The following is a 72,089-nucleotide window of genomic DNA, read 5'->3' on the forward strand; positions in this document are numbered from 1 at the left end:
AGCATTAACCAGTAGCATTAACCAGCTGCACTGTGGGAGCATTAACCAGCTCCACTGTGGGAGCATTAACCAGTAGCATTAACCAGCTCCACCGTGGGAGCATTAACCAGTAGCATTAAGCAGCTCCACTGTGGGAGCATTAAACAGTAGCATTAAACAGTAGCATTAAGCAGCAGCATTAAGCAGCTCCACTGTGGGAGCATTAAACAGTAGCATTAAGCAGCAGCATTAAGCAGTAGCATTAAACAGCTCCACTGTGGGAGCATTAAACAGTAGCATTAAGCAGTAGCATTAAGCAGCAGCATTAAACAGTAGCATTAAACAGTAGCATTAAGCAGCTCCACTGTGGGAGCATTAAACAGTAGCATTAAGCAGTAGCATTAAACAGTAGCATTAAGCAGTAGCATTAAGCAGTAGCATTAAGCAGCAGCATTAAGCAGCAGCATTAAACAGTAGCATTAAGCAGTAGCATTAAGCAGCAGCATTAAGCAGCAGCATTAAGCAGCTCCACTGTGGGAGCATTAAGCAGTAGCATTAAGCAGCTCCACTGTGGGAGCATTAAACAGTAGCATTAAACAGTAGCATTAAGCAGTAGCATTAAGCAGCAGCATTAAGCAGCAGCATTAAGCAGCTCCACTGTGGGAGCATTAAACAGTAGCATTAAGCAGCAGCATTAAGCAGCAGCATTAAGCAGCAGCATTAAGCAGCTCCACTGTGGGAGCATTAAACAGTAGCATTAAGCAGTAGCATTAAGCAGTAGCATTAAGCAGCTCCACTGTGGGAGCATTAAGCAGTAGCATTAAGCAGTAGCATTAAGCAGTAGCATTAAGCAGCTCCACTGTGGGAGCATTAAGCAGTAGCATTAAGCAGTAGCATTAAACAGTAGCATTAAGCAGCTCCACTGTGGGAGCATTAAACAGTAGCATTAAGCAGTAGCATTAAGCAGTAGCATTAAGCAGCTCCACTGTGGGAGCATTAAGCAGTAGCATTAAGCAGTAGCATTAAACAGTAGCATTAAGCAGCTCCACTGTGGGAGCATTAAACAGTAGCATTAAGCAGTAACATTAAGCAGTAGCATTAAGCAGCTCCACTGTGGGAGCATTAAGCAGTAGCATTAAGCAGTAGCATTAAACAGTAGCATTAAGCAGCTCCACTGTGGGAGCATTAAGCAGTAGCATTAAGCAGTAGCATTAAGCAGCTCCACTGTGGGAGCATTAAGCAGTAGCATTAAGCAGTAGCATTAAGCAGTAGCATTAAGCAGCTCCACTGTGGGAGCATTAAGCAGTAGCATTAACAGTAGCATTAAGCAGCCACCACCCAGGAGCTTCCAGCTCGTTCTGCTGTGACTAAGAAACTGTGATTATAAATATTGTCGTCAACACCCCCACCCCCACCCCCACCCACCAGTTGTTAGGCTGTGACGGGTGCATCTCTTCTCCGTCACCTCAGTGTGGGTGGAGCTTCACCAGCAGCTGGACTCACCGTGGGTTTGTCCGCCTTGCCGGCCCCCCGCCGGCCCCCCTCCTTCTCCCCCCGCAGGACGTCGATGAAGTCTTTCTTGGACACTGACGTCAGGATCTTGGCCTTCTTCCTCTCTGAGCCGCCGACCTCCTTCAGCTTGACGTCCATGGACTTCTGGTGCTTCCTCACGGCGTTGAAGAGCTGCACCACCCCTCTGAGGAGGAGGAGGAGGAGGAAGAGGAAGATGTGGAGTTGACAGTGTGAACACCAGCTGAACCCGTCTCTGAAACGCCTCCTGACCTGGTGGCGATCCTCTGCAGAGCTCTCTCTGTCTCTCGGTCCGTCAGAACGTTTGGTTTCTCTCTGCTCATCATCTCCCACACCTGCTTCTTGTCCACCTGCCACAGGACAGACACGTCACCACAGGACAGACACGTCGCCACAGGACAGACACGTTGACACAGGACAGACACGTTGCCATAGGACAGACACGTTGACACAGGACAGACACGTTGCCACAGGACAGACACGTTGACACGTCGCCACAGGACAGACACGTTGCCACAGGACAGACACGTTGCCATAGGACAGACACGTTGACACGTTGCCACAGGACAGACACGTTGCCATAGGACAGACACGTTGACACGTTGCCACAGGACAGACACGTTGCCATAGGACAGACACGTTGACACGTTGCCACAGGACAGACACGTTGCCATAGGACAGACACGTTGACACGTTGCCACAGGACAGACACGTTGACACAGGACAGACACGTTGCCATAGGACAGACACGTTGACACGTTGCCACAGGACAGACACGTTGACACAGGACAGACACGTTGCCACAGGACAGACACGTTGCCACAGGACAGACACGTTGCCATAGGACAGACAACACTCATCAATATTCTCCATTTAGCACTTCTACCAATAAAGGATGAAAAGAGGTGATGACTCAGTGGCGCCGCCCTGCAGGGAGACGGTTGTATAACCCAAAGTGCTGCAGGTTCTTGAGTCCCTGATGATTTACACGCCGTCACGTTGGTAAAGAATTCTTCATGAGAGACGTCTCATACTTTAACAGTTATTACTTGTGTCTTTGGTTTCCACTGGGACTTCATACTTCTGAAGAGGGATTCACTACCTCGGCTTTTTAAAGTACGAGTACTAACCTTTCACTACTTCCTGGTACCGAGTACTGATGCAAATACTTATTAGATGTCCTAAAGTCTAATTCATACTCAAACCCTATGTGCAGGTCCTGCATGGCCGGCGCCACGGCGCCCCCAGCAGGTCAGACTGCGTCTGCAGTAGCATAGCATCTACACACCGCGCTACATGTCCTGGAGACCGAGCTCACGTATCCTTCATACTTTAATCATGTTCAGCATGTAGCATATAGCATGTAGCACGTAGCATGTAGCACGTAGCACGGCTCAGAGTTCCGTGCTGATCAGTTAAACTACTGAGCAACATCCTTCCAACTCTGCTTGTCCAAATGTCTCTGCTGAGGAAGTTGCTGGTGGGTTAAAAGGTTCTCATCAGGATAATCTGACAGCGTAGGAGTGGGACCACTGTGAGTCAGGCCGGGGTTCAGGGCAGCACCCTGGTGGGGGTCCGAGGGGGGCCAGCCCCCTACAAACTCTGAGGTTTTAGGCTATGAAAAAGGCTTATTTGGCAACTATAATCTGTTAGATATTGAACCTGGAGGACTATAATCTGGCAGATTTTGAACCTGGAGGACTATAATCTGGCAGATATTGAACCTGGAGGACTATAATCTGGCAGATTTTGAACCTGGAGGACTATAATCTGGCAGATATTGAACCTGGAGGACTATAATCTGGCAGATTTTGAACCTGGAGGACTATAATCTGGCAGATTTTGAACCGGCTGCTCAGAGACAAAGGTCTTTGAAAGTGTTATTTAACCAAATGTGTTCCTTCAATTCAATCAATGAAGTAATCCCCAGCATGATAGCAGAAGGTGAGAGTGAATCCAGTTCTTCTACCTGCTTCTTCTTCTCCAGCTGCTCCTGCTTCTCCCTCTCCTTCGTCTTGTCCAGTTCTTTGTTCTTCGTCAAGATGCTGCTCTTCTTCTCGCCTGTTTTCTTCCCCAGGATCTTGGCCATGGCTTCGGCCCATCCCGAGTTTGCGTTGCCTTCCTCTGCACCGCCTTCCTCCTCCTCCTCCTCCTCCTCCTCCTCATCGCCCTCGCTCCCTCCTCCGTCGCTCGCCGCCTCGTCCACACTCCCACTACCAGAGTCATCTTCAAACTGAGGGACTTCTTCCTCGTCTCCTGTGAAGAATTCAAAGCAGGACAGATTCAGTTTCCTCATAAATCATCAATACTGACCCTGCTGCTGCTCTGCTGCTGCTGCTGCTGCTGCTCTGCTACTGCTGCTCTGCTACTGCTGCTCTGCTACTGCTGCTCTGCTGCTGCTGCTCTGCTACTGCTGCTCTGCTACTGCTGCTCTGCTACTGCTGCTGCCTTGAAAAGCATCGTCTGCACAGATTTATTTACATTAAACCAACAGAGAGAAACCCATCCCAATCTGGCAACACTCCCTCTGTGTGTAAAGTCCTGACATCTGTCCAACATCTGGAGCAGCTCTGTAGAGAACCTCCATCCTCCACACTGACGGACTGTTGAGAAGCAGCTTTAACTCAGACGTCTGTCCACAGTCTTGTATTAAACTTTACGTCTCCTCAGTCACTTCACTGGGCGAGCACTGCTCCTTCTCCTGTCCATCAGTCTAACGTCCTTCCTCTTCTGATGCTCTGAGGGATTCATCCCTTCATAGACAGACACTCCAGCAATCAGCGACGACTTCAACTCATCCCTCCAGTCCCAAAGTCCTCATCCGTCTGGTTTCTCCTGTGAATCGTTTCTATTAAAGCTGAAGGAAAGAGCCAGCGTCTAGGGACTAACCAACCATCTAGTCCATCAGACTAGAACGGACTGGATTTGAACACCTGCAAATCATTTGGTGAATTAAATACAAAATAAACTCTTGGTAATCACACAAACAGTGTGAAACGACTTGAGCGTACAGATTCTTCACACGGTGGTAGAGATTATTAAAGAAAGAACAGTTAATCCCATTGTAACGAACACGAGGGAGTTCACGACACGTCATTCTGCTTTACGAGTTTGACGTTCTATTGGCAATTAAAGAAAATACATCTAAAAAACACGTAAACACCCAAGTTATGCATTGAGGGTTGAAATAAATGATTTTGTCATCAAGTGTAAAACATAAAAAAGTGTGTGTGTGTGTGTGTGTGTGTGTGTAGAATCAGCTTGTGGAGAGGAAAAGAGGAAACACGTTTTAAAAACAGCCGATAATCATTAATTAGTTCCCCAACAGACTCAGCGTCTCTTCTACTGATCGAACCGGAACCGAACTCCGAACCGTTTGTCTGCTTGAGTCTTTAAAGCGCAGATTGTAATGAAAATAAACTCACCAGAGGACAACTCACGTGTTTCCACCTCCGCCATCATGAGTGGACCTACAATGAGTCCGTGCGGCAACACGACACGAAGGTTCCGCTTCTTCTTCTTCTTCTGGCTTTGGCAGTCGAGACGCTGCAATGGCGTATTGCTGCCCTCTACCGTTTGTTATTCGCATTCCTTTTGTCATTCATGTATATTTTCCGGAACAATCCAATCCAATGAAGGCAATCCAGCGGTTCTTCATTCGAGTCCAGTTGTCCAGGTTGAGCAATGAGAACAAATTGAAAACAGTTTCTCCAGCAGCTTCCGGGTCTCTGGACACCATGTCCAGCCTCTACCTGCTCATTCCAACACGCTCCCTCCTTTTACTCTTACAATTATGTTTTCCTTTTTCCACTAATTCCTGTATGTCAAAATATTGCCTATGGACATCTTGAAAGCCCGACCACTGGCCCACTCACCCAGCTTATCCAGAGCCTCTGGGTTTGAAGGTTCCGCTTCAATGCAAAGCTGCTTTTTGGTGCCGCGCTGTTTTATGTCCGTGTGAAACACACGCCGCAGTCAAAAGTCCAAATTTGGTCTTAAATCTTAAAAAGAGTGGCAATAAAACATATCTGGTCTTTATTTGACCTCATTGATCCAGAAAGTAACTGCTTAAACATTTATAATATGACATGACGGCTCAAGGTTCAACCAGCCAATGTATAAATAGAAATATAACTATAAATAGAAATATAATAAGCAAGTATTTTGTGTGTGAATTATTTGCTGTGAAGTTTTAAGACCTAACATTCTATGTAATTTCTTCACACACACATCCGCTAATACATTTCAAGAGGAGTGAAAAAGAGAATCCATGCTTCTCTTTTTCAGTCTTTCAGGTTCTTTTGGGTTTCAGTGGAAGAAAATAGAAAAGTTCTCAGACCTCAGAGGTTTTCTCACTTCGATCCACTTCTTTCTTAGTTTTGAAAATCTCCTGGAGAGTCTAAAAGATGCAGCGTCCATCCATTCATCCTGTTCAGGCCTCCAGCCTCCTACATGTAGCCCAGTGAAATATTAAAAAATATTAAAATATGAATAAATATGCTCATGAGAAATAAGTGAATAAATAGTAAAAAGCATATTAAAAAGGGTTAAAAATACATATTGTTTTGGTTTGTTAACAATGTATGAAATGTGTAAAAGTTTATTTGAATGCTTCATGTATTTCATTTTGTTTATTTTGTAAAACAAATGTTCAATGTTGTCTGTGTGGAGAGACGTCTGTGGTCCCGCCTGCAGCGTGCCTGCTGCTGATTGATAATAGGGATCCTGAGGTGAGCAGGAGTGAGCAGGAGTGAGCAGGAGTGAGGCGCAGTGGAGCAGGTGGGTGGGGTTTTTCACAAAGCTGGGAGAGAAACAGCAGAGAGGAGGGAAGAGAAGGAGACAGAGCAGCAAGAAGGTGGTGTGTTCGACAAAGATTCAGGGAGTTCTGCATCCCAGTGCTGAACCACTCCTGGTAAGGCACGGAGGACCAAACCATCTGCTGGAGGACCAAACCATCTGCTGGAGGACCAAACCATCTGCTGGAGGACCAAACCATCTGCTGGAGGACCAAACCATCTGCTGGAGAACCAAACCATCTGCTGGAGGACCAAACCATCTGCTGGAGGACCAAACCATCTGCTGGAGAACCAAACCACCTGCTGGAGGACCAAACCATCTGCTGGAGAACCAAACCACCTGCTGGAGGACCAAACCATCTGCTGGAGGACCAAACCACCTGCTGGAGGACCAAACCATCTGCTGGAGGACCAAACCATCTGCTGGAGGACCAAACCACCTGCTGGAGGACCAAACCATCTGCTGGAGGACCAAACCACCTGCTGGAGGACCAAACCATCTGCTGGAGGACCAAACCATCTGCTGGAGGACCAAACCATCTGCTGGAGAACCAAACCATCTGCTGGAGGACCAAACCATCGGCTGGAGAACCAAACCACCTGCTGGAGGACCAAACCATCTGCTGGAGGACCAAACCATCTGCTGGAGGACCAAACCACCTGCTGGAGGACCAAACCATCTGCTGGAGGACCAAACCACCTGCTGGAGGACCAAACCATCGGCTGGAGAACCAAACCACCTGCTGGAGGACCAAACCATCTGCTGGAGGACCAAACCATCTGCTGGAGGACCAAACCACCTGCTGGAGAACCAAACCACCTGCTGGAGAACCAAACCATCTGCTGGAGGACCAAACCATCTGCTGGAGAACCAAACCATCTGCTGGAGGACCAAACCACCTGCTGGAGAACCAAACCATCTGCTGGAGAACCAAACCATCTGCTGGAGGACCAAACCATCTGCTGGAGAACCAAACCATCTGCTGGAGAACCAAACCATCTGCTGGAGGACCAAACCACCTGCTGGAGAACCAAACCATCTGCTGGAGAACCAAACCATCTGCTGGAGGACCAAACCACCTGCTGGAGAACCAAACCATCTGCTGGAGAACCAAACCACCTGCTGGAGAACCAAACCACCTGCTGGAGGACCAAACCACCTGCTGGAGAACCAAACCACCTGCTGGAGGACCAAACCATCTGCTGGAGGACCAAACCATCTGCTGGAGAACCTTGACTGAAGCTTCAGCCAAAAGCTTCACAGTTCAACTGCTCATCTGACCAGGGTGTAGTTACTGAGGACAAACTAGGTCTGAATGTATCCCCTCACCACCGCTGGTCTCTGGAATGTATCCCCTCACTACCGCTGGTCTCTGGAATGTATCCCCTCACTACCGCTGGTCTCTGGAATGTATCCCCTCACCACAGCTGGTCTCTGGAATGTATCCCCTCACTACCGCTGGTCTCTGGAATGTATCCCCTCACCACAGCTGGTCTCTGGAATGTATCCCCTCACTACCGCTGGTCTCTGGAATGTATCCCCTCACCACCGCTGGTCTCTGGACTGTATCCCCTCACCACAGCTGGTCTCTGGAATGTATCCCCTCACTACCGCTGGTCTCTGGAATGTATCCCCTCACCACAGCTGGTCTCTGGAATGTATCCCCTCACCACCGCTGGTCTCTGGAATGTATCCCCTCACCACCGCTGGTCTCTGGAATGTATCCCCTCACCACAGCTGGTCTCTGGAATGTATCCCCTCACTACCGCTGGTCTCTGGAATGTATCCCCTCACCACCGCTGGTCTCTGGACTGTATCCCCTCACCACCGCTGGTCTCTGGAATGTATCCCCTCACCACCGCTGGTCTCTGGAATGTATCCCCTCACTACCGCTGGTCTCTGGAATGTATCCCCTCACCACCGCTGGTCTCTGGAATGTATCCCCTCACCACCGCTGGTATCTGGAATGTATCCCCTCACTACCGCTGGTCTCTGGAATGTATCCCCTCACCACCGCTGGTATCTGGAATGTATCCCCTCACCACCGCTGGTATCTGGAATGTATCCCCTCACTACCGCTGGTCTCTGGACTGTCCCCTCCAGCATGGTTTTCTCCCAGTAAACACTTTGTCAGCAGCAGATAGAGCTCTGAGCCCCCCTGGATGCTCACAGTTCTTCTGGCTACATGGGACTCCATCATCCTACCTCCTGCATCCATCATCCTACCTCCTGCATCCATCATCCTACCCTCTGCATCCATCATCCTACCTCCATCATCCTACCTCCTGCATCCATCATCCTACCCTCTGCATCCATCATCCTACCCTCTGCATCCATCATCCTACCTCCTGCATCCATCATCCTACCTCCTGCATCCATCATCCTACCCTCTGCATCCATCATCCTACCTCCTGCATCCATCATCCTACCTCCTGCATCCATCATCCTACCTCCTGCATCCATCATCCTACCCTCTGCATCCATCATCCTACCTCCTGCATCCATCATCCTACCTCCTGCATCCATCATCCTACCCTCTGCATCCATCATCCTACCTCCTGCATCCATCATCCTACCCTCTGCATCCATCATCCTACCTCCTGCATCCATCATCCTACCCTCTGCATCCATCATCCTACCCTCTGCATCCATCATCCTACCCTCTGCATCCATCATCCTACCTCCTGCATCCATCATCCTACCCTCTGCATCCATCATCCTACCTCCTGCATCCATCATCCTACCCTCTGCATCCATCATCCTACCTCCTGCATCCATCATCCTACCCTCTGCATCCATCATCCTACCTCCTGCATCCATCATCCTACCTCCTGCATCCATCATCCTACCCTCTGCATCCATCATCCTACCTCCTGCATCCATCATCCTACCCTCTGCATCCATCATCCTACCCTCTGCATCCATCATCCTACCCTCTGCATCCATCATCCTACCCTCTTCATCCATCATCCTACCTCCTGCATCCATCATCCTACCCTCTTCATCCATCATCCTACCTCCTGCATCCATCATCCTACCCTCTTCATCCATCATCCTACCCTCTGCATCCATCATCCTACCCTCTTCATCCATCATCCTACCTCCTGCATCCATCATCCTACCCTCTTCATCCATCATCCTACCTCCTGCATCCATCATCCTACCCTCTGCATCCATCATCATCCTACCCTCTTCATCCATCATCCTACCTCCTGCATCCATCATCCTACCCTCTGCATCCATCATCCTACCCTCTGCATCCATCATCCTACCTCCTGCATCCATCATCCTACCTCCTGCATCCATCATCCTACCTCCTGCATCCATCATCCTACCCTCTGCATCCATCATCATCCTACCTCCTGCATCCATCATCCTACCTCCATCATCCTACCTCCTGCATCCATCATCCTACCCTCTGCATCCATCATCCTACCCTCTGCATCCATCATCCTACCTCCTGCATCCATCATCCTACCTCCTGCATCCATCATCCTACCCTCTGCATCCATCATCCTACCTCCTGCATCCATCATCCTACCCTCTGCATCCATCATCCTACCTCCTGCATCCATCATCCTACCCTCTGCATCCATCATCCTATCTCCTGCATCCATCATCCTACCCTCTGCATCAATCATCCTACCTCCTGCATCCATCATCCTACCCTCTGCATCCATCATCCTACCTCCTGCATCCATCATCCTACCTCCTGCATCCATCATCCTACCCTCTGCATCCATCATCCTACCTCCTGCATCCATCATCCTACCTCCTGCATCCATCATCCTACCCTCTGCATCCATCATCCTACCTCCTGCATCCATCATCCTACCCTCTGCATCCATCATCCTACCTCCTGCATCCATCATCCTACCCTCTGCATCCATCATCCTATCTCCTGCATCCATCATCCTACCCTCTGCATCCATCATCCTACCTCCTGCATCCATCATCCTACCCTCTGCATCCATCATCCTACCTCCTGCATCCATCATCCTACCTCCTGCATCCATCATCCTACCCTCTGCATCCATCATCCTACCTCCTGCATCCATCATCCTACCCTCTGCATCCATCATCCTACCCTCTGCATCCATCATCCTACCCTCTGCATCCATCATCCTACCCTCTGCATCCATCATCCTACCTCCTGCATCCATCATCCTACCCTCTGCATCCATCATCCTACCCTCTGCATCCATCATCCTACCCTCTGCATCCATCATCCTACCCTATGCATCCATCATCCTGCTCCAGCTCTGGATGGTATTTCTTGGATTTCTCTTTCACTTGTTTGGAGAACGAGTTAATTTTTTCATACAAATTTCAAGTAAACAGTTCTGCAACGGGTAATTTTGACTTAAATAACGTTTATTATGCCGGCTTTGCCGAGCCTTTTGTGTTTATTGGTGAACATAATTTTTGTTTTTAATAAAGTAAGACATTATTTGGTCACATTTAATATGAATCCTGTGTGATATTGTTTGATGAAACTGGATTTCAAGGTTTAAAGTCCACAAACATTAATCACTTATATTCAATCTATTGCTCCTGTTTCATTGTGTTTTCAGTTTTCCATGAACCCAAACTAATATCATGATGATTTACTGAGTTTTCTAAAATAATACAAAAGAGGTCAGGACCTGATCTACTCACAAGGTGGTAGACGGGTTCCATACAGAGTCAATGATTTAGGTACGTAGTTGATTGAATGAATGAATCTTTAGTTCAAACAAACAAATAGAAAAGAAAAAAGAAACACTTCAAAGAATAAAACAAAAACAAAGAAACAACAGAATCCATGTATTCTCCATCGTCTGAAAGAAAAGGAGGAAGAAGTAAAAAGGTGTTGACTCCTCCCCCTCCAACGCTCCGATATCCTGTCAGCCACTCAGTGACCAACCTTCCTGACACTTTAATGGAACATCAACCGTTGCTCAGATGTTTCTAATCAACTTTTAATAATCTCCACTGAACAACCAAACCAAGATGAAGTATTCTACCTCAGGAATCAGTCCTTTATATCTTTATATAAACTGAACTTATATTTGATATTAGTTTTATCTCCATTCCTAATTTATTCCAAAGTTTCACCCCACAGACACAGAAACTGTTCAGAGTAGCGCCACTTTAGGAATCTTGAAATTGAGCTTCCCTCTAAAATCCGATCTCCTCACTGTTTCACAGAACATTTCCTGGATCTTCCCCAGTAAGAACTTATTCTTTGCTTTGTACAATATTTGAATAGTTTTGAATTCCACCACATCAATGAGATTTAAAGGTTTGTTGTATAAATAATGAGTTCTTGTGCTCCTGAAAACCAGCCCAGTGAACAATTCTAATTGCTCTTTTCTGTAGTATACAGAGTTTTATAATGAAGCTGCATGTGTTTCCCCAGACCTCCACACAGTGACTTCAAGAAGGAAACACCAGTGAATTATAAAGACTGTAAAGTGATTTATGCTCCAATACATCAGGACTGCCATACTCTGATACTTTGTTCTGAACAGGTTTTATTTGAGGTTTCCAGCAAATGTTGTCAATAATTACTCCTAAAAGTCTGTGTGTCCCCCCCTTCCTGTACATTTACCTGATTGGTTGCTTCATGTTTACCAACGATCAAGATTTGTTTGACACAGATTTGTCAGTTTGTCAATCCTTGATTCAATTAATTTAGTTCTGAAATGATTCATTCCAAAGGTTGCTGCAAATCCTCACCCGTACATAAGATATTTGTTTCATCTGCAAATAATACACATTTCACAAGTGCAAATACTTCGCATATGTCATTCATGCTCTCAGCTTAGGAAGCAGATCTTTTCTTGTCTGTTTGACGGCGTCGGCGTCGTTGATGTAGATCTTAGATCCTCTGAGGTTCTTGGCTGATCTGTCCTTGTAGCCCAGGACCTTCACCACTGTGGACCTGGTCTGTCACTTCCTGGTACAGGGTTCCCTGCGCTCTCTCCACCTCCATCTCCTGCTGCACCTTCTCTTGGAGGACCTTCTTTACTTTCTCCTCCCAGTCAGCCCAGGTCTCCCAAGACGACTCCATGATCCCGTCGATGAACAAGTGATTTCTCCCCGATTGCCTTTTCGATAGTCCAGCTTGTCTGTGACAGTGATCAGACTGTCACATGTTTTCAGCAGGTCCGATTGCGTCGCATTGCAATGTTCTGTTGTTTTTGTTTTGCCTGTTTTGATGCCATCTACTTCCTTCTGTGTAAATTGGATTCTTGTTTTGATCTCCTGTACTTTGTTTGATAATGTGACCAGTCTTGTGTTGGTTGAGTCCATGAGGATTATAACAAAGCTTTTAACGTTCTCTTGTTGCTGCTGAAGTCGAACAGCAAACATCTCCGTCCGTTGTTGAAGTAACTCGTTTATCTTCCTCCGTTTTTGACTTTGGTGGCATCTTGACATTTACAAGAAATCCAACCAGACGGACACAGGAAACCCAGACGACAGCAGCAACGGCGCGGGCAGCGAGCAGCGGGTGGTGTAGCTGGAGGTGTAGCGGCTAACCAGACCTCCACCAGTCACAGCTCCTCCTCTGCTGGTGATCAACGATTTCCCCTGGCAGTAGTCAAACGACCGACCCAGGCTAGAGTATTGCTGCTGTTCAGGCTGGTTGCTGCCTTGTCTGGTGCTGCTGGTTGCCGGCGGTCGGTTGCCGGCGGTCGGTTGCCGGCGGTCGGTTGCCAGCGGTCGGTTGCCGGCGGCCGATGCGCCGCTGTCAGACTCGCTTAGGTGATCAAAGTAACTACTTTTATCCACCATGGACGTCACGTCCATGGTGGATAAAAGTAGTTACTTTGATCCATTTACTCTAACTGCATCCATCGTCCTTCAATAATTCTCCTGTGGGATTAATAAAGTATTTCTATTCCATCCATCCATGTCTCTCCATTGGTAGATGGGTCATCTTCCAATCACTAGGTTGGTAGTTCGATCACCCACCTCAACCTGTCGATGTCTCTATGTTTTCTTGGTAAAGACACGAGCCTCACAGTGGCTCCTAATGGAGGTCAAGCGCTTTGCTTTCACCAAGCCTTAAACGATGGGAATGGTCTCACTGTGGTTTAATTCCCAAATCTAGTTTTGACCACCACAGAGCCTCAGGCCCCCCATGTGACCTCTGAGCCCCTGAATGGACGCTAGTTTATTAGGCCTAATTCTGCATGTTCATATCAGCCGCTACTCAACTGCTTGGAGGATCTAAAATCTGGGCTGGAAATTAATGTTCTGTGCCTTAATGAATCAAAAACTGAGATTATTGTCTTGAAGCAGCCAGATCCACTTGCTGACCACACCAGTGCTCTCGGCCCTCTGCAATCATGTAATGGACCCTTCTCAAACCATCTGGGGGTGACTCTCTATCGTGGCTTTAAACTGGATAAACAAATCAGGTCCGTTCTAAAACCTGGATTCTTCCAGGCGAGGCTGTTGGCCAAAGTGAAGCCCTGTCTCTGACTCTAGAACTTTGAGAGAGTCCTTCATGCCTTCATGTCTTCCAGACTGGACCACTGCCCCTCCCTCTACATTGGTCTGGACCAGTCGTCTCTCCGTCTCTCCAGCTCTCCGTCTCTCCGTCTCTCCAGCTCTCCGTCTCTCCATCTCTCCGTCTCTCCAGCTCTCCGTCTCTCCAGCTCTCCGTCTCTCCGTCTCTCCAGCTCTCCGTCTCTCCATCTCTCCGTCTCTCCAGCTCTCCGTCTCTCCGTCTCTCCGTCTCTCCAGCTCTCCGTCTCTCCGTCTCTCCAGCTCTCCGTCTCTCCGTCTCTCCAGCTCTCCGTCTCTCCATCTCTCCGTCTCTCCATCTCTCCGTCTCTCCAGCTCTCCGTCTCTCCAGCTCTCCATCTCTCCAGCTCTCCATCTCTCCAGCTCTCCATCTCTCCGTCTCTCCGTCTCTCCGTCTCTCCGTCTCTCCGTCTCTCCAGCTCTCCGTCTCTCCGTCTCTCCAGCTCTCCATCTCTCCATCTCTCCATCTCTCCAGCTCTCCGTCTCTCCGTCTCTCCGTCTCTCCAGCTCTCCGTCTCTCCGTCTCTCCGTCTCTCCAGCTCTCCGTCTCTCCGTCTCTCCGTCTCTCCGTCTCTCCAGCTCTCCGTCTCTCCGTCTCTCCATCTCTCCGTCTCTCCGTCTCTCCAGCTCTCCGTCTCTCCGTCTCTCCAGCTCTCCGTCTCTCCGTCTCTCCAGCTCTCCGTCTCTCCGTCTCTCCGTCTCTCCAGCTCTCCGTCTCTCCGTCTCTCCGTCTCTCCGTCTCTCCAGCTCTCCGTCTCTCCAGCTCTCCGTCTCTCCGTCTCTCCGTCTCTCCAGCTCTCCGTCTCTCCAGCTCTCCGTCTCTCCGTCTCTCCGTCTCTCCGTCTCTCCGTCTCTCCAGCTCTCCGTCTCTCCATCTCTCCGTCTCTCCGTCTCTCCGTCTCTCCATCTCTCCGTCTCTCCATCTCTCCGTCTCTCCAGCTCCTACAAAAAGCTGCTGCCCGACTTCTAACAGGGACTAAGGAACCAGAGCACATCCCCCCAGCTGAGCCGGACTCCACTGGCTTCCTGTCTCTGTTAGAATTGTTCTGAAGACTTTATTATTGGTTTTTAAAGGATTAAATGGGTTGGCAGCGTCTTATTGGTCCATCTTTTACATGTTCACACTCCAGTTTATCACTGAGCTCAGCCAGTCACATGGTCCTTGTTGTACCCAGATCCAGACTGGAAGCTGGAGGTGACGGAGCCTTCTCCCTGGCTGCTCCCCGTCTGTGGAACCGTTTGCCTCTCCACATCAGAACCACTCTGTCTCTTCAGTCCTTCAAGTGTCCACTCAGGACACGCATGTACTCACTGGCTTTTAACTGTAATCGAGTACTGTGATACTGTGGCACGGTCAGTTTACTGTGATCTTTACTCACTCTTACCATGTTTTTTACTCGTTGTTGCCCTTTTTTGTTTTATTGATTTATTATTACTTTTAACTGTGAAGCACTTTGATCGACCTCGGCTGTTGTGTTCAAATGTGCAATAGAAATAAAGTTGGATTGGATTGGATAGTTTGAGAACTACTGAACTGAACCACTGTTTGACTTTCAAAATGAATGTATCATAAGAAAAATAATCCAATGTCTTGATTTCAACCTCACTGGGTTTGTTTTAATCACATTTTGAGCACCGTCACCATGATATGAAGGGCTTTCATACCAAAGCTAAACCAAAAATGTAAAATTTTGATGTTTTCTTTTAGTTTGCCAAAACTTCACAAAATGCATGAGCAGCAGAGAGATCCTGCTCATTGAGACAGGATCTCTGGGTGGAAGGATACACCTGCTGAAGGTGTGTGCTGTGACCGCCTGTCATGTGAACAGGCAGAGGAGAGTCCTTCTTTCCACATTTCATGACACAAGGTGCTGTGAACTCGGCCAGAAGACGAAGTCTGGGATTCTTCAGTCTGAGAAACATCCCAGAGCAACATGAAGCTGACTACACCTGGTAAAGGTAATCCTTTTTATTATCTGCAGTTTCCTATCCTCTTTGTGTTCATGTGAGAAAGCTACAGAATCTTTGTAACGTGTGAATCCATCTGAGCAGAAACTGTTAAAGGACTGAGGTTTAATTGAAGCGCTTCACTTCTGAATATACACATTTATCTCAGTGACTTTGAGGAGATTTCTGCATTCAGGTCTTCTTTTCTTCCTTTGGGCTCTTGTCTGTTTTCTGTAATCCGAGATTAGTGACATTAGATGTTGGGGGAAGAAGTGACAATAATCTTTGCAGCGTGCTGCCTCGTCTGGTTAAACCTGACGAACCAGTCCACTCATGTGAGTGACTGCGGGTTCATCATGTGCAACTTCCCACTCATTCACGTCAACGAAAGGTCAGAGAAGGGATTCACTTATAAACATTAACAGGAAATTAAAAATGTACATTTTGGAGTAAAAAGGTGCCTTTACATTCCAGATGAGCAGGTTGTGGCATGTCAGCTGACTTTAGAGAAATCTTATATAAATGATGTTACTGCATGACAAAAAAAAGGGCAAACTGCTTTAGTCTCACATTATATTGGCTTTAGTGGTGCAGTTAATGTTTCTAGGCATTATAAAATGACCTTTTGAATCAGATGTGAATAGACACATGATCAGTGAATGCATTTAAAGGCTGTACTGAGAGGAGCAGGCTAAGGCCCCGTTTACTCTATTTCAGGGGAAATTGCTTTGTTTGTGTTTTTCTTTCAGAAAAGTTTCACATTTACAGGACAACATTCTGAAAATGATGTAGTTTTCATGTTGGGCCACTTGTGGGTGCTGTTGTTTGTTTTTTGTATGAAACCACACACATAAAATGAATGTATGAAAATAAAAATTCTATAAAATTGCCAATTCCTGGGGATACAGTCAACAAGTAAAAATCAGCTTACAACTTCCATGTACTAGAATTGAAATAGCACCAAAGTCATTTCAGTTTGAAATGTGACTTCCATGCATACAGAAACAAGTAACAGCTAGTAGCTAGCAGCTAGCACGTAGCTGATAACTGTTAGCTGCTAACAGAGCGATGCAGATGACTGTACATTTCTTCTCAAAGGAAGTAAACTAAATACACTTGTTTAGTTTTTCTCTGTAAACTCCAAGTTAAGGGGGAAACCAGTGTGATCAATAGCAATCAAGTGACAAAACCTGTGTGATTAACGAATCAACAGGCTGGAACTGATTGACAGCTCAAGAAAAGAATCTTCCTGATCTGATGATGTTTAACAGCTTCCTGTGCTTCATGTTTCAGGAAGTCTGAGCGGCTTGAGGCAGGCAGCTGTGGGATTCGCCCTGGGAGCGGTGGGGGGATGCATGCTGGGAGCCACCGAGGATCCAGTAGACAAGACGCTCTCCCTGATGACTGCAGATGGTCCACTCAAGCCTCTCATGGATGCAGTTGGCACGGTGGGGCCCTTGGGCTTGGGGTCCCTTGTGGGGGCCGCGGCGCTGACGACAGCGATGACGTCGGCCATGGCCGGGGTCATTCTGGCCGCGGTGGTCGCTTCGGGGTTTGTGTCCATGAGGAGCTGCACCCCCTCCCACAAAGACTCTGTGGGTCTGTGGGTAAGTGCAGGACTCGCCGGGGCCTTCGGGACGACGCTGAGTGGAGCCACATTCGGAGGCATCAGTGAATGGATTGTTCAGACCTACGGCATGGTGGGACTCCTCTGGGCTCTGAGCGTCTTCACGGTCTTCAAACCGCCCATGCGCTTCCTGTTCCAGGTCCTGTGGAAGCAGGGTGAGGCATGCTGCTCTCTGGGATCTGTGGACTGGGCCAGAGAGAGGGAGGACTTACAGACGGCTGACATGCAGCAGAGACAGAGGGTCACTGTGCAGATAGAAGAGAGGATCTTGACACTGGACAACGGAGGCAGCGAAAACGGAACAGATCCCATGACCATGTGGACCACCGAACGAAAGCAGAGGGAAGAAATCGAAAGGAAGAAGATGGACAATGAAGAAGCAGAGATGAAGCAAAGGACAATCCAAGACTGGATCAACACCATTGTCATTAAACATGTGGACTTCTTGGCTTTCTCAGGAATACCAATGACTGTGGTTGCTGTCATCACATCAGGATTTGGGTTAGTCGGTTATGGACGCCACCAATCTGTGTTTATCGTGCTCCTGGCCATAGTGGCAGTGATAGGTTATTACCTTATTAAATCTTCAAACTTTAAGTATTGGATGTTGGTGGGATGCATGGGCATGCTGGCGACATTCGTCATTGCGTTGCTCACCCTTCACGCCGGGCAGGAGGCCCTGACAGCTGCGACCAAGATGAAAGCAGCCGGAGACGATACATCCAAAGATGCCATCAAAACAAGAGTGAACTACCAGTCGTCTCTGGAAGCGCTCAATGCTGCTTTCTTCGTATCCAGAACGTGTCAGCTGAGTCTAGGGGCCACAGTGGGAGGAGCCCTGGTCAGACGAGACGCCGGGGAGGTGAAAGTCATAGCAGGGGCAGCTTTAGTGGCTGGGAGTTTACTTGCTGTGGTGGAGGTCTTAGCACCAGCTTTGGGAGAGGGGGGAACAGCTGGGGCCTTGTTGGGCATTGTGGGGGCAGCTGGGGTGTCTGTGGGTGCGGTGGCAGCCGTGGCCGTGAAGTGGCCCCAGTGGCCGGGGACTTTGGGTACGGTGGCAGGGCTGGTGATAGGGGCCGTAGGAATCGGGAAATGGCACATCGTCAACATTGGACTGCAGATTCCCGTAGCCTACATCTTCGCAATGACAAATCCTCTCTAGCTAACAACTGGTGCCTCCTTCTGGTGAGATTAAACCTACAGAAGGCTCAGAGAATTTATTTTTAAGGCCCCGTTTACATGACAACATGAGAACTGAAAAAAGGGAAACTTCCATTCCATTTTAAGTGTCCAATTATACGACAATGGTGCTGGGAATCACTGAAAATGGAACTTTTTGAAAATGTTCCTGTCTCCGTGTAAACAGGGGAAAACGCAACTTTTTGAAGAACGAACTAGCATATTGTTGTCCGTACACGTGTGTGTGGTTTCATTACTTAGACAACTAACGGCATAACTCATGGCCTGGCAAGCTACCTACATCATTTTCAGTGTTTCTGCGTTTTCCATGTAAACAGACATTGTTTTCAGAACTTTGCTGTCGAAACGAAAAACTTTTGTGCAATGAAACATTGTGTTTTCACTCAAAAGGTTGTCATGTAAATGGGGCCTTAGTGTTTCCACCAGCCCAATACCATCCATCCATCCATCCATCCATCCATTTTCTCCCTCTTATCCATTTCCGGGTGGTGGTGGTGTCAGTCTGAGCACCGCCACCCAGATCACATTGACCCATTAAGAACCTTCCTGCAGGTGGAGAGCCCAAAGGAAGGTGGAGAGCCCACAGGAAGGTGGAGAGCCCACAGGAAGGTGGAGAGCCCACAGGAAGCAGCCGAATACCTCATCATGAAAATTTCTAGATCATGGCAGGACATGAAATTACAGAGAAACAAAGTTTGCTTCAAAAATTGTGAAGTGGGACTTTCTTTAGTTTTAAACAATGCTGATGTATGATGTGGATATCAAGCTAATAGCACAAGAAACCAAACATGCAACTCTGCCACGACAAATTATAGTTTCATTGAGCCCATTTACCTCTTTTAAGAAGGTCTGTGCTCAGCATGTGACGTGGAAATGAATCTAACACAGTGGGGGAGTTGGATTCTGAATGTTTTGTCACTGAGCTTCATTAGTAACGGCTCTCTGACAGCAATTCCAGTGCTCAAGCTGGAGATGGTTGTGTAATGAATGTAGGAGAGACGATAACGCTGAAGGGAAAGAATTGTGAAAATGCCCAAACAGGAAATAGATATTGGAGAGTATTACTAATAATACAGGTGTGATTGTATTTTCTATATCTGCTGTACACTGAACACATTTTTAAAAAGAATGAACCATCCACTTCCACTTTAGTTGATGGTTTGGTTGAAGAAAACAAAAGATGAAGCGCTACGGGTTTCCCTATAACGAGTTATATCTTTTCCTGGTCGTCTGTTCACCGGTCTGAAGAGAACTGTATGCCTTCCTCTTCCTGTCACCTATGGCCTCTACATGTACAACCTGTTTCTGGCCCCCAAGTTTCCTAATAAGTCAACAACAAAAAATATTTAAACAAATACCCTGCTAAACATATTCATAAATAGCTCCGACAAATACACATGGAAAGTCTCCTCCTCGGATTCTGGTTCTGCAGGTTTCTTCCTGTTAAAAAGTTTTTCGTTTTCATCAAACTGTTGGTTTTTCTCTGTAAAAGTGCTTTGAAATGACTGTGTTGTATTTGAATTGAATAATACAATTGAATTGAATAATAAACAGCAGTTGTATTACATGTATCATATACAAGCATTTTTATTTGATATATCATTTCTCTACACCTCACAGAGTCACAGGTCAAGAGTTTTCATAACATATAAATGATCATGGAGTCATTTTCACTGTTTATTCCTGATGGGATTATTTTGGTCTTACACTTTGGCTCAGGCTGATTCTCTTCTCTCTCTCTCGTAAAGGACAGGTTGTGTTTCACATTCAGCACAGAACAGTGTCTTGGCCACAGGAACACGTGTGGGAGCTTTTCTGCACCTGACTGCATCAGCATGTGTGAATGATAAAATGTGGGAAAACCAGTTTTTCACAACAAGCGTCAACGAGTCTGAATGCAAGTGAAGAATGAAAACTAGCTGGTAAAATATGAAGCAATACACACTGCTGGCAGTACAAGTGTTGGATCCATTGAAGAAAGAAAAAAAGATCATCTCGTAGTATAAAACTCTTGGCACTATCACATGAACGGGTCATCACACACCCAAACATCGGAACGTGATGCACGCCGAGGTTTCGTAGTTAATAACACAAAAAAAAGTTAAAAAAAACAACCTTTCCTGTTGCCAGCAGGTGGCACTATGTCTGTGTATGGATATTGGCATATTGATTTGTTCAATGTTCAAGGAGTGTCTTGGGCTATCTTTCCAAGCAGCTAAACATTTTCCCCAACAAACTCCAGGACTCAGGATCCTCTGGAGCATGAAATTTGTTTGGGTACTTAATATTTTGTAAAACTAAAAAAACAAAACAAAACAAACAGTTTCACTGTCTGAAAAGAAACAAACTGAATTCTAGAAATCCATTGTACTCACAGAAACTGCCTTTACATGGGAAAAGGACAACAGAAAGAGCTGGAGACTGATCCAAACACCAGTGGCTACAAACATTTGCACCAGACACATGGCACAGGGGTACTTCTGGTTTATACAGAGTCACTTCCCAATTTTATAGTCACTTCCAGTTTGCTCAATCACTTCCGGTTTGCAAAATCTTTTCCTGTGAGGTGTGAATGCTCCATATATACACAAAAAATATTTCTCCCAAAATATAAAGCTTGGTGAGAGCACAACAAGGGGCTCTGATCAAGCTTGTAAAGTTTTAGGCCCATTGCAGCATGAAGCACAGAGTCACACATCACTTCCTGTTTCATGGTGAACCATCAGATTTTCGTCAGGCTGCCATGGCCACGCCCTTTAATGTTTGAAAAGATTTTTGTTTGGAAGGACTGTTGTATATTATTTGGTGCCTTGGATTTACACTGTAGGAGAAGTTCAACACGAGAATTTCACAGTGAATGCCAAATGGCAGACTTCCTGTTGGGTGTCATGGCGTTCTAGTCTGTCCTGATGGGCTTCATGTCTCGACCAGTCTCAAGGATGAGATCACAAAGTTTGAAGCCATGGTATGTGAAAATATAATTCCTTTACCTCCTCTTACCAATAGGTGGCGCAATGACAGTGAATGGACATTAGCATATGGATGTGTTCAGGGCAGCACTGTGATGATTGCAGCATGTAGAGCAGAGAAACACATCATTTCCTGTTTCATGGCGAACCAGATATTCAGTGGCGCGCCATGGCCACGCCCTTTAAGTTTTGAGTAAGATTTTGATACGTTTTCATCAGGAAGGGCTGTTGTGTATATACTGGCCAGATCTCAGGTCTCGAGGACTTACGCCCTAGATCAGGGGTCACCAACCCACCGCTCTTTGGTTCCTCTGCTACGGCTCCTTGAGCCTCGGTCCCACTGCAGTACATCTCTGAGCGCGGCGGTACGGTAAGGCAAAGTGCACCCAGACCAACTGTGTTTCGCGGTCTGTCTACAGAGAGTGCGGTAAAATGTAGGCGGGGTTGTGAATGGCGCAGGGAAGTAACGTTGTTATGCAACAATAGTGGAGCGAAGAGCGCAGAAGTTGTGGCCGCAGCTCGCTACAGCTGCAGCTCCACGGTCGTCTGAAGCCGTGAGCTTCTTTATCTGTGACACAGTGAAAACCTTCTCCTGGTGAACTGCAGCGTCCATCTGCTGCTGGATCTCCTCTCCTGCTACTGAGAGGAGCGTCTGAACCTCGGCAGGAGACCACGGTGCTGTGGAGCAACGACGTTTCAATAAACCCAGTCAACAAAACCACCAGTGTGCAAAGCGGCATATGTAAACATTAAGGGTTGCAGCTCCCAGTGTGTTCTGTTCCGTGGGAAACGGGTCCAAATGGCTCTCTGACAGGTCTTTTCCACCAACAAGAACCAGGTTCTAGTTCAGGGCCAGTTCTTAAATGAGCACCTCCAAAGAATCGGTTCTTGTTCCACCGTTAACGGAGCCAAGTGAGAGCCACATCATTGCGTCACTCCAAAACGCAGTATGTCACTGATTCCACCAGCGTAGCGCCAGCAGGATCCAGGATCCAGGAACCAGGAACCAGGAACCAGGAACCAGGAGACGGACTGTAACAGTGGTTCGGTCCGGGTCGCTCCATCTAGTCTGACCTGAACCTCGGATGCAGACCAAAGAGCCAGAAGACATTACGTCTCCTTGTATCTCTATTGAAGTTTTTCACGTCCGTCTTGTTTTAGTCCGGAGCCCCGGAGTGGACAGAGAGAGAAAGATTTTTAAAATAAGCTGTGAAGGAGTTTGGGTCTTATTTTCCACCATTCCAACATTCCATAGTGACTTTCTGCTCCTTTCACTTTATTTCTGGACGTGTCTGAATCAAAAGCTTCAACATGGAGGAATGGAGGTGTAGAATGATAGAACGCTGCTCTACAGCCGTTTCCATGGTAACCTAGGTAACCACTCTGATTAAAGTTCTCTTTCACATGAAGCCATTAAAAGGCTAATTTTAGCTCTAAAAACTCCAAGTTTCATTTCCAGTAGTTTGTAGTTTGTTTAGTAGTTCCTGAGGAACCAGAAGTCTGGCTTCATTAGAAAGAAATTCTGTGGAGCGTCTCATAGCGGAGCGCCCCCTGCTGGCTTATGCAGACCTCAGCCTGCGGTCAGAACGCCAAACAAGACCTGGAGGTGAACTTAGTCACAATGATTGAGTACTGTCTGCAATGTGACTTCTTTTTTTTCTCCTCCCTCTCCCAATGTTGTCTTCTTCTTTCCATCTGTGCTTGATGTAATTTCGTTGTACTGAAAAGTAGAATGACAATAAATTGAATCTTGAATCTTGATGATGTCACCATGAAAAGCCTGAAAAGAACTGGTTCTAGGTTCTAGATCCACCAGCTGACTTAGTGTGATAGAGGTTGATGAAGAGGTCTTCAGCGACATCCTGGCGATAAAATCTGACATCCAGTGGACGATTGTTGACAATCTTTCTGTCAGTGGTCATTTCATCAAATTGTACATTTCAGGCTTACACTATCAATATCTGACCATTGCAACATTATCCACCAAAACTGATTGTAGTCTATTTATGGTATATAAATGAAAGACACACATGCACAGTTTCACCATGTCTCCCCATGCTCTCACCTCTTCTCTTCTGAAACTGTGGGTCAGCTCATGAAATCGGATGTGAAATGTGTTTTTGAAACTGTGTTCCCTCTTTTCAGATTCTCCTGCATCCTCATGCACAGACACCTTGTCACTATCATCGCGCTGGTCGGATAGTGATGCTTTTCTGATGTCTCCCAAAAGACAGTGCACCGGTGATTGCATTCTGAACCCCCCCAAAGAGGCAGCTTGTTGATGACAGTTGGTTACAAGCCGAAGAGGTGGTGTTTTTTGTACATTCCTTCTCCTTATGGTGTAAATAATGTTTTTTGACATTATATTTTTGGGGTGAGGGTGATCTTATTTTTGTATTCTGGAACAAAATTCCTGGAGGGGACATAATACTTGCAGAATATGCAACTAAAGGACAGATGAAAGACCGAACACATTGTGTACTTGTCAACATCGTTGTCGGTGACATGTTGGAAAAGTATGGGTAAGTACAATGCTTCAAGGTGCATGAATTAGTTAAAGGCATATTCATAGTATTTGATGCAAACATGTTGTTCATGAAAAACATGTAATGGAGTTTCTTGCCGTCAATGCAACCTATCCATTACACCCACAGAAGTGCTCAACCAAAGGACAAGAGGACACAATATGCGTTGGAGATTGTAAAACTGTTCCCTTCCCAAAGAGATCCCTATTCCAAAAAGGGCTTTGTGAGTCCCCCTTCTTAAAAAGAGGGACCACCACCCCGGTCTGCCACTCCAGAGGCACTGTCCCCGACCCCCATGCAATGTTGCAGAGACGTGTCAGCCAGGACAGTCCCTGCACATCCAGAGACTTAAGGAACTCGGTGCGGTTCTCATCCACTCCCGGTGCCTTGTCACCGAGGAGCTTAGGAACTACCTCGGTGACTTCAGCCTGGGTTCTGGACGAGTCTACCTGAGAACCCAGCCTCTGCTTCCTTAACGGACGGCGTGATGGTGGGATTGAGGAGGTCCTCGAAGTATTCCTTCCACCGCCCGACGACATCTCCAGTTGAGGTCAGCAGCTCCCCCCGCCACTGTAAACAGTGTTGGTGAAAAACTGCTTCCCCCTCCTGAAGCACTGGACGGTTTGCCAGAATTTCCTCGGGGCCGACCGATAGTCCTCCTCCATGGCCTCCCCGAACTCCTCCCAGACCCGAGTTTCTGCCTCCACCACGGCCCGGGCTGCGGCCCGCCTGGCCTGCAGGTACCTGTCAGCTGCCTTGGGAGTCCTATGAGCTAACAGCGCCCGTAGGACTCCTTCAGCTTGACGTCATCCCTTACTTCCAGATTCCACCACCGGGTTCGGGGGTTGCTGCTACGTCAGGCACCAGAGACCCTGCGACCACTGCTCCGACCTGTATTTGTGTTTCTCCTGAAGTCAATGGCCATGTCCGTGGTCTTAGATATATTGAGCTGTAGGTGTGCGTCTTTGCACCACCTAACAAAGTTGTCAATGACAGGGACATGACTGTTTTCATTTGCATGTCGCAGGCTCACAATTACAGAGTCTTCGACATATTTTAGAATAAATCGGTCTTTAAAAATGCTTTAAAGGATTTAGGATTTAGGCAAAATTAGATGGTTGCAAGTAGTGATGGCCACTATACACATATTTTAGAGGCTTTGAGGAACACGGCCACCATTTTTCTGTACATCTTTTCAGAAAATTGACCGTCGAAATGGTGGCTGGACGCCTGGCTGTCTAAAACCATGTCTAGAGTGGGGGAGGGGACGGAATTTGTCTACATATGTTAGAAACAGCTCCTCAGAATCTGGTTTTCAGGCAAATATTTTAGTGAAATTTTAATTTCTTGAGAGGAAAATTTGTCATCTTTCAGTCTGTGTGGGTTTTGAAGCAGTCAGACAAACTTTAGACACTAGGAGGCGCAGTTTGACGCAGACGCACAATTTTGCTCCATCAGACTCAATGATAAATGTGGCTTCAAATTGCGGGAAAAAAATATATAACATCATTAACAGCATTGTTCTCTCTCATCAAAAAGCTCATGTTTTATGGAATTTTCCCTTCATGTGTGACATCATCTTGTTCGGCAGGTTCTCCTCGTGCTCCTGATCTGCTGGTTTTGTCACTCAGGGTGACGGTTTAGCCACAGTCAGTACTTGTTCGGGGTGTTCTGTCACGGAGGCTTTTGACGAGACATTTTGGTTTTCCCACGTATTTGAATGAGAAGAGGGAGGCAGCAGAATTCGGCATTCGGAACTTTGATGGCTAATAAAAATGAAACTGCTCCACTAATCAAAAAGTTGAACTGATTTATTTAACAGGAGTCTCCTCTGTCATTTAATCGGGTTTTGAAGCCGATATGATATTCATCCTCGAAGGAGATAGCATTTGCAAATCTTATTTTGAAAGGCAAATTGCAGACTTCCTGTTGGATTTAGTGTGTCAGGGATTGCAAGTGGTGTGTGGATGGATCCAAGCGCAGACTCAGAGTTCAATAAAAACCATTGTTTTATTGAAGTCCAGGGGACACGAGGAAACACAGGAGACACAAGGGCGACAAGAGGAGCGGCATGATGACCAGTAAACATAACGATCCGACAATGACAACAGAGGGAGAGGGGTTTAAATGCACAGGGAAAGGGTAGACACAGGTGGAACACAACGACACAGAGACCTGACATAGGGATGCGCTTTTTGTAGTCCATTTTCAGAAACTTGTAGTTCTTTCCCCACCATGGCAGACGTCACTAACTAGAGCCGCCGTCCCTTTATTATGACATCACTAAGTGAAAGTCTGACTGCCTCACCACCGTGATCTCCTTTACTAACTGTTAGGAAGCCTCCTAACACCTTTACTAACTCCTTTAGGAAGCTTCCTAACACCTTTACTAACTCCTTTAGGAAGCCTGCTAACACCTTTCACTAACTCCTTTAGGAAGCCTGCTAACACCTTTACTAACTCCTTTAGGAAGCCTCCTAACACCTTTCACTAACTCCTTTAGGAAACCTCCTAACACCTTTCACTAACTCCTTTAGGAAGCCTTCTAACACCTTTACTAACTCCTTTAGGAAGCCTCCTAACACCTTTCACTAACTCCTTTAGGAATCCTTCTAAAACCTTTACTAATTCCTTTAGGAAGCCTCCTAACACCTTTCACTAACTCCTTTAGGAATCCTCCTAACACCTTTCACTAACCCCTTTAGGAAGCATCCTAACACCTTTCACTAACTCCTTTAGGAAGCCTCCTAACACCTTTCACTAACCCCTTTAGGAAGCATCCTAACACCTTTCACTAACCCCTTTAGGAAGCCTCCTAACACCTTTCACTAACCCCTTTAGGAAGCCTCCTAACACCTTTCACTAACTCCTTTAGGAAGCCTCCTAACACCTTTCCTTATCTCCTTTAGGAAGCCTCCTAACACCTTTCCTTAACTCCTTTAGGAAGCCTCCTACCACCTTTCCTTCATTCCTTTAGGAAGCCTCCAAACACCTTTCCCTAACCCTGTGACGTCATCCAGGGGTTAAGGTAAAGTCCATAGATAAGGAGACAGGAGGACTTTTCAGCTGTACCCATAGTGTTTGTAGGTCGCCATTTTAGTGTTTCTCGGTATTACGAGAGAGCATATTTTGGCACTCTGGGTGTTAATTTTTACATTTTATTTTATTTTTCACCACTCTTGATGATTGTGTTAAGGGGGTGAAATTTTGTCTCCCTCAGAGGAGATAGCTAGGCGTGAGGGCTTTTTTGGGTAAAAATCTTACTTTGAAAGGTAAATTGCAGACATCCTGTTGGATTTACACTACCGTTCAAAAGTTCGGGGTCACCCAGACAATTTTGTGTTTTCCATGAAAAGTCACACTTTTATTTACACTCCAGTCGTAAAATAAATAGAAACTATCGTCCAGACATTGACAAGGTTAGAAATAATCATATTTATATGAAATAATAATTTTTTCCTTCAAACTTTGCTTTGGTCAAAGAATCCTCCATCTGCAGTAATCCCAGTATTGCAGCACTTTGGCCTTCCAGCTGTTAATTTGTTGAGGTAATCTGGAGGAATGTCACCCGACACTTCTAGAAGCTCCTCCCACAAGTTGGACTGGCTGGACGGACACTTCCTGCGTCCCATACGGTCAAGCTGCTCCCACAGCAGCTCAATGGGGTTTAGATGTGGTGACGGTGCTGGCCACTCCATTACAGATAGAATACCAGCTGCCTGCTTCTCCTCTAAATACTCCTCCACCCTCTGGAGGTGCTCTGGCTCATTGTCCTGCTGGAGGATGAAACTGGCTCCAACCAAGCGCTGTCCTCAGGGGACGGCATGGCGCTGGAACATGGAGGGATAGCCTTCCTTATTCAAAATCCTTTTCCCTGAACAAACCTCCCACCTTACCAGCACCACAGCAACCCCACACCATCACCTTACCAGCACCACAGCAACCCCACACCATCACCTTACCCCACCTTACCAGCACCACAGCAACCCCACACCATCACCTTACCCCACCTTACCAGCACCACAGCAACCCCACACCATCACCTTACCCCACCTTACCAGCACCACAGCAACCCCACACCATCACCTTACCCCACCTTACCAGCACCACAGCAACCCCACACCATCACCTTACCCCACCTTACCAGCACCACAGCAACCCCACACCATCACCTTACCCCACCTTACCAGCACCACAGCAACCCCACACCATCACCTTACCCCACCTTACCAGCTCCACAGCAACCCCACACCATCACCTTACCCCACCTTACCAGCACCACAGCAACCCCACACCATCACCTTACTCCACCTTACCAGCACCACAGCAACCCCACACCATCACCTTACCCCACCTTACCAGCACCACAGCAACCCCACACCATCACCTTACCCCACCTTACCAGCACCACAGCAACCCCACACCATCACCTTACCCCACCTTGCTTGACAGGTGGTGTCAGACACTCTTCCAGCATCTTTTCAGTTGTTCTGCGTCTCACTAATGTTCTTCTGTGTGATCCAAACTCCTCAAACTCCCATTCCTCCGTCCATAACACTCTGTCCAGTCCTCCTCTGTCCAATGTCTCTGTTCTTTGTCCAGATTAATCTTTTCTTTTATTATCCAGTCTCAGATTTGGCTTTTTCTTTGCCACTCTGCCCTGAAGGCCGGCATCCCGGAGTGGCCTCTTCACTGGAGAGGTTGACTCTGGCGTTTAGCCGGTACTATTTAATGAAGCTGCCAGTTGAGGACCTGTGAGGCGTCTATTTCTCTAACTAGAGACTCTAATGTACTTCTCTTCCTGCTCCCACTTCTCTTCCTGCTCTGGTTAGAGCCTGTTTGTGCTGTTCTCTGAAGGGAGTAGGACACACCGCTGGAGGATATCTTCACTTTCTTGACAATTTCTTGCATGGAATAGCCTTATTCAAAAATAAGGAAATTTCGAAGTGACCTCAAATGTTTGAACAGAAGTGTAGGTTAGGGGTATCAGCGCGTGATTTTCCGGTCTTGAGGAGACGAACAATTGAGTTTTGGTTTGATCTCCCTACGACATTCCTAAAGGCCGTGGTGGCTGTTTTAGTGTTTCTAGGTGGCACCAGAGAGCATATTTTGGCACTGTGGTTTATTTTCTACATTTTCTTAGATTTATCGCCCGTCTTGATGAGCATACCGAATTTGGTGAGTTCTTGAGGGTGTTTTGGGGGTCAACATTGGGCTCAATGCCGGGACGTCAGGAGTCCAAAGAAAGAAAAGAAACATTACAAAAACAATAGGGTCCTGGCCTTTCGGGCTCGGTCCCTAATAATTAAGTTGTGATTCTCGAATGCCGCCGTCTTGGCTGTGTTGTCACCCAGAGGACACGTGTTTCGACACCTGGTTGTCGGCAACAACAATAGACGCACAACGACGTGAAGAAAGAGAACGATTTTATGACATTCAAGACTGTTCAGAAGACGTTTTAAAGAAGAGGAGCATGAGAAAGTGTTAGACAGAGCCACGCAGTATGGCTGCTACCGATGGGTCAATTTAGTGACGAAATGCCCCCTCTGAGGAGTAATGAGGAACGAATAATATTCATACTGGGATCAATCCATCCCAAATGATCTACTCAAATATGTCTAAAGTGTAGACATATTCTAGTAGATTCTAACAAACTGTCGACTGTACAGTATAGACTAACCTACACGGTATTGAGGTTTTGCACGTGACATCAGAGGTCTAGTGGAAGTAATGTGGCTGCCATTTAGGACATCTCCGACTGTATACAACATGGTAAACACAATGAAGCTTTAGGCTGAATTTGATCAGATTTTAGAGAAGATGAGCATCTTCTGTGTAGCTGTAGGCTGCACTAACAGGCAGGAAACTTGTCCACAACTCTCAGTTCATCGTTTCCCTGCCAACCCACAGAGGAGGGAGAGAGGGATTGTACCTGTGAAGAGGAAAGTCTGGGAGACAACTTCAGGCTCCACAGGGCCCATTTCATATCAGGTGTGTTCTTTGTGGACAATTTCTATGGCTCAATGACATTGTCATTGCCAAGCCTTAGACTTGTTTCAAGTCCAGTCATGTTATTTTTTCCTGCTCCAAATGTCAGATGTTCAGCTCCACCTCCACCTCAGTTACTGACTCGGGGACCTGTGACCTGGAGCTTTATTGTAGCACTTGAGGCGAGGCTGAGTCAGCTTGAGGAACGTCTCCTCTCTGTCCAGCTTAGGGCTAGCCCTGTAGCTAGTAGCCCCCCGCCAGGTTTAGCTGGAGGGGAGCGTTCTAGCTTAGCAGCGCAGGTAGCTGCTAACTCTAGCCCCCCCTCAGTGGCCCCCGAGTAGCCGGGGGAACAGGGCGGTTGGGTGACTGCCAGGGGTAAACGTAGCAGCAAGAAGTCTACCGGACCCCCCCGCTACACCCCGCAGGCCTCCGTCAGTGTCTCCAATATGTTTGCCCCACTCAGCAGCACGCTGGTTGAGAAGGACACGCTGGTTATTGGCTCCTCAATAGTGAGACACGTTAACCTAGGACAACCAGCGGCCACAGTTAGCTGCCTGCCTGGGGCCAGAGCAGGCGACATTGAGTCCCAGCTAAAGCTAATGACCAAGAGTAAACGGAGATTTAAAGGGATTATAATCCACTGCGGTGGAAACGACGTTCGCCTGAAGAAGTCTGAGGTCCTCAAAGCTAACGTAGAGGCAGTGTGCACATACCGCCGACCATTTCAGACGAAGTAGTTTTCTCTGGCCCCCTCCCAAACCTCATCACGGACCAGATGTTTAGCCTCATCTTTTAACCGCTGGCTGTCAGGGTGGTGTCCCAGTAACTCGGTAGGCTTCATTAATAACTGGAAGTCCTTCTGGGACAAGCCTGGTCTCATCAGGAGGGACGGCATCCATCCCACGTTGGATGGAGCGTACCTCTTATCTAGAAACAGAGTTAAAAGCTTAGCTCCTCCATCCTGACGTAGCAGAGTGGGGACCAGGCAACAGAGTGGCAGTCCTACACGCCTCTCTGAGTTTCCCTCTGGGCAGTCACCAACCATAGCTAACTTAGTTAAACATCCCATAGAGACTGTGTCTATCCCTCGGACCACCACAAGTATAAAACTATCTAAACCTAGGAAAACTACTTCTAATGACTACAAAAACTTCATCCGTATCAAGTGTGAAACTAGACAAAATCAAGACAAACAAATGAGATGTGGTTTCCTAAACATGAGATCTTTATCATCCAAAGCTCTTCTAGTCAATGATCTGATAAGTGAACACAACATTGATCTCTTTGGATGAACAGAAACCTGCTACGTAAAGATGAGTATGTTAGTCTAAATGAAGCCTCCCCTCCAAGTCATACTAACACTCAAATAGCTCGTGAAAGTGGTGGAGGAGGGAGACTTCCGGTGGACATCGGAATGTAGAAGACGTGTTAGTGTCGCTCTCCCGTGCTTTTTACTTTTCAAAGTCCTTTTTATCGCCCCTTTTAATGCAAAGTGCACGTCAGGTTGTAGCCCTGCTTCGTATAACTGAGTTAAGTAATAATGTCGAAAACTACAAAGTCTAAGAAAGCCGACGGCGACTCAACTACAGCCTGTAACAGCGTGCCTGGCTAATATAGCAGGCTTGCTAGAGGAGCACCGTGTCAGCATCTCTGCTGGATCTTTAACATGGGACATAAAGGATCTGTCCTTTATGTCCCATGTTAAACATGTCTCCAGGACAGCCTTCTTCCATCTAAGGAATATTGCAAAAATGAGAAACTTCTTGTCCTTCAAAGATGCAGAACAAATGCTTCCTGCCTTTGTGACTTGAAGATGAGATGATTGTAACTCCCTAATGTCAGGATGTCCAAACTCCTCTGTTAGGATCTTCCAGCTAGAGCAGAACGCTGCTGCAGGTTTACTAACCAGAACTGGAAGAAGAGAGCACATCTCCCCAGTCTTAGCATCCTTACACTGGCTTCACATCAAATCTAGAATAGAATTCAACATCCTTCTGATCACATCTAAAACTCTTCATCACCAGGCTCCGTCCTATATGGAGAAACTTCTAGAAGTGTCTCACCCTCCACGAGCCCTTGGCTCTGAGGATGCAGGACTGTTGGTAATCCCTAAAGTCCTTCAAAGTAAAAGAGGAGGCAGGAGTTTCAGCCATATGGCTCCTTTACTCTGGAATCAACTAGCAGCCTCGGTCCGAAGGGCCCACACCATTAGTTTATTTAAGAGGAGACTAAAAAGCTTCCTCTTTGATAGAGCTTCTCATTAGGAATAAAATAGGAGCACTAAGTTGAGCTGCTCTAGGCCTAGACTGCTGAGGGGATTTCCTCTCTCCCGTTAAAGGGAGGAACTCTACATTTGGAGCTTCTGTTTCTTGTCTTTCTTTCTTTCTCTCTGTGTAACAACATTACTGGAGCCACCAGATCCTGACAGGAGGGGAGCAGGATCCAGGGGATCAGACCCAAGACTCCCAGAGTGGAGTTACCACGGTCCTACTACCCGACCCCCCCACAGCACCGGGACCCCCCCACAGCACCGGGACCCCCCCACAGCACTGGGACCCCCCCACAACACCGGGACCCCCCCACAGCACTGGGACCCCCCCACAGCACCGGGACCCCCCCACAGCACCGAGACCCCCCCACAGCACCGGGACCCCCCCACAACAGCACGGCCCTTAAACTCCAGACTGAGATTAGTTCATCATCAGACCAACGCTCATCATAGACTTTTCTTAGTATTTGTACTTCTCTGGTCTGTCTGCCTCTCTCTCTCTCTCCCTCTTCTATTCCTCTCTCTCTCTCCCTCTTCTATTCCTCTCTCTCCCTCTTCTATTCCTCTCTCTCTCTCCCTCTTCTATTCCTCTCTCTCTCCCTCTTCTATTCCTCTCTCTCCCTCTTCTATTCCTCTCTCTCTCTCTCTCTTCTATTCCTCTCTCTCTCCCTCTTCTATTCCTCTCTCTCTCTCCCTCTTCTATTCCTCTCTCTCTCCCTCTTCTATTCCTCTCTCTCCCTCTTCTATTCCTCTCTCTCTCTCTTCTATTCCTCTCTCTCTCCCTCTTCTATTCCTCTCTCTCCCCCTCTTCTATTCCTCTCTCTCTCCCTCTTCTATTCCTCTCTCTCCCTCTTCTATTCCTCTCTCTCTCTCTCTCTCTTCTATTCCTCTCTCTCTCCCTCTTCTATTCCTCTCTCTCTCTCCCTCTTCTATTCCTCTCTCTCTCCCTCTTCTATTCCTCTCTCTCTCTCTCTTCTATTCCTCTCTCTCTCCCTCTTCTATTCCTCTCTCTCCCTGTCCTATCCCATGTACTTCTCCCCCCAACCGGTCAAGGTGGATGCCCTCCCCCCCCCCCCCCCCCTTCCAGAGTCTAGGCTCCGCCCCCTTTCTTCCTGAAGAGGGACTTCTTATGAACTGTTCTTCCTGAGAGGGAGTTCTTCCTGGTTTCCACTGTTGCTTGTTCCTTCTGCTGCTCTGGAAGGTTTAGTAGGGTTCTGTTGTTCTCTATCATTGTAAGAGGCTCTGAGATGTTTGTTGATGTGATTTAGTGCTTTACAAATAAAATTGAATTGAATTGAATTATAAGTTTCATGTACAAACAGGTGGTAGGTATGTGCGCATACCGGCCAAATATCCATGCATACTGCACACATCACCGAAGGATCAGCACATGACACTGAATTACCACCAATGGACAATTTCTAGGGTATTTCAATCTATGCTTTGTGTGTTTTTACGATCTTTTATGGTATTTTAGATTTTTTTAAATCATTATTTTTAACCTAAACAACAATTGATTCTAATTTGTTAGGGTATTTTCTTTATATATCATCTATAAATAACAACAAACCAGGAGTAAATAATCCACATTTTAAAATTCTGTGTCATTGCACTGTAGACCTACCGCTCACCAACATGGAATGAGTGGATCAATGAAAAGGAGCGCCTTGGGGCTCATGATGACCTTAATCCTCCCCTGGTCACGAATATGTCACAAATGTTGTCAATTGGAAGAATTTTGTCGCTGTCCTCTGGCTCCTCTTCCTTAGACTTGTTGTCCGGAACAACAGTGGGAGGAGAAACAACTGCAGGAACGTCCTGAGGAGCAGCAGCAGCAGCAGCAGCAGCAGCAGGCCGCTGCAGACTTTCCGGTGAGGGAGGGGCGGAGCGTCAGTGCTGACCGATTCAGAGGACGTGAAGGACTTTCGAGTTTTGAGCTGACTCGAGCATTCGAGCTGAAAGCCTCATGTGACCTTAAGGAGCTGGTAGCTGCTGTGCTTAGCAGCAATTAGCGTTAGCGGCATGGTTAATAGCACAGCTGCTTTTCCCACAGGGCAACAAAAGTGAGTAATGTGATATATTCATACAGTTGGATTTAGACTAGCAGCAGCACAACCGTGACATTTATGTTTTCCTCTCTGTAGCTGGATGGCTGTTGCAAGAATGACTCAGTGAACCAGTCAATGAATGTGATGATTCGAGAGACACCGTTCACCGTGGATTTAAACCCTCGTGGAGTGGGGCGTAGCCATTTTGGAGTGTCTGCCCACTTCTCACACAGATCGGTCAGGTTTTTTGTTTTGTGTTTTCTTCTCTCTTTGTGATTGAGAAAAGCGACTGGATCATCCAGAGAACCAAGATGCGAGCCTTGAAACCTGGACCTAACAGAAAGAAAAGATAAGCCGGGACGTTCCCTCCAACACTGACACAGGTTTACTGCACTGGGCAGTGTGGTAAGCCAGACATCACACCTGAGTGTTTGTACAGAAAACACAGACCCCCCCCCACTCATGTGGAACTGTTGCAATCGTTAGACATACCTTTTTCTTTGACATCTCTTTGGAGATCTGGACTTATTGACTGTTTACTTATGGACTGAATACCATTGACGGTCGTATATTGACCTTGAACTGTGTGGTTTTTCATTTATGTGGTTAAAGTTCACTTTAAGTGATTGTGTCTGGGTGAGGTAACTAATTCTGAGTTTGTAGATTGATATTGAATGTGATAACTTGACTATAAGGAGAGTCTAAACTTCAGGGTGCACCCGAATAGATAAGTTATAGACGGATCCATATTTTTTTTCTCTTATTGGCCAAACTTTAAGGTTGTCATATCCCTACTGTTACTGTAAGCTTTTTGTTACTAAAGCCGGCAATTGTTCCAAGTTTAAACGGTCTCAGAGTCTCTTTCCAACACTCCATCAAGCTCCAGCAGTTGAACCTACTGATCCATTCTTTTATTCAACCAAAGAGTTCATTGGTCAACCATTCTAAGGTAATAAGAGCTACAGAAAGGCAACTTGGCAAAGTGGTGGATGCTGTGTTCTCTAGGAGTTGGGAATTAGTTCAATTTAGTAGAGAAAGCAAGAGACAGCAGGATACAAGGGATCGTATTCTAAATTTGGAAAGCGCTAAACAACATGTAAACAAGGAAAAATGTATTTTAGAAGTTTGATGAAAATACAGCCAGGGAAAGAAAGAGAAGAATTTGAGTTTTAGTGTGCTTGTGTCCATGTTTCGGCCTCCGTTTGGGCCTTCTTCAGGACATGCACACTAAAATTGTTTTGGTTTTCTGAGAGAGCTGTTTCTCCTTGCAGGATCAGTGCTGGAATGAGCTCTGCTCTGAGCTTCCTCCATTAGATATCCATGGGGGGCGGAGTCATTGAAACTTTTTTCTGTATGCCATAAGCAGCCTAGCATTAGCGTTAAAAAGTATTAAAAAACATGCTACCGAGTGATACCAATGTGTGTGTGTTCAAGACTGAATACCCACACACAGTGTTAATGTGTCAATAAATACCTTGAAAAAAAGAGAATAGATATCTGTCATTTATTGCTAGTTGCTTGTGCAGATAGACACTAGGTGGTGCTAGAGCACTTATATTGTTTAATGTCACCAATTTCAACATAAAAAAGTTTACCTTTATTGTGTATGTATTTTATTTAGTATTTATTTTGCATGTATCTTTGTATTGGTTCAGTTATGTGCTTTTAAATCACAATTTTTCTTCCAGAATATATTTGGCATTTGGTTCATTTAATACTAACTTCGTCCTGCAATTTGTCCTCATGACCTGCCCTTCCAAAGAGACACTTGTCCTCTGGGGACACTTGGATTCTATAGTGTCCCTACATCAGAGGTTTAACTGTAGTTACAAGCTAACAACACTCCTAATTTTGCTTCAAAACAGATTGATGTAAATATGGTTTTAAAACCTAGATGAAATGTCACATGGGAATCTTATTTTTCAAGCTGTTTTATTCTGTCTTGATGGTTTTAATGGTTTTATAGTATATTGTTTGCAATCTTGTTTTTATTGGTTTGTAGTACTTTCTTGTTTGGAGCTCTTTGAAAGACATCTGATAAATTGATTGTCCGCCCTCAGTGACACTGGATTGGTGGACTATGCAGGAGAGACGCTTTTTAAGGTGATGATCCACAGGTGCGTGAGAGAACTGGGAGCGAAGAAACAAGAAGGGAAGACGGCAGAACCAAAGGGAGGAGGGGGAGGCAGAAGCTTGGTGGAGTACAGCACAGAACCGAAGGCAGCGGCCGAGGCCTGGTAACACGTAGCGGGAGCAGAGGAAGACTGAACGGGCCAGCGACTGTTCCAACGTGCTGATCAAGTCAGTCGGCTGCTGGGCAAAGCGTGTGAGGCAAGTAGATGCAAGCAAATTCACCTGCCACTCTAAGACCTGTTTCCTCCCCCCCGGCTCCGCTGCGGTCCCCAGGCGAGGAGCTGCTATCCTGCCGATGAAAGGAGGAGCCGAGGAAGCGACAGCGGAACACAGGACTGCAGCACAGAGCACCTTTTCACAATACGAGCTGGAAAGTGTCCCTCATCAACTGTGTTGGATCTTTTTAAGAGGAAACTGACTGGACAATTTTATTATTCTTTTTTGGACTGTGTTCAGCTAACATCTGTGCAAATAAATTGTGAGCAATTGGTCAGTCTTGGTAATTTTCCTGGTACAGTGGAACGCTCTTTGAGATAGCTTGTACAAAGAACCACTAGCTGGGGTTGTGACAATAACTTAAGATTTAATCAATTCAAAACAGTACATGACAATAAGTGACTTGACTTGGACTTGATTTGACCAAGAAAAGCTGACTTGGGATTAACTTGAGACATTCACATTTGTATCTTGGTCCTAGTCTGGTGAATATACTGTAAAGATGTTATAGCATTTACATCTCATCAGATCACTGTACATATTTTGAATTGAACTAACTTTACAAAGCACTCTTGGTTGCTAGGCAACAGTTGACATGGAGTTGGAGATGAAATGAAGTATGACATCATAACTTCAAGCTTTGATCAACAAAAGATTAAAGGCACATCACAAGGTCCAAACTTCAAAGCTTTCATGACTGGATTAGATCTGTGCAGCTTTACAATCAAACCAATAGTTCGATGCTACATAGAAGTGATAGCCATGGCTTTTGAGTACTGTTCTGCGATAAACAGGTTCTTCCTCCCTCCGATCATGAAAGTCTGTGAAGATGTGGTCACTATTCGAAATTTGAAAGAAAGTGAACATGATGAAATTTATCATGTTCAACAGCAAATTGCTGCTTCTAAGTGTCAACTGGAGCGAAACTATCAATTGAAAGAAAAGCAAAGGATCCAGGCTGAAGATAAATTGGAGGAAAGGCAGCTTGAGAAAGTGGTGGACGCTGAGTTCTCCAGGAGTTTGGAATTTGACACATTTAGGAGAGAAAGCAAGAGACAGCAGGATATACAGCATCATATTGTAAATTTGAAAAGAGCTAAACAACATGTGGAGGAGAGTAGAGCTCAGAAGGAAAAAATATTTTCACAAGAAAAAGAACATAACCGGAATGTGATGAAAAGACTTAAGTTTGATGAACGTACAGCCAGGGAAACAAAGAGAAGAATGGAAATTGATGTCTGGCATGAAAACCAGCGATCAGCTGCCAAGGCTGAGCAAGTCAAACTTCAATTGCTGGAAAAAGAGAAACTGGCTGCTCTAAAAAATGATGACTACAAATTGAAAAAGAGGCAGAGAGAGGCAGAATTCAAACAACAACAAAGGAGGGCATACAATAGAGACGCGCATGTCTCGGAGTTGTTAGTCCAGATTAATCGGGAAAGAAAACTGAAGATAGAGCAGGAAGAGCTCAACCGCCAAAAAATACAACAAAGTCAAGAGGCTGCGAGGAAAAAGATTAAATTGGAATTGGCTGAAAAGAAAGCACACAACGACGCCATGTTCAGGGCTGCCCAGGCACAGCAGCTTAAGGATAATCAACGCTACAGATCAGAGCAAGCTCGGAGGGAAAGAGAAGAAGAGGAAAGAGTCCGGACTGTACAAAAGCAATTATCCAAAATACAGCGGGAAAAACAGATGAGGAGAGATGAAGAAGCTGTTGAATGTGAACAGTTCCTCATGGCCCAAATGGAGCAAAAGTACCTTGTGGACACTGCTCAGGGCAAACAGAAGGTGAAGGAGAGGCACAACATCATTGAGAGGGAGCAGCTCCACAGTAGGCACCTCCATGACCTGAAAGAGAAAAACTTGAAGGAGCTGACCTCTGTACGCCAGCAGCTGGCCAAGGAGAATACTTTACTGCCCTTAAGAAGAAAACTGCCATTCAACAGGATTCGTAGCCCAATTTCCCACACTGCTGCAGGCCTACCCACTTTCTCAACCGCTCTTTCTCCGATATCACTGAAATGTCACAAGAATAGAGTTGATGACATTGATCATGTTCAACAGCAAATTGCTGCTTCTAAGTGTCAACTGGAGCGAAACTATCAATTGAAAGAAAAGCAAAGGATCCAGGCTGAAGATAAATTGGAGGAAAGGCAGCTTGAGAAAGTGGTGGATGCTGAGTTCTCCAGGAGTTTGGAATTTGACACATTTAGGAGAGAAAGCAAGAGACAGCAGGATATACAGCATCATATTGTAAATTTGAAAAGAGCTAAACAACATGTGGAGGAGAGTAGAGCTCAGAAGGAAAAAATATTTTCACAAGAAAAAGAACATAACCGGAATGTGATGGAAAGACTTAAGTTTGATGAACGTACAGCCAGGGAAACAAAGAGAAGAATGGAAATTGATGTCTGGCATGAAAACCAGCGATCAGCTGCCAAGGCTGAGCAAGTCAAACTTCAATTGCTGGAAAAAGAGAAACTGGCTGCTCTAAAAAATGATGAATACAAATTGAAAAAGAGGCAGAGAGAGGCAGAATTCAAACAACAACAAAGGAGGGCATACAATAGAGACACGCATGTCTCGGAGTTGTTAGTCCAGATTAATCGGGAAAGAAAACTGAAGATAGAGCAGGAAGAGCTCAACCGCCAAAAAATACAACAAAGTCAAGAGGCTGCGAGGAAAAAGATTAAATTGGAATTGGCTGAAAAGAAAGCACACAACGACGCCATGTTCAGGGCTGCCCAGGCACAGCAGCTTAAGGATAATCAACGCTACAGATCAGAGCAAGCTCGGAGGGAAAGAGAAGAAGAGGAAAGAGTCCGGACTGTACAAAAGCAATTATCCAAAATACAGCGGGAAAAACAGATGAGGAGAGATGAAGAAGCTGTTGAATGTGAACAGTTCCTCATGGCCCAAATGGAGCAAAAGTACCTTGTGGACACTGCTCAGGGCAAACAGAAGGTGAAGGAGAGGCACAACATCATTGAGAGGGAGCAGCTCCACAGTAGGCACCTCCATGACCTGAAAGAGAAAAACTTGAAGGAGCTGACCTCTGTACGCCAGCAGCTGGCCAAGGAGAATACTTTACTGCCCTTGAGAAGAAAACTGCCATTCAACAGGATTCGTAGCCCAATTTCCCACACTGCTGCAGGCCTACCCACTTTCTCAACCGCTCTTCCTCCGATATCACTGACACGTCACAATTGAGTTCAGTGTCACGTTTAGCATCACCAGCAGGACAGGGAAAAATATGCAAGTCGCAATGTAACACCAAGAACACTCACTGGATGAAGCATCGTCTGAAACTGGAAAAAACCTCTGCAAGGGTTTTTCCACCACAAACAACCAGGCGCTAGCTCAGGTGCTATTGCCAGTTCTTAATGCGCACTGCCATAGACAAAGACAAAGACGGGAAAGTATGGACTCGGAGGAAGACAGGAAACTATGGACTTGGGGAAGACAGGAAAGTATGGACTTGGGGAAGACTGGAAAGTATGGACTTGGGGAAGACAGGAAACTATGGATTTGGGGAAGACAGGAAAGTATGGATTTGGAGAAGACAGGAAAGTATGGACTTGAGGAAGACAGGAAAGTATGGACTTGGGGAAGACAGGAAAGTATAGACTTGGGGAAGACAGGAAAGTATAGACTTGAGGAAGACAGGAAAGTATGGACTTGGGGAAGACAGGAAAGTATAGACTTGGGGAAGACAGGAAAGTATGGACTTGGGGAAAACAGGAAAGTATAGACTTGGGGAAGACAGGAAAGTATAGACTTGGGGAAGACAGGAAACTATGGACTTGGGGAAGACAGGAAACTATGGATTTGGGGAAGACAGGAAACTATGGACTTGAGGAAGACAGGAAAGTATGGACTTGGGGAAGACAGGAAAGTATAGACTTGGGGAAGACAGGAAAGTATAGACTTGGGGAAGACAGGAAACTATGGACTTGGGGAAGACAGGAAAGTATGGATTTGGGGAAGACAGGAAACTATGGATTTGGGGAAGACAGGAAACTATGGACTTGAGGAAGACAGGAAAGTATGGACTTGGGGAAGACAGGAAAGTATAGACTTGGGGAAGACAGGAAAGTATAGACTTGAGGAAGACAGGAAAGTATGGACTTGGGGAAGACAGGAAAGTATAGACTTGGGGAAGACAGGAAAGTATGGACTTGGGGAAGTCAGGAAAGTATGGACTTGGGGAAGAAAGGGAACTATGGATTTGGGGAAGACAGGAAACTATGGACTTGAGGAAGACAGGAAAGTATGGACTTGGGGAAGACAGGAAAGTATAGACTTGGGGAAGACAGGAAAGTATAGACTTGAGGAAGACAGGAAAGTATGGACTTGGGGAAGACAGGAAAGTATAGACTTGGGGAAGACAGGAAACTATGGACTTGGGGAAGACAGGAAAGTATGGATTTGGGGAAGACAGGAAACTATGGACTTGAGGAAGACAGGAAAGTATGGACTTAGGGAAGAAAGGAAAGTATAGACTTGGGGAAGACAGGAAAGTATAGACTTGGGGAAGACAGGAAACTATGGACTTGGGGAAGACAGGAAAGTATAGACTTGGGGAAGACAGGAAAGTATAGACTTGGGGAAGACAGGAAAGTATAGACTCGGAGAAGTGTATATGCAATTTGTTTAGTCCTTCTTTTCTTGTATGTAAATATTTTTTTATTTTTATGAGGTTATCATTTTCGTAGTGTCCAGTTTTGGATTGGGATTAAGGTTAGGGATAGGTTTAGGATTAGGGTTAGGTTTAGGGTCAGTGCCCGGATCAGATAACTCTGCTGTCTCTCTTTTTTAGATTTCTCATCTTAGCTGGCTCGGCTGTCATGTGCTTTTTTTCACTTTGCTTAGCCGACTTGGCTTTTTTTGTCTTTCTTTGTTCCTCGTTTTGACCCCACTTGGCTGTAATGTGCTCTCTGTCTTTAACTCTGGTGCTTGTGGGTCAATATGAGGAAGGTCCCACCAGGGAGGATCAAGCCGGTTAGGTTAATTGTATTGATTCCATCTCCCGAAGGAAATGGTAATGGTAATGGTGCACTCTCTCTCCAGCCGGGGATCCCTCTCTCATAATTAACCTGGAGAGGTAGTCCAAATATGGTTTGTATATCCTTTGTTGTTGTTTCTTTGTTTGTTCATAGCTCCTGCTTTAAGAGGCGATGCGCTAAGATTACTATTCCTAGGAAATCAACAATATTTAAAACATTTTCTGTCACAGTTTTTTAGACGCTTAACAAGTCGCGTACCGTTTGGAGCACGTATTCAAAAAGCACATCAAAACATGCGGAAAATTCGGGAATGTTGTGCTATACTCTAAGACAGTATAAATGTAACTAAATGTAATCAAATATAATGTAAAATAAATGTAACTACTCCTCAATTTCAAATAACTGACTTATTATTCATCTTAAAAATATTCCATATGCATTTGCCTACATATGAAAAAAAATGTTTGCTCATTGCTCTTGTTAGATTATTTTAACTTTGGGGGGGGGGGGGGCGGTGGGTGGGCCGGCTCCCGGGGGTGCGGCGGGCCTCGCCACCAGGGTTGGGGGGCTCTCGGCCCGCTCGGCCCGGGGGCCCTGCTCCGGCCTTCTCTCGGCTTGGGTCGGGGCCTGGGGCCCTGTGCCCTTTATCCTTCTCCCGTGGGCTCCTCTTGCCTGGGGGGGATTCCTCTCTGCATTCTCCATCTGGTGCTTTCTGGGCGGGGGCGTGGCTCTCTGGGGTGGTTCGCTGGGGTCTCCCTGAGCCTGGGGGGCTGCTGTCTGCCGGGGTGGCAATGTCCGGGCCCAATGGCCTCGGGCCCCAGGGTGTCGCTACGGGTCCTCCCCCCCCACAACAGTTCTGGCCACACCCAGTGGACAAACCACACACACACATACAAACCACACAAACTACACACACACACACACACACACACACACACACACACACACACACACACACACACACACACACACACACACACACACACACACACACACACACACACACACACACACACACACACACTTCCACTCCTCACTAAAGGTGATTCTGAAGTTGCTTGTTCTCTGTCATCATTTGTTTAAAGTCTCAAAATCATGTTCCTCTTTTGTTGTTGCCTTTGTTAATTCATGTTCCTGCTTCATCTTACTGTCTAGATAGAGCTGCTCAGGCTGGGTAATCTAAGAAATCATTTTACTGTCTAGATAGAGCTGCTCAGGCTGGTTAATCTAAGAAATCATTTTACTGTCTAGATAGAGCTGCTCAGGCTGGTTAATCTAAGAAATCATCTTACTGTCTAGATAGAGCTGCTCAGGCTGGTTAATCTAAGAAATCATTTTACTGTCTAGATAGAGCTGCTCAGGCTGGTTAATCTAAGAAATCATCTTACTGTCTAGATAGAGCTGCTCAGGCTGGTTAATCTAAGAAATCATTTTACTGTCTAGATCAGGGGTGGGCAAACTTTTTGACTCGCGGGCCACAATGGGTTCTAAAATTTGACAGAGGGGCCGGGCCAGGAGCATTTGGATGGAGTGTTTGGGCCGGATATACTAAAGCATTACATGTAGTGTGTGCAAACCTCATAGCACAGTAAGAACACTACAACCCAATTTATTAACTGTCTTTCAAATGTGAAAAATAGCCCTTATCAGTTAATAAGTTTGTCTCAGGGAATATGCAAGATATGGCGTTTACATACTATTTTGCATGATACTGGGAGGAGGAAATGTAAATAGATTAAAATAGCATACGCACTGTGATTTATCAAGATTGCATCTGTTTTTAATAAGTTTCAATCGAAGGTGCAAAGTTAAAGAAATCAACATTTATTGAAAAATGGAATCACTTTCAACATTCAAAACATATTATTACACAACGATATACTCAAGCTCAATAATATCTACTTGTGTTAAACCCCCAAAATCATGGCTGGATTGTCCTGACCGCCGCTCTACAAACTCGCCACGGACGCCCTCACCTTCACGCCCAAACAGTACACGTGTATCTTTGCCAAGCACACAGACATAGGCTGTTTTAAATATCCTACCTGCAGCTGATCATTGAAATTGAAATTTAGAGCGATGTGCGGCGTGTTAATTAAGCTACTGTACCGCTGCTGTGTGTAAATGCTCATTACTCTTAATTAAAAGACGCACTTCCAAACTTTCCATATGCATTTTTTCATAACAGCAGAAAAACTCACCAATTTCAGTGGGAACAGTGTTGTTGGTCTCCTTTTCTGCCGGTGCATCAGAGTCTGGAGTTAGTTCTGTTGTGGTAATTCTCAGGACCGATCTGAGGTGTTGGTCTGTTAACTTGGACCTGTGAGGGGCTTTGTTGATTTCCATGACGCTAAACGTCTGCTCACACACGAGGTGGAGCCAAACAACAGCAGCATCCTCTGTGCCGTCCTCCGGAGGTTTGGAAACGTGGTCTCGTTCAGTGAAGCAGAAAAGTCCTTCAGTCTAAGAGACTTGAACTTCTCCTTTGAGACGGAGTCAGACTGAAGATCCATCAGTTCCTATTGCAGATCCTGCGGTTCTGATCTGGGGTCTTGTGACAGGGGACAGGACACCAGTTGAAGTGACTTGTCAATTTTTTCAAAATCACAGAACCGACGGCAAAATCCTCTGTGCAGGTCGTCCAGTGATTTGCAGTATTTCTTCGCCTCTTTCTGCACGGCTAGTGTGGGGAAATGTGCGAAAGATTTGTTTGACATTTGCCTGGAGAATAAAAGCAGCTTGGATTTGAAGACTCTCACATTTGTGTACATGTCGTGCACAAACTGATCTTTCCCCTGTAGCTTCACCTTCAGCTCATTCATGTGTGAAAATATGTCCACAGCAAACGCAAAGTCACAAAGCCAGTTTGTGTCGCTCAGCTCGGGGAATTCCTCCCATTTCCCCATTAACTCCAGAAATGAGCGAATCTCCTCTTTGAGCTCCCAGACTCGTTGAAACACTTTCCCCAAACTTAACCAGCGGACGCGAGAGTGGTAAAGTAGGTCCTGGTGATCCGCATCAGGTTCTTCCAGGAACCTAATGAACTGAGGATGATTAAGTCCCCTTGCTCGTATGAAGTTAACAAGTTTTACAACGACGTGATGAAGCTGCAATCCAGACTGACACAGAGACTCCTGATGAATGATGCAGTGAAGAAAAATAACATCCTGGTCAGGGTTTTCTTCTTTCACTTTATCCTGGATTCTTTTCAGCAGCCCGACGTTTTTTCCAGTTAAATTTGGCGATCCATCCGTGGTGACATTGGTGAGTTTACTCCAAGGTAGCTTCATTCTCTCGATGACAGCAGACACCTGTTCATAGAAGTCCTCTCCTCGCGTTTTCCCTTTCAGTGATTCCATGCTCAAAAGCTCCTCCGTTATCTCAAAACTGTCGTTAATCCCTCGGATTAACAACAGAAAATTAAAGTGAAATAAAGAGAAATACGCGCCACTCCAACAACAGTCAATGTGTTTTGAGTGCGCCATCTATAGGGGAACGTGGGCATTGCAGGGAAAGGGGAAAATGAAGGAGGTTTTTACTATAATTTGGACAAGTTCGGCGGGCCGGATTAAAAAGCCTAGCCGTATGTGGCCCGCGGGCCGTAGTTTGCCCATGTCTGGTCTAGATAGAGCTGCTCAGGCTGGTTAATCTAATAACAGTTGTAAAGTATTTGGATCCATGTGATAACTGCAAATAATATATGTAGCACAACAAAGGTATTGTATGTTATCCCCTCAATCACATCATATTGTTGGCCCAAGCTGCCGAACAGGACAAGGGAGAAAATAAAAAAAGTAAAAAAAAAAAAATATTATTTTAACTTAAATTCTTCTATGGAGTCTGCCATTTTAGCTTCACTGTTACAGAGACAAAGCTTTGCATTTGCCCATGTTTTTCCCTCCATTTTGCACCATGTGGTTTCACTGATTCTCAAGAACAATAGCCTGTTGATGTGTAAACAAGGAAGTGACTGCAAACTGGAGCCCGCCTCAAGAACAGAGTCCATTGTGATTGGTCCAGAGTGTAAAACAGGTAGTGGTCACAGGAGGCGGTTCACAGAGACGGAAGGAAGTCGGTCCGTGTACCTTCCTGCCATTCGATTTACGTTTTGATGTCGGAGAATGAAAAATCGGAAACCATCCGATTTTTGTTTTTCGATTTGATATCGGGAAACAAAAAATGGGAGACAGCTCGTCTCCCATTTTTCGTTTTACAATTGAAATCGAAAAACGGAAATCGGATGGTTTCCCGTTTCCCAATATACGTTTCTTAAACAAAAATCGGGAAATAAAAAACGACCGTAATTCTTTATTTCAAGTTTGATTTGCCGGAAAACCCGGAAGTGGAGTCTCTTCTCTGGATGGGAGAGTAAACAACGGGGCATCGCGTTGCTGCCCCCTTCAGGCTGCCTGACTTTTGAACTCGCCCACCATCTTCGCTTCTGACACTCGTCTGGCTGACCCCCCCGCTGATACTCTCGTCTACATTTAACTATTAAAACTAGTTAAAATGTCTTTGGACGGTTGCGCCCTTTTAATAGTGGATGTAGCTGCCCTTGGCATCAAGAAGAAAGCGTGGAGCTCGACGGGTGCAAACGTTTATTTTTATTTTCTTTCATTGTTCTTCAGAACAGGCACCAGCACCGTACACCGTGAAACTGCAGGATATTATGAACAAAAAATACATCAGTTCACTTATTTCATTCCAATTCATTCTAACAATAATACACAGCGCCCGACTAATAATAACAAACAAAAAGACGCGCTGTCATTGTACACACCTCGCTTCGCCTACCAAGGGCTCAAAACACCGGTCCTCATTTCCTCAATGATCCCAACACTCCAACAGAGTTTGCCTTAAGCAAAAACACAGGGCAACACATGTATGTCACAGTTCAATTTAACGCGTTTCTGTGACATCTTTTGGGATTACCTACCGGTTATGTTTTATATAGCAGTCGCTCCTTGCGCGCTGCGGTCAAGGCCCGTCAGTCTCAGTGTGCATCAACTGTCAAAACCCGCATGTGACGTCACAATTTGTAGGCAAGTTACAACCCGGAAACATGAATTGTCGGCGGGGTAAACCCCGGAACATGAATGACAACAAAACAAAAAACAATACTGTAAGTGGCCACTTACACTCCCACCAAATCATGTTTGGAAAAGAAAACAACAAAACAAAAACCCTGACAATTATTTGCCAAACATGATTTCTTTGATAAAAACTGGCCACAATTTAAACAATCTCCCAGCTAAACACTATTTCTACCTGACCACCAGGGCTGAGCTGAATCCCGTCCCCTACAGGGCTGAGCTGAATCCCGTCCCCTACAGGGCTGAGCTGAATCCTGTCCCCTACAGGGCTGAGCTGCTGAGCTGAATCCTGTCCCCTACAGGGCTGAGCTGAATCCTGTCCCCTACAGGGCTGAGCTGAATCCTGTCCCCTACAGGGCTGAGCTGCTGAGCTGAATCCTGTCCCCTACAGGGCTGAGCTGCTGAGCTGAATCCTGTCCCCTACAGGGCTGAGCTGCTGAGCTGAATCCTGTCCCCTACAGGGCTGAGCTGAATCCTGTCCCCTACAGGGCTGAGCTGAATCCTGTCCCCTACAGGGCTGACTACTTTGGTCAGAAACTCCACATTGACCAACATGAGAAATTGGTGATGTTTGGAGTTCCTCATGTTGGAGCCCTTGGTGATCCAGGGGGACACTGGTTGTCCATTCCACCATGGCAGTTAAGAACAACCTCAGAATATATGAGGAGGAGTACAGGTATGGTATTACATGTTGCAAGTAATTCAAAATTCCAAAATGTTGTTCGAACGGAGATTTTATATCAACATGTTGTGAAAAGTCAGCATGACTTTAGACCCTGTTGTCTTTTGTCCCTAAAGACAGACATGTAAGCATATAGACACCTCATAGTGTTTGTGTTTCTTTGCCGTTGTTAGAGGGAGGCGGTGATGCAGTCCGGGTTGTGGGATCAGCTGTGAGCAGACTGGGGGACAGAGTTTTACCTGAGCCTGTTCATGCAGGAGGAACTATCAGGCTCCAGATTCAACACTGAACCACCTGCAGTTCTGCAGACGCCATCAACATCGGGAGCTTTTCTTTGTTGCTGTCATTTTTCCGAACGGAACATCGAGAAGTTAACTGTGTTGTTGTTTACATGCACTCATGTTATTCATGATACTCAAATCTGTTTGCTGTTTTGTCTTTACTTTCAGAACCATCGCATTGAGAGGATTTGGGTGGAGGTTTGTATAGTTTTCTTACTGTGGCCTATTAAATTTGCTGAACTGAAATTAGATTTATATGAAACTGAGCTCCAATAAAATGTAATTGTCATATATGCTTGTCATACCTTCATATTTCACTATATAAAGGGTTTTTCTTGAATATTTGGTCCCGGCGCCTGAACTAATCAGTAGCGGGGTCCCAGGCTGTGCCAGTCGGCTGATGGTGGGCACAGGGGGGCATCTCCGCCTGTACAGCTCCGGACAACGTTTCTGAACATGAATTTCCAAGAGTTCCTCCCCTGTACCATGAATAACGACATATACAATCGAGTTCTTATAAAAAATAAAGTTTTGATGTGAAAACGGTTATTCAGCGGTGCTTTCTGTGGACTGACCCCGACAAAGGGACCTCATTTCTGGGTTCACGTCACGGCAACTCACGGTAGAGCGTTTATACCCTAACTTAGTGTGTACTGCACATGAAAACACGGGATTTAGCAGCTCTGTGAGAAAAGGCCTATCTGAGCTGATTCTCATGAAAAAAGTTAAGTATTTTGTGTGTAAAATGACTTTTCACGTTCTTCATCTATGACAGCTGAAGAACAGGAAGTCAAACTACAGAACATGAGCCCAGCGACTCTGACTGTTTCAGCCTGCAGTCTGTGAGCAGGGGTGGACTGGGGCAAAAAATCAGCCCTGGTATTTTTGGCTCCAACCGGCCCACAAATCTGCATAAATAAATAATATATTTATGATATTTTTTCCTCTATATATACAGTCACTGGCCGTTTCAATAGATACACTTGTCCAATGTACTCCAGACAAATACGTCAGCACGACCATTGATTCCACATTAACAAAGCGTTATCATTTTCAGTTTTTGTTGAAATTGTTGCAAAGGTATAGTTTTCCGTAGTGTTTGTTATTGAGGTTGTAATGGGTGGTGGTGGCATACTGGAGTGTAATGTATAATTACGTGTTCCTAATAATTTCTCCCCGTTGATGTATGTTAATGGCTTGAAGTTGGACAAAAGTAAAAGGAACACACAGCTCTAATGCACTAAAGTACACCACCCCCATCCACTAAGGCCTCGTTTCCATGACAACGTTTCACGTGACAACACCTAATCCGTTAATAAAAGGAGAGTGTTTCCACTGCAGCAGCAGACACAGAGACAACGATGTTAGTCTGCCGGGCCACTGGAGGGCGCTGTGGCTTGATTTTATAATGAAACTACACAGATGTGTGCAGAGAACAAAACACTATAAAGGTGAAGAAAATGTAGAGAACCTGACATCCTAGTGGACTGATGAGGAACCGGATGATATCAGGGAGAGTCTCAACTATTAAACTACTGATCTGGAGGATAAAACTAGAATATGGACCGCGGGTCGTACCACTACGGGTCGGTCGTACCACTACGGGTCGGTCGTACCACTACGGGTCGGTCGTACCACTACGGGTCGGTCGTACTACTACGGGTCGGTCGTACCACTACGGGTCGGTCGTACCACTACTGTCATGAGACGGAACTGAGGCTCAGGCGCAAAAGAAGAGTCGAGAGAAAAACAAAAAAAAACTAAGGCAAAAACTAATACTAAGAGTTAAACAGAAAACGATCAGGAAACTCCTGACGGAAAAGTTACAGGAAGAGTAAAACACCTAAGCAGACTCTGGGGGGCTAAACTAACAGCATAAAACATCGAGTACTAACGAGAACGAATCGCAGCCAAAGAGGACGGACGGAGGAGTCTGGCACAGGAGTGGGGAGGATCGGCTGATGAGTGGGAAGAGTAGAGGGGATCGTTGTTCCAGACAGGCAGAAGGGATTCCAGCACCGAGGAGGGTCAGAATGAGGAAGGGTACGGTCTGGCATCGGTTAGTGGTCACCCGGTGTTTATGTAGAGGTGTGAGTAATTGCAGGTGTGGAGGTCACTCCCCGTCACAGCTGGAAGCAGTTGAGGTGATTGGAGGTGAGGGTCAGGCCAATGAGGCAGGGAGGCCACCAGATGGTGCCAACGGACCAAATTAGGTTGAGGAAGTGGAGGGCATGACAACTACGGGTCGTACCACTACGGGTCGTACCACTACGGGTCGTACCACTACGGGTCGTACCACTGCGGGTCGTACCACTGCGGGTCGTACCACTGCGGGTCGTACCACTACGCGGCCGCCATGTTTGTTTACAACTGGATGAGCAGGAGGGAGGGAGAGATGAGCAGTAACAGGCTCTGGAGCCTCCATCAGTCTCTGCAGGAGGGATTTGCACCGTGAAAGAATCTTTCCACCTTGGGAGCCGGATTAAAAACTTAGTGGATACAGTGGATCAGAACACTGGTGCCGTGTAAACGGACCCCCCAAAAGGGAAGAAAGTTTTGCAGATACACTCTAATTCGTTGTCGTGTACCATGTTCACATGTCAAACCTTCATCTTCTAATGATCCAGAGGATAGAACTGATTGATTATCAATGGTGACAAAGTGAGTAACAATCAGTGTAATTCCAGAGTAAAGACATAAATAGTCGTGCGCCCTTGACGCATGGTGGACCTCCTCCTCCACCCTCCTCCTCCACCCTCCTCCTCCACCACCTCTAGAGTGACTGAGGATAAAACACAAAGTCCACTCAGCCTTTTCACCGTCCATGACATCACTCTCCCCCATGGCGTCATTCTTCTCTAGGGTTGTCACCAGAACAGATACTTCGGTACCAATCCGATGCAGACACGAAAAAAATTAATCGATACTTTTTTCCAGTAACGTCAGAACCGAATATCAAACTTTTCAGTCGGCGAGTCGTGTTGATTCTTGGCGGAACTGAAGGGGGCAGTATACACGTGTGAGCAGCGAGTGAGTGAAAGCACAACACGTCGGCCCGTCGACAAGACAGGTACTGAGAGTCGCGTGTGGAAATATTTAGCATCGGAGGCTGATGAACATGGAGCAACTCTAGACTGAAACTAGCCGACATGCAAACAGAGCCTCAGAAGTTTTCAAAGGAAAAGAGGAAGCATGTCAAACCTGGACCAACCCCTCAAAGACAGCCCCCCCCCCCCCCCCCCCCGACTTGTTTAGAGAGGCTGGTTTAATCTAGAAAATCCTCTTACTGTCTAGATAGAGCTGCTCAGGCTGGTTAATCTAGAAAATCCTCTTACTGTCTAGATAGAGCTGCTCAGGCTGGTTAATCTAGGAAATCATGTTCCTGTCTAGATAGAGCTGCTCAGGCTGGTTTAATCTAGAAAATCCTCTTACTGTCTAGATAGAGCTGCTCAGGCTGGTTTAATCTAGAAAATCCTCTTACTGTCTAGATAGAGCTGCTCAGGCTGGTTTAATCTAGAAAATCCTCTTACTGTCTAGATAGAGCTGCTCAGGCTGGTTTAATCTAGAAAATCATGTTCCTGTCTAGATAGAGCTGCTCAGGCTGGTTTAATCTAGAAAATCCTCTTACTGTCTAGATAGAGCTGCTCAGGCTGGTTTAATCTAGAAAATCCTCTTACTGTCTAGATAGAGCTGCTCAGGCTGGTTAATCTAGGAAATCATGTTCCTGTCTAGATAGAGCTGCTCAGGCTGGTTAATCTAGAAAATCCTCTTGCTGTCTAGATAGAGCTGCTCAGGCTGGTTTAATCTAGAAAATCATGTTCCTGTCTAGATAGAGCTGCTCAGGCTGGTTTAATCTAGAAAATCCTCTTACTGTCTAGATAGAGCTGCTCAGGCTGGTTTAATCTAGAAAATCATGTTCCTGTCTAGATAGAGCTGCTCAGGCTGGTTAATCTAGAAAATCCTCTTACTGTCTAGATAGAGCTGCGCAGGCTGGTTTAATCTAGAAAATCATGTTCCTGTCTAGATAGAGCTGCTCAGGCTGGTTTAATCTAGAAAATCATGTTCCTGTCTAGATAGAGCTGCTCAGGCTGGTTAATCTAGGAAATCATGTTCCTGTCTAGATAGAGCTGCTCAGGCTGGTTTAATCTAGAAAATCATGTTCCTGTCTAGATAGAGCTGCCCAGGCTGGTTAATCTAGAAAATCCTCTTACTGTCTAGATAGAGCTGCTCAGGCTGGTTTAATCTAGGAAATCATGTTCCTGTCTAGATAGAGCTGCTCAGGCTGGTTTAATCTAGAAAACCATGTTACTGTCTAGATAGAGCTGCTCAGGCTGGTTTAATCTAGAAAACCATGTTCCTGTCTAGATAGAGCTGCTCAGGCTGGTTGAAGAACGTTTTGCAGATACACTCAAATTCGTTGTCGTGTAAACGGGGCCTAAGACACACGTGTCAAACTCAAGGCCCGCGGGCCAAATGTGGCCGCCACATTATTTTATGTGGCCCGCGAGGGCTTAAAGTTCTGATTGTAGAACTGAGAAATATAAACGATCCAAAATGTCCAGGAAGAGAAAACGTGATTCAGATGAAAGGATGTTTGATGAACGAAGGGAGGGGAAGACATGTTTGTCCTTCCAGGAGAGAAACAGTTTGTCTTTAGTGTTCTGAGGCGTGTCGGTTTCAAAGAGTCAAATATAAGTTCACATCTTGATACTAAGTACGGAGGGAAGTATGACAGAGTTAGACTGAACAGAGCAACTAGCAAATATATATTTTATATCTATGCAAATGCATATGTCATATTTGTAATATGAGAAAGTAATAAAGTCAGAATTATTTAAAATTGAGTAGGTACATTTATTTTACATTATATTTGTTTACATTTAGTTCCATTTATACTGTCTTAGTTCCATTTAGTTACATTTATACTGTCTTATAGTTCCATTTAGTTACATTTATACTATACTGTCTTACAGTTACATTTAGTTACATGTATACTGTCTTACAGTTCCATTTAGTTCCATTTATACAATACTGTCTTACAGTTACATTTAGTTACATGTATGCTGTCTAACAGTTACATTTAGTTCCATTTATACTATCTTACAGTTACATTTAGTTACATGTATACTATTATACTGTCTTACAATTCCATTTAGTTACATTTATACTGTCTTAGTTACATTTAGTTACATTTATACTATACTGTCTTACAGTTCCATTTAGTTACATGTATACTGTGTTACAGTTCCATTTAGTTACATGTATACTGTCTTAGTTCCATTTAGTTACATGTATACTGTCTTACAGTTACATTTAGTTACATGTGTGCTGTCTTAGTTACATTTAGTTACATTTATACTATACTGTCTTACAGTTCCATTTAGTTACATGTATACTGTGTTACAGTTCCATTTAGTTACATGTATACTGTCTTAGTTCCATTTAGTTACATGTATACTGTCTTACAGTTACATTTAGTTACATTTATACTGTCTTAGTTACATTTATACTGTCTTAGTTGCATTTAGTTACATTTATACTGTCTTTGTTACATTTATACTGTCTTAGTTCCATTCAGTTCCATTTATACTATTATACTGTCTTACAATTCCATTTAGTTACATTTATACTGTCTTAGTTACATTTAGTTACATTTATACTATACTGTCTTACAGTTCCATTTAGTTACATGTATACTGTGTTACAGTTCCATTTAGTTACATTCATACTGTCTTAGTTCCATTTAGTTCCATTTATACTATTATACTGTCTTACAATTCCATTTAGTTACATTTATACTGTCTTAGTTACATTTAGTTACATTTATACTATACTGTCTTACAGTTCCATTTAGTTACATGTATACTGTGTTACAGTTCCATTTAGTTACATGTATACTGTCTTAGTTCCATTTAGTTACATGTATACTGTCTTACAGTTACATTTAGTTACATGTGTGCTGTCTTAGTTACATTTAGTTACATTCATACTGTCTTACAATTCCATTTAGTTACATGTATACTGTCTTAGTTCCATTTAGTTACATGTATACCGTCTTAGATCCATTTAGTTACATGTATACTGTCTTACAGTTACATTTAGTTACATGTGTGCTGTCTTAGTTACATTTAGTTACATTTATACTGTCTTAGTTCCATTTAGTTACATGTATACTGTCTTACAGTTACATTTAGTTACATTTATACTGTCTTAGTTCCATTTAGTTACATGTATACTGTCTTACAGTTCCATTTAATTACATTTATACTATACTGTCTTAGTTCCGTTTAGTTACATTTATACTGTTATACTGTCTTACAGTTCCATTTAGTTACATGTATACTGTCTTACAGTTCCATTTAATTACATTTATACTATACTGTCTTACAGTTACATTTAGTTACATGTATACTGTCTTACAGTTACATTTAGTTCCATTTATACTATCTTACAGTTACATTTAGTTACATTTATACTGTCTTAGTTACATTTATACTGTTTTAGTTGCATTTAGTTACATTTATACTGTTATACTGTCTTACAGTTACATTTAGTTACATGTATACTGTCTTAGTTCCATTTAGTTATATGTATACCGTCTTAGATCCATTTAGTTACATGTATAATGTCTTACAGTTACATTTAGTTACATGTGTTTTGTCTTAGTTACATTTAGTTACATTCATACTGTCTAACAGTTCCATTTAGTTACATGTATACTGTCTTAGTTCCATTTAGTTACATGTATACCGTCTTAGATCCATTTAGTTACATGTATACTGTCTTACCGTTACATTTAGTTACATGTGTGCTGTCTTAGTTACATTTAGTTACATTCATACTGTCTAACAGTTCCATTTAGTTACATGTATACTGTCTTAGTTCCATTTAGTTACATGTATACCGTCTTAGTTCCATTTAGTTACATTTATACTGTCTTAGTTACATTTAGTTACATTTATACTTAACTGTCTTACAGTTCCATTTAGTTACATGTATACTGTGTTACAGTTCCATTTAGTTACATGTATACTGTCTTACAGTTACATTTAGTTACATGTATACTGTCTTAGTTCCATTTAGTTACATTCATACTGTCTTACAGTTCCATTTAGTTACATGTATACTGTCTTACTTCCATTTAGTTACATTCATACTGTCTTACAGTTACATTTAGTTACATTTATGCTGTCTTAGTCCCATTTAGTTCCATGTATACTGTCTTAGTTACATTTATACTGTCTTAGTTCCATTTAGTTCCATTTATACTGTTATACTGTCTTACAATTCCATTTAGTTCCATTTATACTGTCTTAGTTCCATTTAGTTACATTTATACTATACTGTCTTACAGTTACATTTAGTTACATGTATACTGTCTTACAGTTACATTTTGTTACATTTATACTATACTGTCTTACAGTTACATTTAGTTACATTTATACTGTCTTAGTTCCATTTAGTTACATGTATACTGTCTTAGATCCATTTAGTTACATGTATACTGTCTTACAGTTACATTTAGTTACATGTGTGCTGTCTTAGTTACATTTAGTTACATTCATACTGTCTTACAGTTCCATTTAGTTACATGTATACTGTCTTAGTTGCAGGTGAGCTCAGAGCAGGTGAGCGGCTAAACCCAACTACTGGACGGAAAGAACCGGATCCCTAAACCCAAAAGGTGACTGCCTTCCAGTTTCTCTGTTTTTGCTTTGTTTTAGCTGTTCTAGCTCCTATTAGCACCTGTTTAGCCATGGCTTCCCCCTCCTCTCCTCCTATTTTTTCCTGCTCCAAATGTCAGATGTTTAGCTCCACCTCCACCTCAGTTACTGACTCGGGGACCTGTGACCTGGAGCTTTATTGTAGCACTTGAGGCGAGGCTGAGTCAGCTTGAGGAACGTCTCCTCTCTGTCCAGCTTAGGGCTAGCCCTGTAGCTAGTAGCCCCCCGCCAGGTTTAGCTGGAGGGGAGCGTTCTAGCTTAGCAGCGCAGGTAGCTGCTAACTCTAGCCCCCCCTCAGTGGCCCCCGAGCAGCCGGGGGAACAGGGCGGTTGGGTGACTGCCAGGGGTAAACGTAGCAGCAAGAAGTCTACCGGACCCCCCCGCTACACCCCGCAGGCCTCCGTCAGTGTCTCCAATATGTTTGCCCCACTCAGCAGCACGCTGGCTGAGAAGGACACGCTGGTTATTGGCTCCTCAATAGTGAGACACGTTAACCTAGGACAACCAGCGGCCACAGTTAGCTGCCTGCCTGGGGCCAGAGCAGGCGACATAGAGTCCCAGCTAAAGCTAATGACCAAGAGTAAACAGAGATTTAAAGGGATTATAATCCACTGCGGTGGAAACGACGTTCGCCTGAAGAAGTCTGAGGTCCTCAAAGCTAACGGAGAGTCAGTGTGCACATACCGCGGACCATTTCAGACGAAGTAGTTTTCTCTGGCCCCCTCCCAAACCTCATCAGGGACCAGATGTTTAGCCTCATCTTTTAACCGCTGGCTGTCAGGGTGGTGTCCCAGTAACTCGGTAGGCTTCATTAATAATTGGAAGTCCTTCTGGGACAAGCCTGGTCTCATCAGGAGGGACGGCATCCATCCCACGTTGGATGGAGCGTACCTCTTATCTAGAAACAGAGTTAAAAGCTTAGCTCCTCCATCCTGACGTAGCAGAGTGGGGACCAGGCAACAGAGTGGCAGTCCTACACGCCTCTCTGAGTTTCCCTCTGGGCAGTCACCAACCATAGCTAACTTAGTTAAACATCCCATAGAGACTGTGTCTATCCCTCGGACCACCACAAGTATAAAACTATCTAAACCTAGGAAAACTACTTCTAATGACTACAAAAACTTCATCCGTATCAAGTGTGAAACTAGACAAAATCAAGACAAACAAATGAGATGTGGTTTCCTAAACATGAGATCTTTATCATCCAAAGCTCTTCTAGTCAATGATCTGATAAGTGAACACAACATTGATCTCTTTGGATGAACAGAAACCTGCTACGTAAAGATGAGTATGTTAGTCTAAATGAAGCCTCCCCTCCAAGTCATACTAACACTCAAATAGCTGGTGGAGGTGGTGGAGGAGGGTGGAGGCAGCCATCTTTAACTCTCACTTACTAATTAACATGAACCCAAAACCCAACTTTAGTTCTTTTGAGAGTCTGAGCATGACCATGCCACACCCGTCAAATAAAATAGTAAATTCTGTAGAATTTGTAATCATTTATCGTCCTCCTGGACCTTCTTCAACTTTTCTAACTGAATTCTCTGAATTGTTGTCAGATGTAGCCCTGACTAAAGATAAGGTTATCATGGTAGGAGACTTCAATGTTCATGTTGACCTAGAAAATGATAGTTTCAGTGCAGCTTTAGATCTACACTTGACTCTCTAGGTTTCTCTCAGGTAGTAGACGGGCCTACCCAGAAACATCTCCACACCCTAGACCTTATTCTAACTTATGGTTTGAATATAGAGCATCTGACCATCTCTCCTCACTATGATTTCCTGTCAGATCACTTCTTAATAACCTTTGACTTTGTTCTAAATAGTTCTAACCCTCCGGTTAAAGCCGTGTTAACCAGGTCTCTCTCTGATAACATAGTAACTAAATTCAAGGAAAGAATTCCCTCTGCTATAGAATCAGTAGTGAATCTTCCTGAGCCGTATACTGTTGCTAGCTCAGACATTGAATACCTAACAAACAGTCTGACAGATATGCTAAAAACAACGCTAGACGACATAGCTCCTCAAAAAATGAAACTGAAAAAACAGGAAAAGTCCTCCCCATGGTTTAACTCATCAACCCGCCAGCTTAAACAACGCTCCCGTAGATTAGAAAGAACCTGGCGTTCAACAAAAACAGAGCTAGATTATATAGCCTGGAAGGATAGCTTCAAAACTTATAAGAAAGCTCTGAGTAGAAGTAGAACTAATTACTACTCATCCTTAATAGAGGAAAACAAAAACAACCCTCGCTTTCTTTTCAGTACTGTAGCCAAACTGACCAAGAACCAAAATAGTGTTGAGCCCACCATTCCTATCAATATGTGTAGTGAGGACTTCATGAAGTTCTTTCAAAATAAAATGACAAGGCTTAGAGATAACATCCATCAAACCCTACCGTCCGTTAGCCCCATAACAGAGGAACTGGTTAAACCTAACAGTCATCTGGAATGCTTTCAGCAAATACAACTAGTCCAACTAAACTCCCTTATTTCTTCTGCTAAACCAACTACTAGCCTGTTGGACCCAATTCCTACTAGAATTCTGAAAGAGGCACTGCCACTAATCAATAATTCTATACTGGCAATTATTAACCAGTCTCTAACAATAGGCTATGTGCCCCAATCCTTTAAACTAGCAGTTATTAAACCTCTCATTAAGAAGCCAAACTTAGACACAAGCCTTCTCTCAAACTACAGGCCCATCTCCAACCTTCCTTTCCTGTCAAAGGTTCTGGAGCAAGTAGTGGCTAAACAACTCCAGGATTATCTGCAGGAGAATAATCTGTTAGAGGACCTTCAGTCCAGCTTCAGAATGAACCACAGTACAGAGACTGCTCTGCTAAAAGTTACTAATGACCTTCTAATGGCCTCAGATAGAGCTCTTCTATCTGCTTTACTTCTTCTGGACCTTAGTACTGCATTTGATACTGTCCATCATAATATACTCTTAAGGAGATTAGAAGATGCCGTCGGCATTAAAAATTTAGCCTTAAACTGGTTTAAATCATATTTATCTGACCGCTTTCAATTTGTTCATGTAAATAACAAATCTTCAATGCATGAACGGGTCCTGTGTGGAGTACCACAAGGCTCCGTCCTCGGACCCAGATTGTTTAATCTCTAGATGTTACCACTCGGAAATATTATTAGGAAACACAACATTAACTTTCATTGTTATGCAGATGATACTCAGCTCTATTTATCAGTTAAAGCCAATCAGGCCGACCAACTTGTTAAACTAGAGTCCTGCCTCAGGGACGTTAAGTCCTGGATGTCTATCAACTTCTTAATGCTCAACACATCCAAGACTGAGGTTCTAATCCTAGGTCCTAAAAAGCTCAGGGATTACTTTTCAGATAGTCTGATTACCTTAGATAATATTACCTTAACCTCTAACAGTGATATTAGGAACCTGGGTGTTATTTCTGATCAGGATCTGTCCTTTATGTCCCATGTTAAACATGTCTCCAGGACAGCCTTCTTCCATCTAAGGAATATTGCAAAAATGAGAAACTTCTTGTCCTTCAAAGATGCAGAACAAATGCTTCCTGCCTTTGTGACTTGAAGATGAGATGATTGTAACTCCCTAATGTCAGGATGTCCAAACTCCTCTGTTAGGATCTTCCAGCTAGAGCAGAACGCTGCTGCAGGTTTACTAACCAGAACTGGAAGAAGAGAGCACATCTCCCCAGTCTTAGCATCCTTACACTGGCTTCACATCAAATCTAGAATAGAATTCAACATCCTTCTGATCACATCTAAAACTCTTCATCACCAGGCTCCGTCCTATATGGAGAAACTTCTAGAAGGGTCTCACCCTCCACGAGCCCTTGGCTCTGAGGATGCAGGACTGTTGGTAATCCCTAAAGTCCTTCAAAGTAAAAGAGGAGGCAGGAGTTTCAGCCATATGGCTCCTTTACTCTGGAATCAACTAGCAGCCTCGGTCCGAAGGGCCCACACCATTAGTTTATTTAAGAGGAGACTAAAAAGCTTCCTCTTTGATAGAGCTTCTCATTAGGAATAAAATAGGAGCACTAAGTTGAGCTGCTCTAGGCCTAGACTGCTGAGGGGATTTCCTCTCTCCCGTTAAAGGGAGGAACTCTACATTTGGAGCTTCTGTTTCTTGTCTTTCTTTCTTTCTCTCTGTGTAACAACATTACTGGAGCCACCAGATCCTGACAGGAGGGGAGCAGGATCCAGGGGATCAGACCCAAGACTCCCAGAGTGGAGTTACCACGGTCCTACTACCCGACCCCCCCACAGCACCGGGACCCCCCCACAGCACCGGGACCCCCCCACAGCACTGGGACCCCCCCACAACACCGGGACCCCCCCACAGCACTGGGACCCCCCCACAGCACCGGGACCCCCCCACAGCACCGAGACCCCCCCACAGCACCGGGACCCCCCCACAGCACCGGGACCCCCCCACAGCACCGAGACCCCCCCACAGCACCGGGACCCCACCGCAACGGCACGGCCCTTAAACTCCAGACTGAGATTGGTTCATCATCAGACCAACGCTCATCATAGACTTTTCTTAGTATTTGTACTTCTCTGGTCTGTCTGCCTCTCTCTCTCTCTCTCTTCTATTCCTCTCTCTCCCTCTTCTATTCCTCTCTCTCTCTCTCTTCTATTCCTCTCTCTCCCTCTTCTATTCCTCTCTCTCTCCCTCTTCTATTCCTCTCTCTCTCCCTCTTCTATTCCTCTCTCTCTCCCTCTTCTATTCCTCTCTCTCTCCCTCTTCTATTCCTCTCTCTCTCCCTCTTCTATTCCTCTCTCTCTCTCCCTCTTCTATTCCTCTCTCTCTCTCTTCTATTCCTCTCTCTCCCTCTTCTATTCCTCTCTCTCTCTCTCTTCTATTCCTCTCTCTCCCTCTTCTATTCCTCTCTCTCTCCCTCTTCTATTCCTCTCTCTCTCCCTCTTCTATTCCTCTCTCTCTCCCTCTTCTATTCCTCTCTCTCTCCCTCTTCTATTCCTCTCTCTCTCTCCCTCTTCTATTCCTCTCTCTCCCTCTTCTATTCCTCTCTCTCTCCCTCTTCTATTCCTCTCTCTCTCTCCCTCTTCTATTCCTCTCTCTCTCCCTCTTCTATTCCTCTCTCTCTCCCTCTTCTATTCCTCTCTCTCTCTCCCTCTTCTATTCCTCTCTCTCCCTCTTCTATTCCTCTCTCTCTCCCTCTTCTATTCCTCTCTCTCTCTCCCTCTTCTATTCCTCTCTCTCTCTCCCTCTTCTATTCCTCTCTCTCCCTCTTCTATTCCTCTCTCTCTCCCTCTTCTATTCCTCTCTCTCTCTCCCTCTTCTTTTCCTCTCTCTCTCCCTCTTCTTTTCCTCTCTCTCCCTCTTCTTTTCCTCTCTCTCTCCCTCTTCTTTTCCTCTCTCTCCCTGTCCTATCCCATGTACTTCTCCCCCCAACCGGTCAAGGCGGATGGCCGTCCTTCCAGAGTCTAGGGTCCGCCCCACGGTTTCTTCCTGAAGAGGGACTTCTTGAACTTCTCTCCATGCGAGGGAGTTTTTCCTGGCCACTGTTGCTTGTTACACCTGCTTGCTTTGGAAGGGTTTAGTTGGGTCCTGTTGTTCTCTATCATTGTAAGAGGCTTTGAGATGTTTGTTGATGTGATTTAGCGCTTTACAAATAAAATTGAATTGAATTGAATTGAATTTAGTTACATGTATACTGTCTTAGTTCCATTTAGTTACATGTATACTGTCTTAGTTCCATTTAGTTACATTCATACTGTCTTACAGTTCCATTTAGTGACATGTATACTGTCTTACAGTTCCATTTAGTTACATTTATACTGTCTTAGTTCCATTTAGTTACATGTATACTGTCTTACAGTTCCATTTAGTTACATGTATACTGTCTTACAGTTACATTCAGTTACATGTATACTGTGTTACAGTTCCATTTAGTTATATGTATACTGTCTTAGTTCCGTTTAGTTACATTTATACTGTTATACTGTCTTACAGTTCCATTTAGTTACATGTATACTGTCTTACAGTTCCATTTAGTTACATTTATACTATACTGTCTTACAGTTACATTTAGTTACATGTATACTGTCTTACAGTTACATTTAGTTCTATTTATACTATCTTACAGTTACATTTAGTTACATTTATACTGTCTTAGTTACATTTATACTGTTTTAGTTGCATTTAGTTACATTTATACTGTTATACTGTCTTACAGTTACATTTAGTTACATGTATACTGTGTTACAGTTACATTTAGTTTCATGTATACTGTCTTAGTTCCATTTAGTTACATGTATACTGTCTTACAGTTACATTTAGTTACATGTATACTTTGTTACAGTTCCATTTAGTTCCATATATACCGTCTTAGTTCCATTTAGTTACTTGTATACTGTCTTAGTTCCATTTAGTTACATGTATACTCTCTTACAGTTACATTTAGTTACATGTATACTGTCTTAGTTCCATTTAGTTACATTCATACTGTCTTACAGTTCCATTTAGTTACATGTATACTGTCTTACAGTTACATTTAGTTACATTTATACTGTCTTAGTCCCATTTAGTTACATGTATACTGTCTTACAGTTACATTTAGTTACATTTATACTGTGTTAGTCCCATTTAGTTCCATGTATACTGTCTTAGTTACATTTATACTGTCTTAGTCCCATTTAGTTCCATTTATACTATACTGTCTTACAGTTCCATTTAGTTACATGTATACTGTCTTACAGTTACATTTAGTTACATGTGTGCTGTCTTAGTTACATTTAGTTAGATTCATACTGTCTTACAGTTCCATTTAGTTACATGTATACTGTCTTACAGTTACATTTAGTTACATGTGTGCTGTCTTAGTTACATTTAGTTAGATTCATACTGTCTTACAGTTCCATTTAGTTACATGTATACTGTCTTACAGTTACATTTAGTCACATTTATACTGTCTTAGTTCCATATAGTTACATGTATACTGTCTTACAGTTACATTTAGTTACATGTATACTGTGTTACAGTTACATTTAGTTACATGTATACTGTCTTAGTTCCATTTAGTTACATGTATACTGTCTTACAGTTACATTTAGTTACATTCATACTGATCATACAGTTCCATTTAGTTACATGTATACTGTCTTACAGTTACATTTAGTTACATGTATACTGTCTTAGTTCCATTTAGTTACATGTATACTGTCTTACAGTTACATTTAGTTACATGTATACTGTCTTAGTTCCATTTAGTTACATGTATACTGTCTTACAGTTACATTTAGTTACATTCATACTGATCATACAGTTCCATTTGGTTACATGTATACTGTCTTACAGTTACATTTAGTTACATGTATACTGTCTTAGTTCCATTTAGTTACATTCATACTGTCTTACAGTTACATTTAGTTACATGTATACTTTCTTAGTTCCATTTAGTTACATTCATACTGTCTTACAGTTCCATTTAGTTACATGTATACTGTCTTACAGTTACATTTAGTTACATGTATACTGTCTTAGTTCCATTTAGTTACATTCATACTGTCTTACAGTTACATTTAGTTACATGTATACTTTCTTAGTTCCATTTAGTTACATTCATACTGTCTTACAGTTCCATTTAGTTACATGTATACTGTCTTACAGTTACATTTAGTTACATGTATACTGTCTTAGTTCCATTTAGTTACATTCATACTGTCTTACAGTTACATTTAGCTACATGTATACTTTCTTAGTTCCATTTTGTTACATTTATACTGTCTTAGTTCCATTTAGTTACATGTATACTGTATTAGTTCCATTTAGTTACTTGTATACTGTCTTAGTTCCATTTAGTTACATTCATACTGTCTTACAGTTACATTTAGTTACATTTATACTGTGTTACAGTTACATTTAGTTACATTTATACTGTCTTAGTTCCATTTAGTTACATGTATACTGTCTTACAGTTACATTTAGTTACATTTATACTGTCTTAGTTCCATTTAGTTCCATTTATACTGTGTTACAGTTACATTTAGTTACATCTATACTGTCTTAGTTCCATTTAGTTACATTTATACTGTGGTACAGTTACATTTAGTTCCATGTATACTGTGTTAGTTACATTTAGTTACATTCATACTGTCTTACAGTTCCATTTAGTTACATGTATACTGTCTTAGTTCCGTTTAGTTACATTCATACTGTCTTACAGTTACATTTAGTTAAATGTATACTGTGTTACAGTTCCATTTAGTTCCATTTATACTGTCTTAGTTCCATTTAGTTACTTGTATACTGTCTTAGTTCCATTTAGTTACATGTATACTGTCTTAGTTCCATTTAGTTACATGTATACTGTCTTACAGTTACATTTAGTTACATTTATACCGTCTTAGTTCCATATAGTTACATGTATACTGTCTTAGTTACATTTAGTTACATGTATACTGTGTTACAGTTACATTTAGTTTCATGTATACTGTCTTAGTTCCATTTAGTTACATGTATACTGTCTTACACTTCCATTTAGTTACATTCATACTGTCTTACAGTTCCATTTAGTTACATGTATACTGTCTAAGTTCCATTTAGTTACATGTATACTGTCTTAGTTCCATTTAGTTACATGTATACTGTGTTACAGTTACATTTAGTTACATTTATACCATCTTAGTTCCATATAGTTACATGTATACTGTCTTACAGTTACATTTAGTTACATTTATACTATACTGTCTTAGTTACATTTAGTTACATGTATACTGTGTTACAGTTACATTTAGTTTCATGTATACTGTCTTAGTTCCATTTAGTTACATGTATACTGTCTTACAGTTACATTTAGTTACATTTATACCATCTTAGTTCCATATAGTTACATGTATACTGTCTTACAGTTACATTTAGTTACATGTATACTGTGTTACAGTTACATTTAGTTTCATGTATACTGTCTTAGTTCCATTTAGTTACATGTATACTGTCTTACACTTCCATTTAGTTACATTCATACTGTCTTACAGTTCCATTTAGTTACATGTATACTGTCTAAGTTCCATTTAGTTACTTGTATACTGTCTTAGTTCCATTTAGTTACATGTATACTGTCTTACAGTTACATTTAGTTACATGTATACTGTCTTAGTTCCATTTAGTTACTTGTATACTGTCTTAGTTCCATTTAGTTACATGTATACTGTCTTAGTTCCATTTAGTTACCTTCATACTGTCTTACAGTTACATTTAGTTACATGTATACATCTTAGTTCCATTTAGTTACTTGTATACTGTCTTAGTTCCATTTAGTTACATGTATACTCTCTTACAGTTACATTTAGTTACATGTATACTGTCTTAGTTCCATTTAGTTACATTCATACTGTCTTACAGTTCCATTTAGTTACATGTATACTGTCTTAGTTCCATTTAGTTACATTCATACTGTCTTACAGTTCCATTTAGTTACATGTATACTGTCTTACAGTTACATTTAGTTACATTTATACTGTCTTAGTCCCATTTAGTTACATGTATACTGTCTAAGTTCCATTTAGTTACATGTATACTGTCTTACAGTTCCATTTAGTTCCATGTATACTGTCTTTGTTACATTTATACTGTCTTAGTCCCATTTAGTTACATTTATACTGTCTTACAGTTCCATTTAGTTACATTTATACTGTCTTAGTTCCATATAGTTACATGTATACTGTCTTACAGTTACATTTAGTTACATGTATACTGTCTTAGTTCCATTTAGTTACATGTATACTGTCTTACAGTTACATTTAGTTACATGTATACTGTCTTAGTTCCATTTAGTTACATGTATACTGTCTTACAGTTACATTTAGTTACATTCATACTGATCATACAGTTCCATTTAGTTACATGTATACTGTCTTACAGTTACATTTAGTTACATTCATACTGATCATACAGTTCCATTTAGTTACATGTATACTGTCTTACAGTTACATTTAGTTACATGTATACTGTCTTAGTTCCATTTAGTTACATTCATACTGTCTTACAGTTCCATTTAGTTACATGTATACTGTCTTAGTTCCATTTAGTTACATGTATACTGTCTTACAGTTACATTTAGTTACATGTATACTGTCTTAGTTCCATTTAGTTACATGTATACTGTCTTACAGTTACATTTAGTTACATGTATACTGTCTTAGTTCCATTTAGTTCCATGTATACTGTCTTACAGTTCCATGTATACTGTGTTACAGTTCCATTTAGTTCCATGTATACTGTGTTACAGTTCCATTTAGTTCCATGTATACTGTGTTCCAGTTCCATTTGTCCCTTTGAGGACAGCCATGATGCTGACGTGTCCTCGGTGGACATGAGTTGGACACTCCTGCTCTCAGACTTCAATAATCCCCCGACTCCTGAGAACGTCTACAACAACAGAAAGTGTGGAAGCTTTATAAAACCCAGAAATGATGGTGTAGCAGTTGTATATGACTGCATTAGATTACACAGGTGAACCAATGCAGTGGCTGGTGAGTGTTTATCTCCATATAAGGTCATGAACTAATGACTAAATCTATAGTAAAATATTAAGACTTGTAGCATCAGCTTGCACTAGATCTGACAGGTCACTACAGAACTCAGTGACTCCCAGGCTGCACATGACGGAGCAACAGGCCTGTTTGACCTTTGACATTAATAAATAGAGACACATGAGGAATGTCTGCAAACTAAAACACCTTTTTGGTTTTTGACCTCAGTGTGTCTTTAAAATGTTGCTCTCTCAGATAACCTCACAAGTAGAGCTGCGTACAGATCTGTCATGCTGCTTTTTATTACTCACCCCACCCTCTGAAGGCTCTGCCTCCATCAGCTGTGGTGTCTGCTGTGCCTCTTGCTCCTGCTGCAGTAGCAGTCAGTTGCCTGAAGCCGGGAGGGGGGCGCCAGAATCAAGCTTGATCTGCGGGTCGGTTCTGTGCTAATTGATTCTCCGGCTGCAGATGCTAACGCTGCAGCACCTGTTGCTGGTGGAGCAGATAAAGTGGTCATGGTGGTGCTGGTGGAGCAGATAAAGGTGTCATGCTGGTGCTGGTGGAGCAGATAAAGTGGTCATGGTGGTGCTGGTGGAGCAGATAAAGTGGTCATGGTGGTGCTGGTGGAGCAGATAAAGTGGTCATGGTGGTGCTGGTGGAGCAGATAAAGTGGTCATGCTGGTGCTGGTGGAGCAGATAAAGGTGTCATGCTGGTGCTGGTGGAGCAGATAAAGTGGTCATGGTGGTGCTGGTGGAGCAGATAAAGTGGTGCTGGTGGAGCAGATAAAGTGGTCATGGTGGTGCTGGTGGAGCAGATAAAGTGGTGCTGGTGGAGCAGATAAAGTGGTCATGCTGGTGCTGGTGGAGCAGATAAAGTGGTCATGGTGGTGCTGATGGAGCAGATAAAGTGGTCATGGTGGTGCTGGTGGAGCAGATAAAGTGGTCATGTTGGTGCTGGTGGAGCAGATAAAGTGGTGCTGGTGGTGCTGGTGGAGCAGATAAAGTGGTGCTGGTGGTGCTGGTGGAGCAGATAAAGTGGTCATGTTGCTGCTTCCAGGGCTTTCATTTCTTTTAGTCGCTGCTTCTCTGCCCCTCCAGAGTGTTTTTTCGGTGGTTGTTTATCCATGTTGTTGTCTGTCTCCTGACCTCACCTGACCTCAGCTCACCTGCGGTGTGATTGGCGGTGACTCTGTTAGCCCCGCCCATCCAGCAACTGGGTGAATGTCAAGCTCCTGACTGACAGTTAACCAATGAGCTGTGCTGTAACACTGTCAGTGTGAGCTGATTGGCCAGACAATTATGTTAGGTGGGACCTGCTGACCAGCCCGACACACCGGTCCACTGAGACACCGGCCCACTGAGACACCGGCCCACAGAGACACAGAGACACCGGCCCACTGAGACACCGGTCCACAGAGACACCGGCCCACAGAGACACCGGCCCACAGAGACACCGGCCCACTGAGACACAGAGACACCGGTCCACAGAGACACCGGCCCACTGAGACACAGAGACACCGGCCCACAGAGACACCGGCCCACTGAGACACAGAGACACCGGTCCACAGAGACACCGGCCCACAGAGACACCGGCCCACAGAGACACCGGTCCACAGAGACACCGGTCCACTGAGACACCGGTCCACAGAGACACCGGCCCACAGAGACACCGGCCCACAGAGACACCGGCCCACCGGGTGTGTGCCCGGTATGCCAGAGGGCCAGTCCACCCCTGGTCTGTGAGGTTCCTCATGTGTCCTCATGGACCTGAAGCATGGAGCTCTGACCACTACCTGTCCCTCCACAGTATCTGATACTAGAAGCCTGCAGAAGCAAAGCAGGGTGAAGGTGAACATCTGGCATCATCATCATCATCATCATCATCATCATCATCATCATCATCACTTTCCCATATTATCATAGCAAACACATATCAGAATGTTAAATGTCGTTTAAAAGTCTAGATCATGCCTCTAATAAAGACCTCTAATACTAGATGAGGCTTCTTAGTCACCATGTTTATCTTCATCATATGTTGTAGCTAGCGCCGCGGTTAGCTCTCTGAACTACGTCTTTCCTTACCTTGATGGTGGTGGAGGTATTCTTCATGGAAGAACTTATACCCTTCAAGTGTATTTGTTCGTGTATTTGCTGCTGCGATGGCCTCCGCATCAGCCAATGAAAAAGCTGGCAAGTTCAGGAGCATCAGTGAAAAGATAAGGTCCATTTCTAATGAGACACAAACAGGAAGTGACCTGCCCCAGGAGACGCTACTTCTGGTTGTCGTCAAAAAGGTCTTTGTTCAAGTGAAACACCAAAGTTTTGTTGACTTTGAGTGTCTTTACACACAACGTTGCTCAGAGCCACTGGAAACACACGTCTTTGAAAAGGCCTCCCAAGGTGGAACTTATTGAAAACGTTGTGATTCCATCATCATTTAAAGGAGGAAAAATGCAACAGCTGTGATTGAGCATGCTCGCCATGGTGATGATGAATATTTCTTCTGCACATGCTCAGTGGCTGGCCAATCAGAACAAAGTTTCCTCCAGAGTCCCGACTCCCAGTCCAGATCCTCTGGTAGTTCACCTCAGCACTGTTAGCGTCTCTGGCGTTTGGGGACGGCTGTGGCTCGGTAGGTAGAACGATGGCTCGATGGCTCGATGGCTCTCTCTTTTTGTTGCTCGGCTTTTATGTACAATTGTTCCAAGACCAAACCTGCTGCTTATCCGGGTCACCTGGAGGTTTACCTGCGTTTGGTTTCCCTCCAGTTAAGCTGAGACTCTGTTGCCACGACAACGCTTCAAGTGAAAAGACATTGCTTTTGCGTTTTCATTTCAGAAAAGTTGTGAAACTACATAGCAACATTCTGAAAACGATGTGTGTTTCCACAGAAACAGCAGAAATGTTGAACACTATGGAGTTATCATGCCAGGCAGCCAATTGGCGCTATTGGTTGTTTAAGTGTTTGTTTCCATTCACTTCATGTACTATATATATGTTTCATATATTTTTGACTCATCATCCATACTATTGTTTTTCTTGTTGTTTTTCATAAAGTCGACAACTTTATATGCAGCAGGTTTCTTTTGCCACTTCAGTTTTCTTTCTGTGTCCAGATTGGCCACACATCGTCTGAATCCACAGTCGACGGACTCCTCCAGTAATCTCAATGCAGTGGTTAAGTTTGGGTTTTTTGTCATTTTTGCAAAGTCTCTCCATTCTGGCATCTGCTTTCTGCAGTCACTTCTTCAGAATTCTCCGACCAGCTACTCGTCTCCTGCGGTGCACCACCAATGCAACGCTCGATTAAGCTTTGTGACTTCCCTATTTATTCCTTCCTCTCCTGCACTCTCTGTCAGATGGTCCAGTTTGTCTTGTGCAGACACGACAGCAGGTTGACCCCAGTGTTTCCCTTGTTGCTCCTGGTTTAGGACTTAACTCTTTATCTACCATGTGTGACTTGGTCTGCTTTGGGACGCCACGATCCCTGACAGTGAGGCGATAGAGAGAATAGAGAGAGCTTATGTCAAACAATCTGGTTAGAGGGCTGGCGTCGTCTGCTTCCCACTGATTTTATATATTGATCTAAAAATGTCTGCCCAGTAGGACTATCACAGAACGGGTCTAACCCTTTGTGAATCTTGTTTTGTTGTGTGAGCCCGGTTCCAATTTTGCACTGCATGATTCCAGGCTTTGCACAACTAGAGGATCCATGTAGATTCCCTAGAGCGTCGCTCCAGACATTGTCCAGCATTCCTCTCCTTTGAGATCTGGTAGTGGCTTGAGAAATGTCTTATGGGTCGTTATTGGGCGGTCAAGGGAGTTTCTCACTAACAAAACTGCTTCTCTGTAAAAACCTAAAGAAGTGCTGTTTGGGTAAATTAAACTTATCAGATAACTGTTGGAAAGTAAGTCCCAATTTATAGATCTTTAAAAGTTTGATGCTCCAGTTTGACCGGTGACCTAAAGAGCCATTTTTGCAATTTTCCACGATATAAAATGTGTCTGGAGCCACAACAGTCTGAAATGAAGAAAAGCCATCTTTAAAAGTGGTTCTACTAACACAAGTTTAGGTTGTGTTCATAAAGTGTCATGGGTACACTTTAATTATGTTTGATGAAATCTTTAACTCCTGTAGCCCTTTTTAGGGATCCTTCCTTTTTTCATGGATTTTCCCACCGTAGCTGTTACAAAGATTTATTCCCACTCTGCAGTTTCCTGTGGTTAGAGCAGTTTTAACTATGCAAGCATTTTCAAAATCATTTTCCCTTTTTACATTTACTTGTTTTTTCCTCCTCATGTTGCCTTTTTTTCAGGAAACAGATCACTTTTTTTAAGATTCAATTCAGTGACTGATATAGAACCAAACAAGTTCTATACTTCCACTCCTCACTAAAGGTGATTCTGAAGTTGCTTGTTCTCTGTCATCATTTGCTGAAACTCTCAAAATCATGTTCCTCTTTTGTAATTGCCTCTTTGTTAATTCATGTTCCTGCTTCATGTTCCTGTCTAGATAGAGCTGCTCAGGCTGGTTAATCTAAGAAATCACGTTACTGTCTAGATAGAGCTGCTCAGGCTGGTTAATCTAAGAAATCACGTTACTGTCTAGATAGAGCTGCTCAGGCTGGTTAATCTAAGAAATCATCTTACTGTCTAGATAGAGCTGCTCAGGCTGGTTAATCTAAGAAATCACGTTACTGTCTAGATAGAGCTGCTCAGGCTGGTTAATCTAAGAAATCATCTTACTGTCTAGATAGAGCTGCTCAGGCTGGTTAATCTAAGAAATCACGTTACTGTCTAGATAGAGCTGCTCAGGCTGGTTAATCTAAGAAATCATCTTACTGTCTAGATAGAGCTGCTCAGGCTGGTTAATCTAAGAAATCACGTTACTGTCTAGATAGAGCTGCTCAGGCTGGTTAATCTAAGAAATCATCTTACTGTCTAGATAGAGCTGCTCAGGCTGGTTAATCTAAGAAATCATCTTACTGTCTAGATAGAGCTGCTCAGGCTGGTTAATCTAAGAAATCACGTTACTGTCTAGATAGAGCTGCTCAGGCTGGTTAATCTAAGAAATCATCTTACTGTCTAGATAGAGCTGCTCAGGCTGGTTAATCTAAGAAATCACGTTACTGTCTAGATAGAGCTGCTCAGGCTGGTTAATCTAAGAAATCATCTTACTGTCTAGATAGAGCTGCTCAGGCTGGTTAATCTAAGAAATCACGTTACTGTCTAGATAGAGCTGCTCAGGCTGGTTAATCTAAGAAATCATCTTACTGTCTAGATAGAGCTGCTCAGGCTGGTTAATCTAAGAAATCACGTTACTGTCTAGATAGAGCTGCTCAGGCTGGTTAATCTAAGAAATCATCTTACTGTCTAGATAGAGCTGCTCAGGCTGGTTAATCTAAGAAATCACGTTACTGTCTAGATAGAGCTGCTCAGGCTGGTTAATCTAAGAAATCATCTTACTGTCTAGATAGAGCTGCTCAGGCTGGTTAATCTAAGAAATCATCTTACTGTCTAGATAGAGCTGCTCAGGCTGGTTAATCTAAGAAATCACGTTACTGTCTAGATAGAGCTGCTCAGGCTGGTTAATCTAAGAAATCATCTTACTGTCTAGATAGAGCTGCTCAGGCTGGTTAATCTAGAAAATCATGTTGCTGTCTAGATAGAGCTGCTCAGGCTGGTTAATCTAGAAAATCATCTCACTGTCTAGATAGAGCGGCTCAGGCTGGTTAATCTAGAAAATCATTTTACTGTCTAGATAGAGCAGCTCAGGCTGGTTAATCTAGAAAATCATTTTACTGTCTGGATAGAGCGGCTCAGGCTGGTTAATCTAGAAAATCATCTTACTGTCTAGATAGAGCTGCTCAGGCTGGTTAATCTAGAAAATCATCTTACTGTCTAGATAGAGTGGCTCAGGCTGGTTAATCTAGAAAATCATGTTACTGTCTAGATAGAGCTGCTCAGGCTGGTTAATCTAAGAAATCATCTTACTGTCTAGATAGAGTGGCTCAGGCTGGTTAATCTAAGAAATCATCTTACTGTCTAGATAGAGTGG

At 44.2% G+C, this 72,089-nt stretch overlaps 2 protein-coding genes across 5 annotated transcripts in view; one reads left to right on the forward strand and one right to left on the reverse strand.

Annotated features, from left to right (window-relative positions):
• rrp15 (ribosomal RNA processing 15 homolog) overlaps positions 1 to 5,429 on the reverse strand; it is a 16,089-nt gene extending 10,660 nt beyond the window's left edge. The window contains exons 1-4 of one of the 2 annotated variants that reach the window (XM_080472207.1): positions 4,935 to 5,429; positions 3,479 to 3,765; positions 1,762 to 1,859; positions 1,483 to 1,675 (exon numbers count right to left, since the gene is read on the reverse strand). In XM_080472207.1, the coding sequence (XP_080328333.1) occupies positions 1,483 to 1,675; positions 1,762 to 1,859; positions 3,479 to 3,765; positions 4,935 to 4,971 (615 nt within the window). In that variant the 5' untranslated portion in view covers positions 4,972 to 5,429. The remainder of the gene's footprint in view (positions 1 to 1,482; positions 1,676 to 1,761; positions 1,860 to 3,478; positions 3,766 to 4,934) is intronic. The other variant, XM_080472208.1, reaches the window with a different exon arrangement.
• Positions 5,430 to 15,632: 10,203 nt separating this feature from the next.
• Positions 15,633 to 20,173, forward strand: LOC308114049 (uncharacterized protein). 3 transcript variants are annotated; one of them, XM_080470684.1, is made up of 3 exons: positions 15,633 to 15,783; positions 17,065 to 17,899; positions 19,151 to 20,167. In XM_080470684.1, the coding sequence occupies exons 1-3, from the start codon at positions 15,759 to 15,761 to the stop codon at positions 19,245 to 19,247; spliced, it is 957 nt and encodes a 318-aa protein (XP_080326810.1). In that variant the 5' UTR covers positions 15,633 to 15,758; the 3' UTR covers positions 19,248 to 20,167. The 3 variants fall into 3 exon arrangements, with proteins under 3 accessions (XP_080326810.1, XP_080326809.1, XP_080326808.1); XM_080470683.1 differs by having other exon boundaries at positions 15,660 to 15,783; positions 17,065 to 18,260; positions 19,151 to 20,173; XM_080470682.1 differs by lacking the exon at positions 19,151 to 20,167 and having other exon boundaries at positions 15,662 to 15,783; positions 17,065 to 18,689.
• Positions 20,174 to 72,089: the final 51,916 nt, after the last annotated feature.

The sequence above is a fragment of the Lipophrys pholis genome, assembly GCF_963383615.2.
Source record: "Lipophrys pholis genome assembly, chromosome: 9".
Classification (NCBI taxonomy): domain Eukaryota; kingdom Metazoa; phylum Chordata; class Actinopteri; order Blenniiformes; family Blenniidae; genus Lipophrys; species Lipophrys pholis.

Excerpts from the sequence above, each read along its gene's own strand:
- LOC308114049 (XM_080470682.1), top strand. The coding sequence starts at position 15,759 with ATGAAGCTGACTACACCTGGTAAAG. Across the intron at positions 15,784-17,064 it reads GCTGACTACACCTGGTAAAG|GAAGTCTGAGCGGCTTGAGG; the intron begins GTAATCCTTTTT and ends TTCATGTTTCAG.